At 43.8% G+C, this 72,089-nt stretch overlaps 1 protein-coding gene, 1 non-coding gene and 12 pseudogenes across 2 annotated transcripts in view; 12 read left to right on the forward strand and 2 right to left on the reverse strand.

Annotated features, from left to right (window-relative positions):
• Nucleotides 1–5,090: 5,090 nt before the first annotated feature.
• LOC149272629 (5S ribosomal RNA) lies at nucleotides 5,091–5,209 on the forward strand. The gene has a single exon (XR_016279589.1). It is a non-coding gene; the product is annotated as a 5S ribosomal RNA (ribosomal RNA).
• A 599-nt stretch (nucleotides 5,210–5,808) lies between these two features.
• LOC149272630 (5S ribosomal RNA) lies at nucleotides 5,809–5,927 on the forward strand (annotated as a pseudogene).
• A 2,769-nt stretch (nucleotides 5,928–8,696) lies between these two features.
• Nucleotides 8,697–8,815, forward strand: LOC149272631 (5S ribosomal RNA; annotated as a pseudogene).
• Nucleotides 8,816–9,008: 193 nt separating this feature from the next.
• Nucleotides 9,009–9,127, forward strand: LOC149272632 (5S ribosomal RNA; annotated as a pseudogene).
• Nucleotides 9,128–9,374: 247 nt separating this feature from the next.
• LOC149272633 (5S ribosomal RNA) lies at nucleotides 9,375–9,493 on the forward strand (annotated as a pseudogene).
• Nucleotides 9,494–9,753: 260 nt separating this feature from the next.
• LOC149272634 (5S ribosomal RNA) lies at nucleotides 9,754–9,872 on the forward strand (annotated as a pseudogene).
• A 191-nt stretch (nucleotides 9,873–10,063) lies between these two features.
• LOC149272635 (5S ribosomal RNA) lies at nucleotides 10,064–10,182 on the forward strand (annotated as a pseudogene).
• A 525-nt stretch (nucleotides 10,183–10,707) lies between these two features.
• Nucleotides 10,708–10,826, reverse strand: LOC149272636 (5S ribosomal RNA; annotated as a pseudogene).
• A 2,241-nt stretch (nucleotides 10,827–13,067) lies between these two features.
• On the reverse strand, nucleotides 13,068–13,186 carry LOC149272637 (5S ribosomal RNA; annotated as a pseudogene).
• A 1,527-nt stretch (nucleotides 13,187–14,713) lies between these two features.
• On the forward strand, nucleotides 14,714–14,832 carry LOC149272638 (5S ribosomal RNA; annotated as a pseudogene).
• Nucleotides 14,833–15,018: 186 nt separating this feature from the next.
• On the forward strand, nucleotides 15,019–15,137 carry LOC149272639 (5S ribosomal RNA; annotated as a pseudogene).
• A 5,175-nt stretch (nucleotides 15,138–20,312) lies between these two features.
• On the forward strand, nucleotides 20,313–20,432 carry LOC149272640 (5S ribosomal RNA; annotated as a pseudogene).
• Nucleotides 20,433–20,631: 199 nt separating this feature from the next.
• LOC149272641 (5S ribosomal RNA) lies at nucleotides 20,632–20,750 on the forward strand (annotated as a pseudogene).
• A 47,111-nt stretch (nucleotides 20,751–67,861) lies between these two features.
• LOC149272642 (ATP-dependent RNA helicase DDX25-like) overlaps nucleotides 67,862–72,089 on the forward strand; it is a 15,532-nt gene continuing 11,304 nt past the window's right edge. Inside the window, exons 1-3 of the mRNA XM_089506874.1 lie at nucleotides 67,862–67,890; nucleotides 71,349–71,365; nucleotides 72,011–72,089. The exon at nucleotides 72,011–72,089 is cut by the window's right edge and continues 57 nt beyond it. The gene's annotated coding sequence lies outside the window, so the exon portion shown is untranslated. The remainder of the gene's footprint in view (nucleotides 67,891–71,348; nucleotides 71,366–72,010) is intronic.

The raw sequence follows: 72,089 nt of genomic DNA on the forward strand, positions 1-72,089 counted from the left end.
AGTGTAGTGGTTATCACGTTTGCCTAATGTGCAAAACGTCACTAGTTTCAAACCAGGCAGGAATGTGTTTTGTCTAGAGTTCTTTTTGTCATGCATGCTGAAAATCATTTAAAAAAAACACCTTCCATCATTGCAAAATGAAATCACTGTGCCGTCCTTTCGAAGATTTTCTAGGGATGACGGTGACGTAGGACGCACGCACCGGAGGCGTGGTTGAGTGTCGGGGGGTGAAGAATGGCGCCAAGCTAAGAGGACCGGCTGAGCGGCTGAGTAGAGCGGTGACTGAGCAGCGTTTTTTTTCCTCTTTATCTCCCCATCCTCCAGCAACCCAGCAACGCAGTGGAGCCGCATCATCACGGGTAAAGTTTTTGGAGGCGCTGAAGTCTTGGAGGCGTCGAGGCTAGCGGGGCTTTGTGAGGAGGAGGTGGGGCTGTGTGAGGCAGATGCGGAGGTGGAGGGGCTGTGTGGCTGCGACCTGATTTTCGGCCTGCGGGTCGTGAAAAGCATTTGCTGAACCACGCGGCAACCTGCAAAAAAACTGATCGGAAAAGGAAAAAAAATAAAAAAAAAAAACGGAACGAAACTACTTAATTAATCTGCCTGAAGTCTACAAAACATAAGCTATAACCTATTAGATGTAAACTCTATGCTGTAAAGTCTAAGATAAAGAATAAAGGAAGAAAGAAAAGGGAAAGTGGCTAGACTGGGAGAAGAAATATACAAGACCAAAATATACAAGAATATATAAAAGAGTGTGGAGAAAGTTTATTTTCAATTCTAATTTAAACTTTACTTTAATTTATTTGTGGCAAATTGATATCTGGCTGCAGATAATTAACTTATCTACTTCACCCTCCAACCTGCAAACCTTAACTTTTTTTTAAAACATAATTGGCATATAATTTTCTAAATCTTGGATTTTTGGACGCTATTTGTAAGAAAAAATTTTGAAACAGTGGACATTGAAGGTTTGTTCTGGCAAATTCAAGAGCTCTCCAGTTTATCAGTCTATTATTCAAGGCTTTTTATAAGTGACTGGGAAAGGAACAGCGATTTACATAAACCTTTCATTACTATTGCTTGTCTATGGAGATGGCCTATTGAGATGCTCAAAACTTCTGAAAGGCTGGGAAATATAAGTAAAATCTTCATACTAAATTGTTACCAGATTATTTGAGACCCCTTATAAATCAACGTGTAGTCTAGTAACACAGTCTTGGGGATCTCTACAAACAACTACTAGCTACAGTTCCGCTACCTGCTTTACCTAAAGGGTTAAAGGCTACACTTAACTATTACTATTTTATTTTTTTTGAGTACTATATCAACTCTAAAAAGTTAACCCAGTATACATATTACTTATCTTTCTACAATGCCTCCTAAAAAGGACAAGGAGAAGGAAAAAGAGAGGGATAAAGAAAAGCCCCAAAGCACCAGTACAAAGGCAATGAGTGCAATAAGCGTATATTACTCTCCAAAAGCTGCTAATATTTACAGAAAATCTTTACCTGGTCTTATGGTAATGCCTGAGAGAACAAATACTGGAAGTTTTGGTGACTCCATGGAATTAACTTTTAATGATACCTTAACAAAAGCCTTAGAAACCCTTCGTGAACAAATTAAAGTGGACCTTAAAGAAAATATGTTAGATCCATGCAATCTCAGAAAATATGGGTAAATTGACCCTAGAGACAGAATCTTTAAGAAATGAAGTTGAACAACTATACGCACATAACAAAATCTTGAAAGCAGAATTAAATAACTTGGAGCTTAAAATAACGGACCTAGAGGACCAATCAAGGAGAAGAAACTTACGTATAAGAGGTATTCCTGAAGATGTCCCTAATGATCGGTTAGAGCTTTTTTGTAAAAAACGGGCCTCCTCAGTGATCAAAGATGATAATTTGGGAAATTTCCCATTTGAGCGTATATACAGATTACCAAAACCAAAAAATTTCCCCAATATGGAGAAACCAAGAGATGTGATTATTTGTTGTAACAACTTCAAGATTAAAGATCTACTGATGAAGGCAGCCAGAGCCAGGCAATTTCCGGACCCTTATAAAGAATTACTGCTTTTTTCAGATTTATCCTTGGCAACAAGAAATATTAGACGTAAATTTTCAGATGTAACATCTACACTGAGGAAGATGGGAATCACTTACAGATGGCTTTTTCCAACTAAACTATTTTTCATATTCCGACATCAAGAATATACCTTTGAAGACCCAGATAAAGAAAAAGTCCTTCTTCTACAGGCTGAAGAACATAATAAGACATCTGAATAAACTCAAAGCTGCATCTCGTTTTCCTCCTCTTAAAAACTATTTATTAATTAATTTATTTATTTTTTCTAGGCTAAATACACTTATGTTATAGTACCGATTTAAGAAGAGCTATCGCTTATGGAAACTTAGACAATTAGTAATATCTCTACTATGGAAAACTACATAATATCTACACAATGAACACAACACAAAGAGGATACATAAAGCACTGAACTATAGTAATTTTTTTTTATTGATGAATTGGAGTGCTGGATTATTGGTTAGTTTTAATGGAACACTGTATAGGTGACACATTTAAAATATTTCAATCATTTGTTGGTAATTGCTTGAATATTGACGAAATAATGGAACACTGGATTAAGATATTAAGGCTAAAACATTATAGCAGCGACTTAAGAACACTATTGTTTATGGAAATATTAGACATAGTAATATTTTCACTACGGAAAATTACACATTATGCATACAATGAATTCTGCACAAAGTGGACACATAAAGCACTGAATTATAGTGATTTTTTTTCTTTTGATGAATTGGAATGTTGGTTTATATTAAGGGCATGCATATATTAGATTATAGGGTAACTATAACGGAACACTGTATAGGTGTCACTTTTATAATATTTCCAATTATTTGTTGGTAATATGATTATTACAGACCATAAGCTTATGAATTGATTCTCTGTATATTTTTTTATTTTTTTTGGGGATCTCTATAGTATTGAATGAATGGCGGATGAATTGTAATAGGGCACTGACTTATAAATTTACATTATATCATGAAGTTGATCTAAAAACAACTTAACCATATTAAAGGTAACATACCTATGCAATAGCAATGGTGTAAGTTGTTCTAGTGGATCTTTAGACTATGGAATTAGAAGAGTTTCGTGATTCACGATCCATATCTATAAGACATGATCTATTTATTATTTATTTATTTATATTATATATTTTTTTATTCTTTTATTTTTTTTTATCATAATTTTTTTTTTTGTTGTTGTTGTTCATCTGTTTAGTATTTGTGGCCATTTTCTCACCCCCCTGCACCTCCACTTGATTGTGCTCTGATTTTATCTTGGTATCAGAGCTTGAGATGCAAAAATTTCTGTATCTCTTGAGTATGAATGTTATGTTTGTTAGTTGTGGTGGCGGCTGTTGGTTGGGATATATTGATTCGACGAGTTGGAGAATCTTGACTAGACACTATGGGGTAAAATTTAAAATAAAATGGTAAAGTTCAACTTAGTCACTATAAATACTCAAGGTTTAAATACACCTCAAAAGAGGATGTATCTGTACGAAACATTAATTAGAGAAAGGATATCGATTTGCTTTGCTCAGGAGACTCATTGGAATGACGAAGGACATACTTACTGGAAATTTAAAAAGTATCCTACTATCTATTCATCTAATTTACCATTTAAAAGGGGCGCAGCGATAATTTTGTCTACTGACATTAAGTTTGATCATATATTCCATGAGTGCGATCCTCTTGGCAGATATGTTATACTTATATGTAAATTAAATGATATAATTTATACTTTGGTTAACTTTTATGCACCCAATGATTATCCGGTGAAATTTCTGACGTTGCTTATTAAAAGAACCGAGGAAGTTAGAAGGGGTATTCTATTATTTAGTGGGGACTTGAATTGTGTCTTAAGTGTGGACCTAGATAAAAGACTAAGAGATAGTGGATCCTCTGACAGGGCTGCAGGGACTATGGCTCGAAGATTGTCAACACTTATGGAAAATTATAATATATTTGATATCTGGAGGACTCAACACCCTTCCTAAAAAGACTATACTTTTTTCTCTAATAGACATCTATCATATTCAAGGATTGATGCAGTATATACCAATTTAGTATCCTTAAGGAATTGTATTTCTTCTCGTATTGGGAATATCTCTTGGTCTGATCACGCACCAGTTTTCTTTAATAAATGATCAATGCAAATATAATGCTAGACCGGGATGGAGATTGAATGAATTTAATTTACAAACCGATCTATATAAACAAAATCTTTTTAAAGAAGTCCAGCAATTTATCCAGATTAATGATAACGGCTTACTTCAAGATTCTATATTATGGGGGGCACTTAAATGCACATTAAGGGGGTACTTAATAAAAACTGATGCCTTCATCAGTAAGCAAAGAGGCAGAGCTATTTCTGAACTCTATATAGCACTGGCAAAGGTCGAACGTATTAATAAATTAAATCCCATTCCGGATACTATTAAAGAAATAGCAAAAATTCAGACGGAGATTAAACTAAAACTTGATGAGAAATTAGAGAGAGCCATTTCTTATTCTAAACAGAGGTGGTACTATGATAGTAACTGTCCGAATAAGCAGATAACTAATAAAATTAAGTCAACAGTCCAAAGACATAGAATAAAGAAATTGATAGTAAATAATAAAGTAATTTTGGATCCTTCACAAAATTCAGAAGCCTTTAGAGATTACTACAAATCTCTTTATAATCTTAGATCAACAGATATTTCCCTCTCCCGTATTGAACCCTTCCTTCGTAATCTTCCGATACCAAAATTCTCTAGAGAAAAAGTAGAATATATTAATAGACCCATTTCATTGAGTGAAATAAGAGAAGCTATTTCAAATTTAAAGAATGGGAAATCACCTGGCCCGGATGGCTATACAGCATACAGCTATACAGCATTCTCACCTTCTCACCATCTCTGTCCTGTCCCAGAGCTTATAATTCTTTCTGTCTGACAAGCAGCAGCAGCAAAAGAATAAGAGAAGTAAAATAAGAGAAGTAAACTAAAAAGTTTTTACACCTGTGGTCACACCACCCTGAAAGCGCCTGATCTCGTCTGATCTCAGAAACTAAGCAGGGTTGGGCCTGGTTAGTACCTGGGTGGGAGACCACCTGGGAATACCAGGTGTTGTAGGCTTTTTCTTTTCTCACAGTCCGGGGAGAGCTTTTTGCCATGTGTTTCTTGCTCATCATCAAAGCTTTAAACCCTTATTTGAACCTTCTCACCTTCTCTGTCCTGTCCCAGAGCTTATAATTCTTTCTGTCTGACAAGCAGCAGCAGCAGCAGCAGCAGCAGCAGCAGCAGCAGCAGCAGCAGCAGCAGCAGCAGCAGCAGCAGCAGCAGCAGCAGCAGCAGCAGCAGCAGCAGCAGCAGCAGCAAAAGAATAAGAGAAGTAAAATAAAACGCTGTCATACCACCCTGAAAGTGCCCGATATTGTCTCATTTCAGAAGCTAAGCAAGTTTGGGCCTGGTTAGTACCTGGATGGGAGACTGCCTGGGAATACCATGTGTTGTAGGCTTTTTCTTTTCTCACAGTCCGGGGAGAGCTTTTTGCCATGTGTTTCTTGCTCATCATCAAAGCTTAAACCCTTATTTGAACCTTCTTACCGTCTCACCTTCTCACCTTCTCTGTCCTGTCCCAGGGCTTATAATTCTTTCTGTCTGACGACAAGCAGCAACAGCAGCAGCAGCAGCAACAGCAACAGAATAAGAGAAGTAAAATAAAAAGCTTTCACACCTGCGGCCATACCTCCCTGAAAGCGCCCAATCTCATCTGATCTCGGAAACTAAGCAGGGTTGGGCCTGGTTAGTACCCAGATGGGAGACCGCCTGGGAATACCAGGTGTTGTAGGCTTTTTCTTTTCTCACAGTCCGGGGAGAGCTTTTTGCCATGTGTTTCTTGCTCATCATCAAAGCTTTAAACCCTTATTTGAACCTTCTCACCTTCTCTGTCCTGTCCCAGAGTTTATAATTCTTTCTGTCTAACAAGCAGCAGCAGCAGCAGCAGCAACAGCAGCAGCAGCAGCAGCAACAGCAGCAGCAGCAGCAGCAACACCAGCAGCAGCAGCAGCAACAGCAACAGCAGCAGCAGCAACAGCAACAGCAGCAGCAGCAGCAACAGAATAAGAAAAGTAAAATAAAAAGATTTCACCCCTGTGGCTATACCACCCTGAAAGCGCCTGATCTCATCTGGTCCTGGAAGCTAAGCAGAATTGAGCCTGGTTAGTATCTAGATGGGAGACCACCTGGGAATACCAGCTCTTGTAGACTTTTTCTTTTCTCACAGTATGGGTAGAGCTTTTTGCCATGTGTTTCTTGCTCATCATCAAAGCTTTAAACCCTTATTTGAACCTTCTCACCTTCTCACCTTCTCACCTTCTCTGTCCTGTCCCAGGGCTTATAATTCATTCTGTCTGACGACAAGCAGCAGCAGCAACAGAATAAGAGAAGTAAAATAAAAAACTTTCACTTGTGCAGCCATATCACCCTGAAAGCGCGAGATCTTGTCTGATCTTGGAAACTAAGCTGGGTTGGGTCTGGTTAGTACCTGGATGGGAAACCACCTGGGTAGGCTTTTTCTTTTCTCACAGTCCGGGGAGAGCTTTTTGCCATGTGTTTCTTGCTCATCATCAAAGCTTTAAACCCTTATTTGAACCTTCTCACCTTCTCACCTTCTCTGTCCTGTCCCAGACTTATAATTCTTTCTGTCTGACAAGCAGCAGCAGCAAAAGAATAAGAGAAGTAAAATAAAAAATGTTCACTTGTGCAGCCATATCACCCTGAAAGCGCGAGATCTTGTCTGATCTTGGAAACTAAGCAGGATTGCCCCTGGTTAGTACCTGGATGCGAGACCCCCTGGGAATACCAGGTGTTGTAGGCTTTATCTTTTCTCACAGTCCCGGGAGAGCTTTTTGCCATGTTTTTCTTGCTCATCATTAAAGCTTTAAACCCTTATTTTGAACATTCTCACTTTCTCACCTTCTCACCTTCTCTGTCCTGTCCCAGGGCTTATAATTCTTTCTGTCTGACAAGCAGCAGCAGCAAAAGAATAAGAGAAGTAAAATAAGAGAAGTACAATAAAAAGCTTTCATGCCTGCGGCCATACCAGCCTGAAAGTGCCTTATCTCAGAAGCTAAGCAGGATTGCCCCTGGTTAGTACCTGGACGCGAGACCCCCTGGGAATACCAGGTGTTGTAGGCTTTATCTTTTCTCACAGTCCGGGGAGAGCTTTTTGCCATGTTTTTCTTGCTCATCATCAAAGGTTTAAACCCTTATTTGAACCTTCTTACCGTCTCACCTTCTCACCTTCTCTGTCCTGTCCCAGGGCTTATAATTCTTTCTGTCTGACGACAAGCAGCAACAGCAGCAGCAGCAACAGCAACAGAATAAGAGAAGTAAAATAAAAAACCTTCATGCCTGTGGTCATACCTCCCTGAAAGCGCCCAATCTCATCTGATCTCGGAAACTAAACAGGGTTGGGCCTGGTTAGTACCCAGATGGCAGACCGCCTGGTGTTGTAGGCTTTTTCTTTTCTCACAGTCCGGGGAGAGCTTTTTGCCATGTGTTTCTTGCTCATCATCAAAGCTTTAAACCCTTATTTGAACCTTCTCACCTTCTCTGTCCTGTCCCAGAGTTTATAATTCTTTCTGTCTAACAAGCAGCAGCAGCAGCAGCAACAGCAGCAGCAGCAGCAGCAGCAACAGCAACAGCAGCAGCAGCAGCAGCAACAGCAGCAGCAGCAGCAGCAACAGCAGCAGCAGCAGCAACAGAATAAGAAAAGTAAAATAAAAATCTTTCACCCCTGTGGCTATACCACCCTGAAAGCGCCTGATCTCATCTGATCTTGGAAGCTAAGCAGAATTGAGCCTGGTTAGTATCTAGATGGGAGACCACCTGGAAATACCAGCTCTTGTAGACTTTTTCTTTTCTCACAGTATGGGTAGAGCTTTTTGCCATGTGTTTCTTGCTCATCATCAAAGCTTTAAACCCTTATTTGAACCTACTCACCTTCTCACTTTCTCACCTTCTCACCTTCTCTGTCCTGTCCCAGGGCTTATAATTCTTTCTGTCTAACGACAAGCAGCAGCAGCAGCAGCATAAGAGAAGTAAAATAAAAAACATTCACGCCTGTGGCCATACAACCCTGAAAGCTCCTGATCTCATCTGATCTCGGAAGCTAAGCAGCGTTGGTCCTGGTTAGTACCTGGGAATAGCTTTTTGCCATGTGTTTCTTGCTCTTCATCAAAGCTTTAACCCTTATTTGAACCTTCTCACCTTCTCACCTTCTCTGTCCTGTCCCAGGGTTCATAATTCTTTCTGTCTGATGACAAGCAGCAGCAGCAACAGAATAAGAGAAGTAAAATAAAGAATATCCACGCCTGCGGCCATACAACCCTGAAAGCGCCCGATCTTGTCTGATCTCGGAAGCTAAGCAGGGTTGTACCTGGATGGGAGACCACCTGGGAATACCAGGTGTTGTAGGCTTTTTCTTCTCACAGTCCGGGGAGATCTTTTTGCCTTCTCACCTTCTCAGCTTCTCTGTCCTGTCCCAGGGCTTATAATTATTTCTGTCTGACGACCAGCAGCAGCAGCAGCATAAGAGAAGTAAAATAAAGAGTTTCACGACTGCAGCCCTACCACCCTGAATGCGCCCGGTCTCATCTGATCTTGGAAGATATGTAGGGTTGGGCATGGTTAGTACCTGGATGGGAGACCGCCTGGGAATACCAGGTGTTGTAGGCTTTTTCTTTTCTCACAGTCTGGGGAGAGCTTTTTGCCATGTGTTTCTTGCTCATCATCAAAGCTTTAAACCCTTATTTGAACATTCTCACCTTCTCACCTTCTCTGTCCTGTCCCAGGGCTTATAATTATTTCTGTCTGACGACCAGCAGCAGCAGCAGCAGCAGCATAAGAGAAGTAAAATAAAGAGATTCACGACTGCAGCCCTACCACCCTGAATGCGCCCGGTCTCATCTGATCTTGGAAGATATGTAGGGTTGGGCCTGGTTAGTACCTGGATAGGAGACCGCCTGGGAATATCAGGAGTTGTAGGCTTTTTCTTCTCACAGTCCGAGTAGAGCTTTTTGCCATGTTTCTTGCTCATCATCAAAGCTTTAAACCCTTATTTGAACCTTCTCACCTTCTCACCTTCTTTGTCCTGTCCCAGGGCTTAAAATTCTTTCTGTCTGACGACAAGCAGCAGCAGCAGCAGCAGCAGCAGCAGCAGCAGCAGCAGCAGCAGCAGCAGCAGCAGCAGCAGCAGCAGCAGCAGCATAAGAGAAGTAAAATAAAGAACATTCACGCCTGCAGCCCTACCACCCTGTAAGCGCCCGGTCTTATCCGATCTCGGAAGATAGGCGGGATTGGCTGTGGTTAGTACCTGGATGGGAGACCGCCTGGGAATACCAGGTGTTGTGGGCTTTTTCTTTTCTCACAGTCCGGTGAGAGCTTTTTCCCATGTGTTTCTTGCTCATCATCAAAGCTTTAAACCCTTATTTGAACCTTCTCACCTTCTCACCTTCTCTGTCCTGTCCCAGGGCTTATAATTCTTTCTGTCTGACGACAAGCAGCAGTAGCAGCAGCAGCAGCAGCACTAGCAGCAGCAGCAGCAATAGCAGCAGCAGCAGCAATAGCAGCAGCAGCAGCAACAGAATAAGAGAAGTAAAATAAGAAGCATTCACGCCTGCAGCCATACCACCCTGAAAGTGCCTGATCTCATCTGATCTTGGATGCTAAGCAGGGTTGAACCTGTTTAGTACCTAGATGGGAGACCGCCTAGGAATACCAGGTGTTGTGGGCTTTTTCTTTTCTCACAGTCCGGGGAGAGCTTTTTGCCATGTGTTTCTTGCTCATCATCAAACCTTTAAACCCTTATTTGAACCTTCTCACCTTCTCACCTTCTCTGTCCTGTCCCAGAGCTTATAATTCTTTCTGTCTGACAAGCAGCAGCAGCAGCAACAGAATAAGAGAAGTAAAATAAAATGATTCCACGCCTGCAGCCGTACCACCCTGAAAGCGCCCGATCTTGTCTGATCTCAGAAGCTAAGCAGGGTTGGGCCTAGTTAGTACCTGGATGGAAGACCGCCTGGGAATACCACTTGTTGTAGGCTTTTTCTTTTCTCACAGTCCGGGGAGAGCTTTTTGCCATGTGTTTCTTGCTCATCATCAAAGCTTTAAACCCTTATTTGAACCTTCTCACCTTCTCACCTTCTCACCTTCTCTGTCCTGTCCCAGAGCTTATAATTCTTTCTGTCTGACGACAAGCAGCAGCAGCAACAGAATAAGAGAAGTAAAATAAACAGCTTTCAATCCTGCAGCCATAACACCCTGAAAGCACCCGATCTCATCTGATCTCTGCCCAACCCTGCTTAGCTTCCAAGATCAGATGAGATGAGGCGCTTTCAGGGTGGTATGGCCGTAGGTGTGAAACCTTTTTATTTTACTTCTCTTATTCTGTTGCTGCTGCTGCTTGTCAGACAGAAAGAATTATAAGCTCTGGGACAGGACAGAGAAGGTGAGAAGGTGAGAAGGTGAGAAGGTGAGAAGGTGAGAAGGTTCAAATAAGGGTTTAAAGCTTTGATGATGAGCAAGAAACACATGGCAAAAAGCTCTCCCCGGACTGTGAGAAAAGAAAAAGCCTACAACACCTGGTATTCCCAGGCAGTCTCCCATCCAGGTACTAACCAAGCCCAACCCTGCTTAGCTTTTGAGATCAGACAAGATCAGGCGCTTTCAGGGTGGCATGGCCGCAAGAACGAAAGCTTTTTATTTTACTTCTCTTATTCTGTTGTTGCTGCTGCTGCTGCTGCTGCTGTTGCTGCTGCTGCTGCTGGTGCTGCTGCTGCTTGTTGTCAGACAGAAAGAATTATAAGCCCTGGGACATGGCAGAGAAGGTGAGAAGGTGAGAAGGTTAGAAGGTACCATGGAGATTTTAGTAATCTCCATACGCAAAAATGATGAGATAAAAGGTTTTCACTTCCAACAGGAAGAATTTAAAATATGCTTATATGCAGATGATGTTCTGATAACTATAGAAGACCCGGAGAAATCGATCAGAGCCTTGATGGAAACGATTAAGAAATATTCAAATATTTCAAATTATAAGCTGAATATAGAAAAATCGGAAATTCTTCCAATAAATATATCATTTTACTCTAAACAAATAATACAACAAGAATTTAAATTCAGTTGGAAACAGCAAGATCTTAATTATTTGGGGTTAAAAATAACATCAAAAGTAGAAGATATAATTGAACGGAATTTTTTACCTCTATTAAAAGAAACAAATTACCTTTTGAAAGAATGGCGAAACACAGAATTATCATGGGTAGGTAGAATAAATGTGATTAACGCATATATTTTCCCAAAATGGATCTATTTCTTTAGACATATCCCATTAAAAATACCAAGCTCTTGGATTACTATGCTACAAACTAGCTTTAATAAATTTATTAATAATGGAAGAAAAATGAGAATTAGTATAAAAAAGTTGGCAAGAAAAATAAATAGAGGTGGATTGAATTATCCTAGAGCTAAAAGTGCATACGATACATGCATGCTACTACATATACATAATTTACAATGTCGAATAAATACTAACCAACCATGGTTTAAAATAGAAAGATCTATGATTAAGATTAATTTACCCACAATTATGTGGCAATATCAGATAAAATTAGAGGCAAAATATATAAATAATACTATAATAAAAGATACTTTGCAAGAATGGAAAAAGATTAAGAAAAAATTGAATCTAATTAATAAGGTTTTAGATAACACGAAACTGGACACCATAGAACTTATTATTTCCAATATAAATTTAAGTATTTGGAAAAATGCAGGAATTGAAGAACTAAAAGAAATTTTGCTTAAAGATAATATAAAATCGTTTGACCAAATACATAGGGAGTTTAATATACCTACTTCAGAAATATTCACCTATTTGAGAATAAAATCCTTTATATTACAAGCTAGATATAAAGAGGATGAGGAACTTCACTGCAAACTTCAAAAGGTGTTTAATAAACAAGAAATAAAAAAAGCATTGTCTAAATCATTTGAAATAATCAATAAAATGGATGAGATCCCAATAACACCAATTATAACAAAATGGAATAGAGATACAACGAAACAAATTACAGAAATAGATTGGTATAAAGCAATAAATAACACTAATAATCTAATTCACTCTATAACAATTAGAGAGAATTATTTCAAATTAATTAATCAATGGTATTTAACACAGACAAAAATAAAATCTATGTTTCCAAGTTCTTCAGACAGATGCTGGCGTTGTAATCAGGAACGGGGAGATTATAAACATATATGGTGGACGTGTACAAAAGTAAGGCCTCTTTGGAGGTATGCCTTTGAGCTTCTAGAAAAAATAAGTAATATTAAGATTAATAAAACTTTAGAAATGGCTTTGCTTCATATATTTCCACCTGGATTATCCTTAAAAATAAAAATAATAATTATTCATATATTGGCAGCTACGAAAGTAGTGATAGCAAGAAATTGGAAAGAAAGTAAACCATTTTTATATTTACAATTAAGAAATCAAGTCTTATTTCAATTACAGATGGAGAAAGGTTTGCAATGGAGTAGTCTACAACACAAAAGAAAAAAAATTATATATGAGGACTGGATTACTAAATTAAATAACATAAGAGTAATATAAGAATCAACACATACTCCCGGCTTTCTCTTTTTTTTTTTTTTTTTTTCATATGATGTATTATATAACTTACATCTTAGGAAGATATCCAGACCTTTTAATTGTTATTTTGTCTTCATTTTTTGTTGTATTTGTCTATTTAATGCTTAATTTGTTTGTATGTAATATGAAAATAACAAAAATAAAGATTAAAAGAAAAAAAAAAAAGAGAAGGTTAGAAGGTGAGAAGGTGAGAAGGTTCAAATATGGGTTTAAAGCTTTGATGATGAGCAAGAAACACATGGCAAAAAGCTCTCCCCGGACTGTGAGAAAAGAAAAAGCATACAACACCTGGTATTTCCAGGCGGTCTCCCATCCAAGTTCTAACCAGGCCCAACCCTGCGTAGCTTCTGAGATCAGACAAGATCGGGCGCTTTCAGAGTGGCATGGCCGCAAGAACGAAAGCTTTTTATTTTACTTCTCTTATTCTGTTGCTGCTGTTGCTGCTGCTGCTGCTGTTGCTGCTGCTGCTGCTGTTGCTGCTGCTGCTGCTGTTGCTGCTGCTGTTGCTACTGCTGCTGTTGCTGTTGCTGCTGTTGCTGCTGCTGCTGCTGCTGTTGCTGCTGTTGCTGCTGCTGCTGCTGCTGGTCGTCAGACAGAAAGAATTATAAGCCCTGGGACATGACAGAGAAGGTGAGAAGGTGAGAAAGTTCAAATAAGGGTTTAAAGCTTTGATGATGACCAACAAACACATGGCAAAAAGCTCTCCCCGCACTGTGAGAAAAGAAAAAGCCTACAACACCTGGTAATCCCAGGTGGTCTCCTATCCAGGTCATATTTTTGAAAACTAGACACCCCAGGGTATTCCAAATGCTGTTATTTTAACCCTTTCCATGCACCAATTATAGAACTACACTTTGTCAAACTTTGTAATAGTATTTTTTTTTCACACAAATTGTACTTTAGTTATAGATATACAGGTTCTGGTATATGTCACTGTCAAACAACACCCCAATGTGTGTTCAGGAACATCTCCTAAGTGCAGTGATACCCGACATGCATGGGTTTGTCGGGTTGTTTGAGATTTAAAATGCCACATTTGGGAAGTGCGCTTTTTTTCTCCATTTTGGTCAATCTGTACCTATGCCCTATCTTTGAGCTCGGCCACTCCAATTTACCCCATCAGCCATTTTTTTAATATATTATTCACCCCTTGGGTATTTGAAGTGCTTTTATTTTAACTCTTTGTTGAGATTTTTGAGAAATTTTAGCACTTGCTCAAAATAATAAACTTTATTTTTTTATTTTATTTTTTTAATACTTTTTTTATATTTTTTTTACACATTTTGCTGGTACTGGATGGTTCATCAAGTGACATCACTGCATAATTATTTTTAAATGTTAGCACATTTTTTTTATTTTTTTTTTTTAATATTTTACTAATCACATAGTGATTAGAAAGCTGGGTTCCATTGACTTGCTTGGTTGAATGCAGTACCTGTATTCAACCTGCAAGTGGAGCCAGAGTTCTCTAGAGGGTCTGGAGACCGTCTAGCGAACTCTTTCTTCTTTATTGTTTTTTTTCCCGGGCCGCCGCCATCTTGCTGATGGCGAAGATCACCGGCAGCTGCAGCTGTGTCCGCTATCCGGAGCGGTCACAGCCCATCCAAAGGTAAGTGTTTGGTGTCGCTGGATGCCTCCTGATCGAGGCATTCCAGCGACACCATTTAAGTTTAGCTAAACGCTTTTAAAGTACCTGGATGGGAGACCTCCTGGGAATACCAGGTGTTGTAGGCTTTTTCGTTTCTCACAGTCCAGGGAGAGCTTTTTGCCATGTGTTTCTTGCTCATCATCAAAGCTTTAAACCCTTATTTGAACCTTCTCACCTTCTCACCTTCTCTGTCCTGTCCCAGAGCTTATAATTCTTTCTGTCTGACAAGCAGCAGCAGCAAAAGAATAAGAGAAGTGAAATAAACAGCTTTCGATCCCGCGGCCATACCACCCTGAAAGCACATTATCTCATCTGATCTCTTAAGCTAAGCAGAGTTGGGCCTGGTTAGTACCTGGATGGAAGACCACCTGGGAGTACCAGGTGTTATAGGCTTTCTCTTTTCTCACAGTCTGGGGAGAGCTTTTTGCCATGTTTCTTGCTCATCATCAAAGCTTTAAACCCTTATTTGAACCTTCTCACCTTCTTACCTTCTCTGTCCTGTCCCAGAGCTTATAATTCTTTCTGTCTGATAAGCAGCAGCAGCAACAGAATAAGAGAAGTAAAATAAAGAGCTTTCACGCCTGCGGACGTACCACCTTGAAAGCGCCCGCTCTCATCTGGTCTTGGAAGCTAAGCAGGATTGGGCCTGGTTAGTACCTGGATGGGAGACCGCCTGGCAATACAAGGTGTTGTAGGCTTTTTCTTTTCTCACAGTCCGGGGAGAGCTTTTTGCCATGTGTTTCTTGCTCATCATCAAAGCTTTAAACCTTTATTTGAACCTTCTCACCTTCTCACCTTCTCACCTTCTCTGTCCTGTCCCAGGGCTTATAATTCTTTCTGTCTGACGACAAGCAGCAGCAGCAGCAGCAGGAGCAGCAGCAGCAGGAGGAGCATCAGCAGGAGGAGGAGCAGCAGCAGCAAGAGCAGCAAGAGCAGCAGGAGTAGAATAAGAGAAGTAAAATAAAAGGCTTTTACACCTGTGGCTATACCACCCAGAAGGCGCCCAATCTTGTCCCATCTTGGAAACTAAGCACGGTTGGGTTTGGTTAGTACCTGGATGGGAGACCACCTGGGAATACCAGGTGTTCTAGGCTTTTTCTTTTCTCACAGTCCGGGGAGAGCTTTTTGCCATGTGTTTCTTTTTTTTTTTTTTATTTACATTTTTTCTTTATTTTCAACATTCTTTTTTAGTCGTTTCCAATACATTGTACAAGTGTAAAAAAAACAAGCTTTCACATCAAAGCAGTCACGTAGAACAATAAAGTCGAGTTTAGAAAGTGTACAAGGTAACAATGCACGTACAAGTATAGATGAAATAAACATAGCGACATCTAGTAAACACAAAACCCAGTAGTGTGCTAGGAGAAGTCAATAGGAATATAAAAACAAGAAAGGATGCACATGGTAGTCCCTCAAAGCATAAGACACTCGACTATCTACGCAGTACTAGAAAGCGTTGATGATGGAAAACAACCTTGGCTTCGAAACACTTTGTAACAAAAAGAAAAAAAAAACAACAGGCAAGGACTTATAGGGATCAAGTCAGGCAAAGTGGTACATCAAAGAAAGCTATGTTCAGGTATAATAGAGAGCCGTCAAATAATCACATACAAGAAAAAAAAAGGAGAATACATTGTAAGGTAAGTAGAGACCGGGCGCAACACATCAATAGACACCAATCCCCTCAAGCTTGCCACAAGGGCGAAAGACGAATTTGGGGCCAGGGAGCTCAAATTTTCATCAACAAAGGTAACATTTGATCATTTTGGAAAGACATTCGTTCCAAAACATGGATGTGTTCAAGATGGTGTAGGACATCAGAGAGGCGAGGAAGCGCAGGTGATTTCCAGTTACGAGCAATTGATAATTTAACAGACAAAAAAAATGAATAACTAATTTCCGAACGGGCGAGGGAGTATCATCCGGAAACATGTGAAGTAGTGCCAACTTCGGGGTGCGAGGGAGAGGAAAATGTAATTCAGACTCAAGTAAATGAAATACCTTCCCCCAGAGCTCATGAATAGGGGGGCAAGACCACCAGACGTGCAGCATGGATCCAACATTTGGACAACCTTTCTAGCATAGAGGAGAGCAAGAGGGGAACATATGGGCCAACCTTTGCGGGGTGAGATACCACCTACACGCCAGTTTATTTTGGAGCTCAATATGGTTAAAACAATGAGAGACACCCCTCATGGATTCTTCGGAATCCAACCAAGTTTCAAGGGAAAAGGTAGATTGCAAATCTCGTTCCCAAGCTAACATATGGGGGAGTTTATTTTCCCAAAGACGCATCAACAGGGAAACATAGCACTGTGAAATCATGCCCTTAAAGGAGGAGGTTTTGGTGCACATATGAATAATAGGGTCGTCAGAAAGAATGTTAACCGTGTATGAGGGGGAATGTGATTGCAGGAAGTGTCGTATTTGCAGGAATTTGTAAAATTCAGAGTTAGGTATCGCATAAGCAGAGCTGACATCAGAGAACGATCAAAGAGAGCCCTTATCATAAAGGTCACCCACCCTCAGGAGTACTTTACTTTGCCAGCGATTAAGTCGCAGTTCTGGGATCAGGAGTTCTAGGGAAGTAAGCGGGGTAGCCCTAGTAATGTGAAACAGAGAAGGTCGGCGTCTAGCTAATTTAGACCATATCTTGAACGAGCAAAGCGTGGTGGGAGGGAGTGGAAATAATTTCGGCCGAAAACGTGGCTCCACAATAATTGGGAAACCGAGTAGGGAGAGGACAAGGCAATTCTCCTGTGTGACCCATTGAGGAAGGTTTGCACTATAATGAAACAAAATTGCTTGAGAAAGGATAGTGGCACGGTGGTAAGTCCGAATGTCCGGGGCTCCCAAACCCCCTCTAAACCTAGGGGAATAGAAAGCACTTCTAGAAATGCGCAACCTGCCCTTGACATTGATAAAAGAGTCCAAGGTCGTTTGTATGTGTAATAAAAATGAACGGGGAATACTGGTCGGGACTGCCCTAAAGACGTATAGTAGTTTCGGTAAAACCACCATTTTTACTGAAGATATACGGCCAAGCCAAGAAAGGTCAAAAGAACGCCACTTCTGAAGGTCGAGAAGAATTTGTTTCCAGAGAGACCGAATATTGAAATCATGTAGTTTAGATATAGTGCGAGGTAACTTAACACCTAGATAGGAAAGATAATCTTTCCTCCAGTCAAAGGCATAAGAAAGTTGAAGCGAGGCAGACAACTGGTTGTGTAAGTTAAGAGACATCGCTTGAGTTTTATGTACGTTGATTTTATGATACGAGATTGCAGCATATTGCAGAAATTGGTGAAGCAATGCCGGCAGGGAGGTGGAAGGATTTGTGATCGAGGCCAAAATATCATCTGCAAAGAGCCCTAGAGTAATGTCCTTGCCCTCTGTAGAGGGAAAGCCTGAAATCTGGGGATCTGAACGAATACGCTGAGCCAAAGGCTCCAGCGCTAAGGTGTAAAGGAGTGGAGAGAGTGGGCAACCCTGGCGCGTCCCGTTAGAAATAGAAAATGGGGAAGAAATAAAACCCGAAAAAGAGACGGAGGCCGAGGGAGAGGAATATAGAGCCATAATTGAACAAATTAAGGAAGGCGGAAAAGCAAATTTGGAAAGGATCGACGATAAAAACAGCCAATGGAGACGGTCGAAAGCCTTTTCCGCGTCAAAAGATAATAAAACACCCGGGATCTTATCATGAGAAGCTTTCCATAGTACATTAATAAATTTACGGGTGTTGTCATTTGCCTGTCTATGGCGTACAAAACCAACCTGGTCCGAATGAAGAAGGGAAGGGAGTATTAAAGAAAGCCTATTAGCAATAATTTTGGCGTAGAGTTTGACATCATTATTTAACAATGAAATAGGACGAAAATTTTCACATTTATCTGTAGGTTTTCCCGGCTTAGGGATTGTAACGATATGGGCATATAAATTTTCGGAAGGGATATGACCCTTAGACATGAAGGATTGAAAAAGGGACAGGAGGTGCGGGCCCAATACTGAGAAAAAGGTTTTATAATAATAACACGTTAAGCCATCAGGACCCGGAGACGAATTTTTCTTCAACATACGAACTGTGGAATGAAGTTCATCTAGATCTAAAGGGGCTCCCAATTGAGAGATCATCTCTTTAGTAAGAGTGGGCAAAGATACAGAGGAAAGGTTCATCCCGAAGGTTATATAAGGAGGAATAAAAATTGGCAAACCTATCAGCAATATGAGAAGGGTTCTTAAGTGGGAGTCCATTAGAGGATAAAACAAACTGAGGGCGCTCCAGGGCTGCCGAGTGTCGAAGCTTATTCGCCAACATAGAGTCAGCTTTGTTGCCCTTGGAGTAGAAGCGTTGGCGCAAGCGCAATAGCATCTGGGATGTAAGTTCAGCCTGAATCGTGGACAGTTGGAGCTTAACCGAAGCGATGTCAGCAAGCACCTGGTTGGAGGGGTTTTGTTTATTAAGGGATTCAAGGTCATAAAGTCGCAAAAGCAAGGAATCTTTATCGGTGGCTTGTGCTTTTTGTTTCTTTAAATGGGAAGCGATACTGATAAATTTACCTCTAATGACCGCCTTATGGGCATTCCATAACGTTTCTATCGAAGTATGTGGGTCTTCGTTTTCCTGAAAGTATAAATCTAAATGAGACTGGACCTGAGCCTTTAACGACTCATCAGAGAGTATGGAGTTATTGAGACGCCAAGATCCCTTACCAATAAAAGAATGAGCGACCCGTAACGTCAAAGTCACAGGCGCATGATCCGACCAATTGATAACACCGATAGAGCAGTCCCGAACCAGTTTGAGTGTAAGTTTGTCAACCAAAATAAGATCAATTGTCGTGTAGGATTTGTGCATTGCCGAAAAGAAGGAATAATCCCTGTCCAAAGGATGATGGAGGCGCCACGTATCGTACAGTTGAAAGGAGTGAAACGACTTAGTAAGAGAAGAAGCCAGAGATTTCACCCTTTTACCATAACTGCCCCTAAAAGTAGTAGAAGTATCTAATAACGGGTCTAGGAGAGCATTAAGGTCGCCACACATAATAAGATAAATAAATAAAAAATAGGAATAAAAGAAAAAGGGAGCTGTACAATCCGTAAGTAATGTAGAACAACGGAGACCCCCAAGGAAGACCACCAAGGACAGTAAGAGAAGAACAGCGCGCCCGGTCTCTATATAAAAAAACAGCGCACAATAAGGAAAATAAAACCAAATACGGAGACATAGTGGGTCATAATATCCAGGAAATAGATATAATCATACCAGACAGCAGAAGGTCGACATTGCATGGAAAGAGCACTATAACAGGTGCCCGACATTTGATCCAAGCCATAACAATAATAACGTTTAAACCACAACATTATGAATAGAACAAAGGTCTGAAACTTGCGGCCCAACGAGCTGGAAGCCGCAGAAGGGGGTGGTAGACAGAAAACCCTGTGGGTCAGGCACACAGGGGATGAGAAAGAGAACTACCTGAGAAGAAAAGGGTGTGACGGAGGAGCCCCCCAGTGTAAGTAATGTGAGAAATACAAAAATGAAATGTCGTGGAAATGAATGAACCATGGTGTATGGAAGTCAAAAAAGCCATGTGTTTCTTGCTCATCATCAAAGCTTTAAACCCTTATTTGAACCTTCTCACCTTCTCACCTTCTCTGTCCTGTCCCAGGGCTTATAATTCTTTCTGTCTGACGACAAGCAGCAACAGCAGCAGCAGCAACAGCAGCAGCAGCAACAGCAGCAGCAGCAACAGCAGCAGCAGCAACAGCAGCAGCAGCAACAGCAGCAGCAGCAACAGCAGCAGCAGCAACAGCAGCAGCAGCAACAGCAGCAGCAGCAACAGAATAAGAGAAGTAAAATAAAAAGATTTCAATCATGTAGCCATACCACCCTGAAAGCGCCCGATCTCATCTGATCTCAGAAGCTTAAGCAGGGTTGGAGCTTGTTAGTACCTGGATGGGAGACCGCCTGGGAATACCAGGTGTTGTAGGCTTTTTCTTTTCTCACAGTCTGGGGAGAGCTTTTTGCCATGTGTTTCTTGCTCATCATCAAAACTTTAAACCCTTATTTGAACCTTCTCACCTTCTCACCTTCTCACCTTCTCTGTCCTGTCCCAGGGCTTATAATTCTTTCTGTCTGACGACAAGCAGCAGCAGAAACAGAATAAGAGAAGTAAAATAAAAAGCTTTCACACCTGCGGCCATACCTCCCTGAAAGCGCCCAATCTCATCTGATCTCGGAAACTAAGCAGGGTTGGGCCTGGTTAGTACCCAGATGGGAGACCGCCTGGGAATACCAGGTGTTGTAGGCTTTTTCTTTTCTCACAGTCCGGGGAGAGCTTTTTGCCATGTGTTTCTTGCTCATCATCAAAGCTTTAAACCCTTATTTGAACCTTCTCACCTTCTCTGTCCTGTCCCAGAGTTTATAATTCTTTCTGTCTAACAAGCAGCAGCAGCAGCAGCAGCAACAGCAGCAGCAGCAGCAGCAACAGCAGCAGCAGCAGCAGCAGCAACACCAGCAGCAGCAGCAGCAACAGCAACAGCAGCAGCAGCAACAGCAACAGCAGCAGCAGCAGCAACAGAATAAGAAAAGTAAAATAAAAAGATTTCACCCCTGTGGCTATACCACCCTGAAAGCGCCTGATCTCATCTGGTCCTGGAAGCTAAGCAGAATTGAGCCTGGTTAGTATCTAGATGGGAGACCACCTGGGAATACCAGCTCTTGTAGACTTTTTCTTTTCTCACAGTATGGGTAGAGCTTTTTGCCATGTGTTTCTTGCTCATCATCAAAGCTTTAAACACTTATTTGAACCTTCTCACCTTCTCTGTCCTGATAAAGACCTAAGCCCACCATCCTTATAGAGATGGCCAAGCCTTAACACCCGTTCCCCGGCGGGAAGGAAATGACGAATAACGCCCTGATAAAGCCCTGGGGGAAAGGCAGGGTTGGAGGAAACAGGAAAGAGTCGGCTAGGAGAGCCCATCCAGCCCAATTTAGTGAGGTACTTTCTAATCACCCTTAAAGTCGGCGCAATGGTCGGATGGGACGAGAGGGAGGGAAACCTAGGTGGAGACACCAGCCAAGGCACCGCAGAAATCTCGAGGGGAAACAACGAGCTTTCAAGGAGTACCCACTGCTTCGGAGTCCTGGCCGTCCATTCCACGACCGTGCGCATATGAGAAGCTACCCAATACCCTTCAAGGTCTGGGAGACCCAGGCCACCACAGTCCTTAGGGCCAACCAGGTATTTAGAGGCCAGCCTGGGAGAGCGGTCATGCCAAATGTATTTAGTAAAGACCCTATGCCAAGCACGAAGGAACGATTTAGTAAGGTAAACAGGGAGGGTCTGAACCAGGTAGAGAAACCGAGGCAGGATATTCATTTTCAATACCCCTACCCTCCCAAACCAGGAGATATGGGGAAAGGCCCACCTCCTCAGATCTGCCGAAAGAGCGGCGAGAAGGGGAGCAAAGTTAACCGCCACCAGGGTAGCAAGGGGTGTGCGACCTTAATGGGACCCCAGAATTTCGGATTTTTGTAAATTAATTTTATACTGAGAGAGAATGAAAGGTCTGTAATTCAGTAGCTAAATGGGAAAGGGAAAACAAGGGGTCCGACAACATGCAGAGCAAGTCGTCAGCATAAATGGACAGCTTATATTCCGTGCCAGCCACGGAAAGGCCCGAGATCCCAGGGTTCAACCGAAGAGCATTCGCCAGGGGTTCTAACATAAGAATAAATAGCAAGGGCGACAGCGGACAGCCCTGCCTCATGCCGTTTCCCAAAGGAAAGGCGTCTGAAAGCAGGCCATTCACACGCACCCGCGTCAAGGGAGAATGGTACAACGCCCTAACCTGGTGGAGGAAGCGGGGGCCAAGTCCCAGCCTCTCAAGCACCTGAAACAGGAAGAACCACGAAACCCTATCAAAGGCCTTCTCGGCATCGAGAGAGACCAGTAGAAAGGGAGTTCCGCGGGACTGAGCAAGGGCCAATAAGTTAAGGGCTTTGATGGTGCCATCCCTAGCCTCCCTCCCGGGGACAAAACCGACTTGATTACTATGGATCAAGCCCGGAATAAGGTGTTTGAGTCTATTGGCCAGGAGCTTCGCCAAAATTTTTAGGTCCGTATTTATGAGGGATATAGGGCGGTAGCTCCCACAAAAACTGCATCCTTCCTGGGTTTAGGAAGGACCGTGATATGAGCCTGATTTGAGTGGGGGTCCAAGTGAGCTCCCATGGCTAAGGAATTAAAGAGAGAAACCATCTGGGGCCCCAGGACAGGCAGGAACCTACGATAATAAAGTGGGGTGAACCCATCAGGGCCAGGACACTTCCCACGAGGCAGGGACTTGACGACCTCCTCTATTTCCTCAAGACAGACCGGGGCGTTAAGCGCAACCCTATCGTCGGCTGAGATTCGCTTGTGTAAGTGTTTGGTAAGGTAAGTGTCCACAAGCGACTGTGTCTGAGGCCCAGGTCCCCCTTCAGGAGAGATATTATACAGCTTACGATAATAATCGGAAAAACAAGCAGCAATGTCTTTGGAGACATAACGCAAGGGTCCAGTAGAATCCCGAATTCTGGGGATGTACGCAGCCGCTCTCTTAGCCCTAAGTGCCCGAGCTAAAAGTTTGCCCGGCCTATCCCCCAGCTCATAAAAGTGCCGTCTGGTAAGCAAATAACTACGCCGAAGCCTAGAATCCAATAGCGACGCAAGTTGAGACCGCAGGAGTTTGAGTTGTTCTAGAGTGTCAACAGAAAGTGTAAGTTTATGACGCAATTCCAGGTCAGCAATCCGCCTGGATAGGGACATGAGCTCGAGTTGATTAAGTCTCTTGCGTTTGGAATGAGATGGCCTCTAATGACAGCCTTATGGGCCTCCCAGACCGTAGAGAGAGGGGTACCACGATCTACATTTTCCTCAAAGAAATGGTGCAGGTGAGAGGAAAGCTCAGGGATGTACGTTGGGCCATCAATTAAATTCTCGTTGAGCCGCCAGCACCAGACCTTGGGGGGAAGCTGTGGGAGGCGCAATGTGAGATGGGTGGGGGCATGATCCCCAAACGTTATGGAGCCGATTTCAGAGGAATGCAAATACGGGAGGTGGTGGTGGGAGAAAAAAAAACCCAACCACATAGCGCCGAAGCACCCCCTCCGTGTCACAGGTAGAGCAAAATAAAAAGAAAACCAAGTACGTGTGTACATGAGAGTGAGAAAGAGTGAAGAGTGGGCAAGTGTTAAAAAGGACAAAAGAAAAAATAAGGAGATGTATAGCTGAAAAGGTGTGGTGTGCATGTCGTGACCTGAGTGGAAGTGTGGAAGTGTGCAATAATATAGGAAGCCCGGGACCTGCGTCAAGTAAAGCAGAGTCCTCACAAGGGTGCCCGAATGGGTAGGTACAACAGGAGGAAACGAGAACCGGCACCGACGGATAAAATTACAAAAGAAAAAGCAGAAAAAACAAAATAAACAGGAGTCCACATTACAGTCCCGCGTCCAGGGTCCACCATGGCGACGAGGCACAGCAGAAAGCCATACTGGAGTAGCGGAGCGACCGTGAGGCACATAGGACAGGTGTAGAAAGTCCACAGGACGCAGAAACTGGAGCGAAACTCGCGACGACGGGCACATTCGGAAAAAAAAGTTAAGGAAAAAAAAAAACAAGGGCCAAAAAACGCGAACGAAGCCAGGTAGTTCCATCAGACCTGGGGTACCTTCTGGCGCTTATTCCTCCTAGGCCGGGGGGACCAGTCCCTGCTCGGGTCCCGAAGCGGTGCGGGGGCCACAAAGGCGAGTTCCCAGTCCGGAATGTGGAGAGGCGGAAGGCCCAGATCCTCCAGGAACCGTGGGACGTCCGAAGCCTGCCGAAGGACGAAGGAATCAGGGTGAAGGGGAAGCCCCACTGATAGGGGATGGAAGCCTCCCGGAGTGCCGAGGTAAGAGGTTTTAGGGTACGCCGAGCCTGGAGTGTGAAAGATCCGGGAAGATCACGACATCCCGTGGAGGAGCGTTGGCATCCCCTCTGGGTTTCAGTGCGCGATGCACCCTATCAAAGTGGATCGGCGCGTCAGCTGGCCTTTGAAGCGCGGTGTTAAAAATAGCCCGGAGCATCGGTTCCAACATCGCCGGCAGGACCGTCTGGGGTACACCTCGAACGCGGAGATTATTCCTCCTACCTCGGTTATCGAGGTCCTCCAGCTTGCGGACAAGTAGGCGAATGGTCGAAGTTTGATCAGAGACGTGACGGTTCAAAGCATCCATGGTGGTGGCGATAGCAGCGCTGTCGTTCTCCACGGCGGCCACGTGGTCGCCCAGTTGTTGCACGTCAGCTTTAATTTCAGACAGGGTATCTCGAATGCTCTGAGTCGCCTTTTCAATCAAAGGTATCATGTCCTCCTTTGTAGGGAATTGCCGCAAGGCATCTTGAATAGAAGCGTGGTCCCGAAGAGGAAGATCCTCCATATACTCACTATGTGAGCTGGCGGGAGAAGACGCCATCTTGGAGAGCGAGTCCCCGGAGTCCAGGTCCTGAGGCCCGTGAAAGAACGACCAGACAGAGGTAAGTTGTTGCCAATCTTTACTCCCGGACGGCTTAGGAGTCCCGGGAGCCTTGTGAGTCTTGCCCATTGCGAGAAAAAACACACGTACAGCGGTGATACACGGAGAGGGTCTTCAAAGCACAAAACTTATGTGGCCATCTTGGTCGGCTGCGAGACCACGCCCCCGAACATTTAATTCTTGACCCCAGAATTACCTCTGATTTCACACTGATCAACAAGCTTGAACTAATCCTGTCCTTATAACTTGTTATATCCCTTTATATTCATCTTTGCTAACAATCCCATAGCACATATTTAAATGCATCTATTGGATCTGATAGCACAGAGTCAACATCTTTACTGCCCTTACTGTAAATAACATTTTTCACTGATTTAAGTGAAAATTCTTTACTTCAAGTCTGAATAGATGACCTCTTGTTATTTGCACAATCTTATTAAAGAACAAGACATCAGACAGCAGCTGGTATTGCCCATGTATGTATTTGTATAATGGCATCATATCCTTTCATCACATCATTTGCCTTTCTGTATCTTATACTTTATGCTACTGATTCCTTCATTTGTTTTAAATGACAATCTCTTTTTTCTTACTTCCATAGTGTTCTAAGCCTCATTCCATCTATTTAGCTTTGAGCTTATTTAGTGCATAAACAGGGGTTGAAATGTACTTCTTTTGTATTTGTTACATAAGGGTTCATGTTTATAAGTGTATTTAATTTATGTTAGTTTGAAAATATTTCAGTTACCATCTGTGTTTCTTCTGGAGACCAGTTCATCCCAGTCACTAAGCTCCATGGATGACCTTACCCAATGATGTCCCGTTCCTAAAATTCAGTGTTTTGGTGGAGCTACTACTTTGCTTTTGTGAATTAATCTCCAGTGTAACCATGTTATTGTCTCTGTCAGGGCCATCATCAGAATGTTGGAGCTCTTTACAGAACCAATGTTCTAGGGCCTCCCTTCCCAGATGACCCTCGCACACCAAACGAATTCCTCTTCTACTCATCTTTTTTGGTTGCAAAGATGGCACAGACAATATTTTTTGTGGCACTGACAAGCTGTTTGTGGACAAAGATGACATGGATAAGCTGTTTGGGGACAAAAATTGCAAAGACGGCAACAAGCAGAGAATCAGGAACAGGTCTGTGCTCAGCAACAACACAATGACTGGAGCCACCCATCAGCCCACAAAGTAGGGGACTTAGTCCCAAATAGCCCCAAATAGCTTGTCAGTGCTCCATTTAGTTAGACAGAGAATAACCCCCCAAATAAAACACAGACGCCAAATGTGGGATGAAAAGGCCACAGCCGATTTATTAACGTCATTGCCACGCAACCTGTGAACATAAAAGGTGCATTAACATGGTAATGACCCAAATACAGCAGAACACCCCCTAAGCTTGCCAGGACCAACCGGGACTGAACCTAAAGCATCACCTTATGGGTGCCCTCCCCCCACCCGAGGTTCCAGCAACACGCCCAGCCATAAACATCCCACCGACACTTTAACACCAGTGGCAATAACCACATAACACCCCCGCAACCTGGCAAGCTACCGTCTCCAGCTGTGACGAAATCCTAAAATAGAACAAAGAAAAATTAGTAAACGAGAACACCAATCACCATAATAACAGGACACATCACAAAATAAAGGGAGGGAGGGAGGGTGGTACAAAAACACCAGGTAAGCTGGGACAACAACAAGCCCAGAACCTCCCTATGCTCCAACCTTATATACCCCTCTCACTTCCTCCTCCTCCCCACTGAACTTTCTTTGACCCCCTGACCTGGCCCTCCTCTGCATCCCTGTCAAGGCCCCCTCCGTTCTATTCAGATTTTGTGGGCATCAGTAGCAGGAAAGAGGTTATTTTGACATGATAATTTTCCAGTTTAGTGTAGCTAATTTTTTAAGGTTCTTCAGATAAGGCACGGCTTACCACCAGGCATCGAAGTCAGCTTCTTAGGGCAACTGAATCAGGGGAGCATTGGTGTAGTCATCTAGGGAGACATCCACTCCACGTCCAATGTGGTGGCAGCCACTGGGCCGCTGTCAGGAACTGGGTCCATACAGACGACTGTAATAACCCAGAGGGCCCAATGATTGTGTTCAGGAGTTCAGGATACAGAAGCGGAGCCTCAGGACCTGGTGCAGGGCGACACCTAGGGTTGTGCAGCCACATACCAGCACCCTGACATAGCAGCTGATGTTGTCCAGAACGAAGCAAAACTTAGTGATATCCTGCAGGCACCCTGGAGCAGGAATAAGACTTAGCACTAGAATCATGTGCAGGATGCTGCAGGCTGGGAGTAGGGAAGCTAAGCAGAGTAATAACAGAGACATAGAAAGCAGGGGAGACACAGTGAGCAAGGGACAGAGCAAGCAAGGGACAGGGACACAGAGCAAGTAACATAACCAGACAATACATACATGGTACAGGATACAACAAAGGACAGGGAACAAGGAACACAAGGGATGGAGTAAGGAGCCGAGATCCTCAGACGCTTCTCCTTTAAACAAGGATAGGAAATCTTAACTGGGACATGGGGAGAGGAGAGAGGAACCGAGATCCTCAGGAAATAGAGGGCACATAAGAGACAGACAAACATGAATACAGGAACTAGCCTAGGACTATGAGATAACAATTGGAGATTCCGTCACATCATATGGCCATAGTATGCTTAGCCCACCACTACGCCAAGGTACTCCAATATTCGGTGCGTCCTAACGCTAAACCCTGCCTACTGAATTACGAATAAGCTAAAACTAAACATTGAACCAAGAATGACATACCTTTAGACTGCAGACTGAGACAAACATAACAAACGGGTGGAAACAGAGCTGAAGCAAAGAGCAAAACCGGAATCAAGGAATCAGAAGCACAGAACAGAGCACAAGGAAATGGATCACAGCAAAGGGGAAACTCTAGCGAGACGGGGGGAACAAGAGAGAAGCAGTTCCGCAACCTGGATGGAGCCTGACAGCCGAGCAAAAAACCTTATTATGAGCAAAAAACCTTTTTGGAACACAGATTCCTGTGTCCCTCTTTCCTCCGCAGATGCTTCTCTTTTCTCTACTATACCCCTCTCTCCTCCCCTCATGCCCATTTTTTAGCAATTCAGAATGTTTGCTGGGTATGAGGGTTATCCTGGGTGTCATTTCGTGTAGGACCAGTTCCTGAATGACACCACAAATGATTATAAAATGTAAGGATACACTTGTCTTTATTTTCAGGGTTCCTGCTTCCCCTGCCCAAATTCTGGATGTCCTTACATGGGGTACTTTGCAGACTCATCACTTGGTATCTCAAACAAGCCTCAGACTTTCTATTTGAACACTGGAGGAGACATGAACAATCTTTATAGTAAGTGTTAGAGTCTAGCTTGAAGTCTATCTGCTCTCCAAAAAATCTTATTATCACTATATGGCAAGTAAGATATTTAGAATAAGGGTTCTGTAATAAACAACAGAGAGAAAGTGTGGATGAAGCTAGTGTCAGCAGGTAAGGAATCTGTTAAGGGAATTATTCTAAAAACATACTAAAATTAGGAAGGCCTGTTTAATATTTTTCTTAAGTGCAAAAATAAAAATAACTTTACTGCTGTTTTACAGGGGAATTCCCATCATCTCGTCCAAAGCGTTGTTGTGTGTGTGTAATTAATACACACATGATGCTTTATTTTAAGTCCTGTTGGAGCTTTAATTCAACTTTCCTCTTTTGTTTTTTTCACCAATACCTACTGATGAACCAAGGCACTCTCTGCACACCTCCCTTGCTACCTAGAAACATCCTATTGTGTGTGACACCATTGCATAAGAATAGAGACCACAAACGGCATCAACATACCATAAGGAAGCATAATACCAAAAACGCCGTATGCAATATGTGGCAAGGGATGTGTGACCACAGTCTATGATTCCCATTTCTTTAACGCATATAAGAAATATCTTTCAGATCACTGCCTGCTGCTGTACCGTTTCTGCTTTATTCTCTAGGCTGGAGATATAAAGTCTCTGTGACTTTACGTGGACTACAAATCATTCAGGGAAAAATCTACATTGCGTTTTCATCCATAGGACACCAAGTAGAGGAATATGAAGCACTGAGGTAAGTTACCAATTATACATTACAGGAGAGGTATCACAATAGGGGGACAGTGAAAATTAAAAACAGCATTAATTAACAGGATTAATACACGCTAAAAGCGACTCTAAGTACTCTGAAAATAGTCAGCCACCTTACTGCATCAATAAAATTTTGTTTGGTTTCGTACAGAGCAAGTTTCATCAGGCAGTTAACTATCATAACCCTTCTGATTTTCCCATTTCTTTATTGATCATTAAGTGAATTATGTATTTTAAATATAAGATGTATTAAACTGGGTGGCACCGAGTATTCTTGTCTGGGTGCCATTTGGACCAGGACCGTAGCTAACAGTTCCCAGTCTGGTGCAGCAATCCTGATCTGAATTATTTAGCTGTGCAGTGCTGCTCTATAAAATGGAATAACGTGACTCTTCCTGTTCCTAACATTTCCTCGTTCTGCACCGTGGGCACAGTCAGAGAAAACGTCGTACAGGCGCTTGATCCATGTTGAAAGCACCACCTTCGTGCATTTTTAATACATTTGTCACTTTCACACAAATGAACTTTGTCATTATTAATATTTCACTCTATCAATAACCAATGTCTTTGTTCACAGAAACTGGTATATTTTTATAAAAGCACAATTAAGCCACAAAATGTTATCCTAATTTCCATTAAATCTGGATTCAATAAAGTGAAGCACCAGCATGCCTGTCCAGAATCCTTAGGATGATTGGAGGAATTTATTGTTATAGACCATGGTCCAGGGTGCTGGGAGAAGCCTTCATGGGGCAGATTGAGGCTCTACCAAGTGAAGGATAGGCAGAGTAGACGGGTAGGAAACTTGAGACTGATTTAGGCATAGGCATTTTAGCCATGGGGATTTAGCAGTAGCTTTGGTGCAGAATCAAGCTGAGTGAAGTAGTACTGGGGAAAGACTAATGCTGACTAGCAAACTGCAGAGGTGGTATTGATGCAGGACTTGAATGTAAGTAGATGTAACGGGTTCAAAAAGAGAGCTGTAGTAACTCCCAGAGATCACCCACATGTATCCTCCTCTTGTCCCCGGAATCACTTCCAGCACCAGCCAGCATGCGCACCTTGGAACCCTGCTATGTGTACCCAATAAGTAGACACAACTACTTTGAATTGAGTACAGCAGGAATGAACAGTTTATTGATGTAAAACATAGACTCATATAACCACAGAACTTCATTAACATAAATTAACAGATACATGTATTCAACCCAACCTTTAATCCCCAGTCAGCAATCCTATTAATGGGATTAATTAAACAATGGAGTTCCTGCCTGTGCTATCTTTGTTTGACAGCCAGGCTGGAGCCATCTCTGAGTACCTTGGGGCCTTGTATGACAGCTCATTCTGTCACAGTAGACAATGTGGTTGCAGCACAGGATCCGAGCGTAATGGAGAGGGCAGAGGTACTGGTATGGAACTCAAGGCATGGAAGGCAGACTACAGCACCAGGAGGAAGGGTGCAGGAGTGACTAGAATGAGGGTAACCAAGATGACGCGTGTAAACAATGGACAAGAATTAAAGCAGGTCAAGTCCAGACCGTGGGCAAAAAAAAAATTTGGCCTGAGTGCAAATTTGACTTTGTGCAAAAATCAAAAGTCCTGGGTAGCCAAACTGAGGAAAGAGAAGGGTAAGGGTGACAGAGACAGGAAGCTGGGCAGTGCAGGGAATATCAAAAGAACGTACTTGCCATAAAACAAAATAAGAAGGGTACTCAGTTTTAAATAGGATCGCAAATCACACTGTGCATGCCTGTAATGGCTTTAAGAAAGCTGCACTTGTACCTGTATGCAACGCCTAGGGCAAAGAACGAGTGGTACCCGCTCACCACCCAGCGGCCCAGTAGTGAGGGCATCTCTGCTCTGTGAGTATCTAGGAACCTAGTGGTGAGTACTGATCGTGAGATTCAAGCTTGCCAAATGAGTCCCCAGGAAAAAGAGAATTAAGGGAAGTACAGAGATAGCAAAAAAAATCATCACAGAAAGCGTACAACTAAAAACACTTAGAGATTTGCATAAAAACAAAGATATCACTCAGCTGAACCTCTGGATAACTGTAGTAATAGATATATGTGACCATAAAATAGAGTAATATATATTCAGAACAGGTAACTCAAAAATATTCTTTTGTTGGAAATTTCCAATAGAATAAGGCATACAGCCTAGCAGTCTTAAAAAATAAACTGTGTTAGGTAATACCAAACAGTCTCATTAATTCTCCTCCACGCTCTAAAGGTGGTGGTTTCAGATTGAGCAGCCTATGCAAAATAAATAAATAAAAGACATTGTGTGTACTGTACAACGATAGTGAACAGACATGCTTTCATTTTGGAAACTCACAGTGTAAAAAAGAATCTTCAAGTAAATCAGTTATGTAAAATCCAAAAGGCGTTAGTATGGGTCTCTTCCTTCTTGCTTGAGAAACAAACAGTGTCTGTCACTGCATCCCCGACGGCTTGTGGCAGCTGGTGAGAAACATATGTTCCCTGTCTGCGGTGTGCATGTCGCTTACTTTTTGCCCCGTTCCATTTTTTGCAACAAATTTCCTCTCCTAGACATCCGGCTCCGACAAAGTTTGGGGGGGGGCTTTTTTGGATCTGGAATGACATTCAGGGGGACCTTCTCAAAGGGGGAGGTCCCTGACACCTTCTGGACTAAAAAGAAGGTTCCCCCATTGTAAGGACAGTCAAAGAGGTGCAGCAGTAGCAGACGTATGGCACTGGGAATGGGCAGGCAGACTGGCAGATAGGCACATGCAGCCCCATGGAGCAGGACTAAATTTCCCCAACATTATATTATAATCTTATATTGTCACCAACATTTATTGTCACCAATATTTATTTATCAATGAAGAATAATAGATGATGTGATAGAAGGATAATAAAAAAAATAACTTGTTCACAAATTTCAGGTTTGGCACTCACACACAGGGGAAAATGCCTGCTGCAGTCCCTGTGATACACTATAGTAGTCACTACTGCTTCTCCAATCCACCCCACTACAGCACATGACCCTTGCACTGCCCATACCCAGGAGGTTCCCCATTTCCCAAACCCGAAATAAAAGACAGACACCCGCAGGATTGGACTTAGAAAAGGCGGAAACATTTATTTAACAAATGTCTCGACATAACTTTATTTAACATTGTATAAATTATTGTAAAAACTCTTTAATAATATTTTCTGTATAAATACTATACAGTCTTCTGTACATCTGTGTACAAACAATCAGCTGAGGGTTCCCAACCTAAACGCAGACAATGGATTCACACTACCCCTTCCGCCGGATACCACAATCGCCCAAGCGACCGCGGGTCGGATAGGGGAGCTCCACCTTAACGCTTTGCTTAATCCTGTACAGGGAGGGCATTAACTTCCCCCTACAGTCACGTTTCTTGTGACTTCCTCCCTCGTTCCCTGTGCATTCTGTCCTCGTGCTGACCCTTGCTGGGTTAACCCTTTCATGCCCTAATACCATGTGCACCGTCCAGTAGTGCTGGCAGGGTCATGTTCCCCTTACGCCTATGACTCCAGGGTTTCTATACTTTTAATAAGTGCCACCCTTCTTGCGGGTTTAACTTACAAAGTACTTTAATATACATTCATTGCTCAGGAGACCTCTTGGGACACAGGTAATGACAGGCGCATAGTCGATTAGTGTGCCTGTTAATAAAGCCCAAAACCCCAATACAACCTGCCAATAAACACAGACACAGGATATGGTGGAAAAATTTTTATTTTATTTTATATATCCACAGCTTAACAATAATTTTATAAAGTCATTGCCATACAAAGAAGAACAATAATTACCCGACACCAACCAACCCATGACTATGACCCTCAAACAATAACTTAACATTTATTAAACAACATAACAATAAAGTACCATAAATCTTCATTATAAAACATAACTAGGGGTATACCCAGATACCCCTGCACCGCCAGGTTCTGAGCCACAGGCCAGCTCGAAACCTACCACACCAACATACCAACCAACAACCTTCTGGTAACCTTCTCACCACATCCCCTTCTGCTCTCCCATCTTGACTCTCCACCCCGCCGCTGTTACAAAATGGGGAAAACCCACCCCCATATAAAATTAGGGAGGGTGGGGGACAACAACAGGTAAGAGAAACAGACTAAAACTTACAAAACTAAAATAGTGGCTACCACTATTTAAAAGACCCAGCCCCTAACATTAACCACCAATAACATTAAATAATAACTCACCTATGCCCACCTACTAGCTCTGCCAGGGCCCCCTCCGCTAAGCTGTGCTTGCTCCAAGGGCTTCATTATCCTGCCGTGGGATTTACATACTGATATTAATGCCAAATAATTTATTTACGGAACAATTGTGGTTACTTTCCAATCTGCATTCTGGCTACTGGCCATTGCCCAAGGCTTGGAATCGTTGGTGAATTTGTTATTTCCCTTATTTATCAATCTTTCCCTTTGCACTCTAACCATTACATATGCTTAGCAGAGCATTTTTTCCATCTAAAAAAATGACACAACTGAAAGTCTGTAAATCTGCATTTACAGAAAAGGACAACCTGTTACTAATGTTCTAAATTGGGAGAGATTTTCACAATGTGGCCTCATTCTATTCTTAATATAAGGCCATAGTTTGCTAATCTGCTTGCAAAAGCTAGTCACAGAAACATAGACTCAGACTTATTTGGACCATGTAGTCTGCCCGTTTTTTCTGCTGTAAAGATGAAAAACTTTCCATTCCATAAATCTCTGACCCACTAGTGTTAGATTATGGCCTCTTGTTGTAACATTTCTCCTCCTTTAAAACAAACTTCCCTCCTTTGTGAAATTCCTTTGTTAATGTATTAAAATGTCTTTCTCCCATCTTTCGTTTCCCTTACCTTAGCCAGATATATTGAGATCCCTTAGTCTGTCTGGATCTTTTTTATCCTGCAAACCATTCCATGGTGTCCTCAACGCAAAGATTTCTATACATTTTTAGCTGACAGTCTAAGCTTTTGAGTATTCTGTGCTGTGCTCTGGCAGTCATCTTTGCAAGATTTCTTCGCCTAAGGAGAGCAGAAACAGTGCTTAGCTTTCTTAGTGTATTCACAGTTAGTGGACTGACGACCATCAAGGCTTTTATAGATACTTTTGTAACCTTTTCCAGCTTTTTGCAAGTCAATGATGCAAAAACTTTGCAAGACTTTTTTTATAGGGAATCTCTGACCAACACCTCCAATCTCACCTCATTGATTGGACACCAGGACAGCCAACTCCTGACCCTAATTATCTTTTGGAGAAGTCATTAGCCTAGGGGTTCATATACCTTTTCCAACCCACACTGTGAAAGTTTACATAGCACATTCAATAAAGACATGACAATGTATAATTGTGTCTTATTAGATGAAGCAGTCTGGCTATTTTGGGACTTAGTTTGAGACCAAATTAAGTGAACAATATCTGCAAAAATCAAGGTAACTCCAAAGGGTTCCTATACTTTTTACTGTAACTGTATATTCCTGTTAACATGGTATTGGTTTATTTGGAAGACATGGCAACGGCCCTCCAGCTACTTAACAAATAAGTGGGTCTCAGATCTTGGATTTTATTCGTATCTATAGATAATATAGACATTTTTCACCAATGCTTTTATAGTGTGAAATTTTTGATAAACGGTCAAGAAAATGAGAAAAACAGCAGAATTTTAGGTTACAATAAACCTTGAACAGTTTCCATTCTCCAAACTTCTTCCTGGTACTGAACAAGAACACAAACAGGACATTGGCATGAAACACGAGAGGCGGTGGCAAACTCCTTCTGTAGTTCGTTTACCCAGCGGCCCCTAAAGAGAACAGATTTCATTTGCTGTTGCGCAAAAGCCTTAATATACTGGATATATATATATATCACATAGTGTGCGTGCATTGCTAGGGGCGAGAATCACCTGCAAATGTAAGTAACTTCTGATCCTCTACAAAAATAGGTTGGTGGGACAAGCACAGGCATTTGGAGAAACAGATTATATATATTTAAAGGTCCATACGAGCGACTATATTGCTCTCCGGCAGGGAGCTCCTTCATTGGTTAATGCCAGAGGAGCTCCCTGCCGGTGACCAATAGAGTCACCCGCACAGACTTTTAACTCCTGGAACCTCCAAAGGCCAAGTTTCTCCGTCAGGAGTTCAAGGTCTGCTCCCTGCCAGAGACCAATAGAGTCAGTCGTACGGACCTTTAACTCCCGGAGCAGAGAGACCAGTGGTCTCTCCAGGCCAAGTTTCGGCACCAGGATTTTAAAAGTCCGTACTAGCGACTCTATTGGTAGCGGGCAGGGGGCTCATGTGACATCAACCAATGAAGAGCAGCTGCACTTCATTGGTTGATGGCTGCTGCGTACCGCATTAACCCTGTATTAACCCCTTTAAAAAATAAAAAAGAAGAAAAATAATGAACACGAAGAATGTACAAGAATATTTGTCCGAACACAGGAACGGGCAAATATTAGCGGAATAGGAAGAGTTTTTTCCTCACGAAGACGAGCACGAAGAGTTGGCCGGCGCCCAAGTCTAGTAAAAGGTGTGTAACACACAAAGGGTTAAAGCCTCTGTATTCTGAGCTAAAAAAAAAATTGTAGCTCCTTGTGTGCTTATACAAGGTCTTGTTGGAACTCTTGGGGAGACAGTGCTGGAAGTGAGGGGGGAGAGTATTTTACTTATATGGGTGTATGCCCAGTTGTGGGGAAAGGGGCTAATACATGTAGGGATTGAGCAGAGTCCCCTCACTGCATTTGTAAGGGGGACCACACAAAAAATTAAAGGTACCATTATCTTATGCATTAAAGTGGATATAATGAATTACATGCAATAATGTACATGAACACATTTTACAGAAGGCCAGACACTGAAGCGTGAGACAGCTGGTACATCACTTCCTAAGATGCTGGTTGTATATCTCATTTTACTTTTAGGATATGGATCTTCCACATGTAAGTCTATGTTTAAATCAAACTTTCACATCTGTGTTCTAAAAAACAATATGACTTGCCTTTATTTTTATTTCATGATCCACTTTCTAGTTATTCAGAATTGTATTTCCCCTGGCCCTGGCTTTGGCACCCACCTCAAAGTCAAAGCTAGGGCATTCATGAAAAATGTACTCCTGTCACGGTAACCTCTGAGGCTGAGGACACATGGGGGTGTGTTTGAGTTTGGGAGGGGGCACTGGTGGATTCTTGGGGAGACTCCTTATCTGCCTGTCCAGTCCCCACTTATGTCTAAGTCACCCTGTGCTCATTGCGGGGGCACAGGGTGAACGGGAAACCCCGTCTGGTCTGCCCTAACCAGACTCCCATGAACAAGCCAGGAAGCGTTCGATATGCCTGACCGGGACCTAGCCGCAAACTTTTGGAACTGTACGGCGGCTAGGAACCACGGCGATGCCCCCTAACAATTAGAACTGTGTCACACAGGATACCCGATGTCCCACCATATTGCTCTTTTGAGGTTACTTTAAGCTCATGGTGGACAACACTCGGTGGTGGTTACAGAGAGGGAGCTCGTTCGGGAACCTTGGTTTTATTACCAGCTTTTAGGACCGGGGTTTGCCCAGCTGCGACTATTGAACTCTGGTCCGGCTACCGCGCGGATTATTCATGGGTGAAGTTTCCAATGCTGTCGCTCAGGATCACGTCACTTTTTGGACCATATCATCCCTGGACCCTGAGCTCTCCATTGGTACCCTGGGATTGATGCCACTTTAAAGGGAACTCCCACCATTGAATGTGTTTTCCTTTTAAACCAGTTGTACTTTTTGCCCCATTATATAATGTTTTTAGGAAGCTGCATACAAAGCTCCTTTTCGCCCGACGCAAGAATGGAAAATTGTGCACCCAGCTATTTTTTTTACAGAGGTTATTTTATTTACACTGCCCTTACACACACATGTCCATAAATACACATATACACATGCACGCTGCCTTTACACACACCTGCCCATTAGCACACATATACGCATACACTACAATTACCCAGACTGCCCATAAACACACATACACTGCCCTTACACACTGCCTTTACACACACCTGCCCATTAACATGCACATACACATACACTGACCTTACACAACCCTGCCTGTACACACACATATACACACACACCAGCTTACAAATACCTACACTGCCCTTATACGCACACCCTGCCCATACATACAGCAACTTACAAACACACACGTATACACATACACCGTTTTTACACACACCTGCTCATTAACACGCACATACACATACACTGCCCTCACACTCCCCTGCCTTTACACACACACAGAACAGCTTACAAACACACACATATACACAGCGCTTACAACATTTTCTCCCAGTCTCTTACTTTTCTCATCTTCCATCATCTTCCATCCTGTCATAGGAGCACAAGGTCTGTCACTCCAGGCCTCTACTTTAGTGCTCCCTCATCACTATGCCCCGGCTGTTGATGGAGAGCACCGGGGTGATGGCATATCCCGGCGCTCTGCATCATGCCGGCGCGCAGTGATTAGGGAGCACCAGTCCTGCTCATCGGACGCCTCGTACCCAGACCAGCTCTGATGGTGCCTGGGTGTGCACTGTCCACAGGGGTGCCCAATGAGCAGGGCTGGTTGGGGAGAGCACAATCGTGCAGCTGCCTCGGTACTCCCCTGAAGACCAACGATGGGGAGGTGGACTCTCTGCTTGCCCGGTCCCCTATAGATACGCTACTGTTTTTTTAGGGGCTTTGTGGTGAATCACATGGCTGACAGCAATGTGATTCACCATGGGGCCCCTAGAATTCTGGGCCCCTGGGCAACTGCCCAGTGTGCCCAATGCATTTGGATGGCAACCTTAATTTTGGGCTGGTTATAGAGATCTGTGATCTCCCCAGCCAGTTCTGGAGGCTGTAACTGCTGATCTGGCGGCTGTGCGCCCCCTTGCAGCTGCTTCCAAGGCAGGTGCCTCTCTCGCCTCACCCTTTCTATGGCCCTGGCTGCATATTAGCCATTTGTATGGTTCTCACTCTGTAATCTGAGATCAAAATACTAGACAAACACCCTGACTCTTTATCATACTACCTGTGGGAAGCAATAAGATGACACGGCCTTAATCGTCAAGCCCAACTCTAACTAATGAAAGTTTGTTAGCATCACATGACTGACTACAATGGCTGCCTCCAGGTTTGCAGATAAAGAAAGTTTACTGGCCAAAAATTAGATAAAACCATGTTTTTGGGAATACTGAAAGACATAACTGTTTAATGGCAGAAATGTAAGTCTAAGAAATAAAGTGGCAGTGGACTGAGGAATATGTGTGTTATAAATATATTCTCCTGGCCAAGTTGCTGGAAGATTCTTTGATTCCTCCATTGACTGTAATAGAGGTCCTGTTACTACTGTATTGTGTAAGTAAACCAGCTACTCTTGGCCTTACTCCAGATCTTTCCATCAGAGACCACTGGGGACTGGTCTGCATTTTAGTCTATGGAACCTTAAGATACGCTACTGGTTTTTTAGGGGCTTTGTGGTGAATCACATGGCTGACAGCAATGTGATTCACCATGGGGCCCCTAGGCAACTGCCCAGTCTGCCCAGTGCATTTGGATGGCAACCTTAATTTTGGGCTGGTTAGAGAGATACTGTTCTTTAGTCTATGGAACCTTAAGATCTTGTTTCAGGGGTCATTGACAAATCTCACTTCTCAGGACAGTAAACCTGATATGAAAGAGACATGCATTGGAAAGTAGTTTAGGATTTTGATTGTTGACTTACAGTCGTTCTTATATTGCATAGGGGCACAGAACTGTTACGGAAATCTAGGCTGTTTCCCAGTTGGAGAACCATGGTCTGGGACAATTCAAAGACCCATTCCAGCAACCCCCTGGCCTCCCAAGAAGATAGGCACCCGTTTCTTCCTCTTCACACAGGAAAACCTCGACCAGCATCAGGTGTGTCACTGCAATGGTATCTGTTTAATCCAGAGTATGGTATTAGGAATAAAACTTAACTATATATAGGAAAAGTGGTTCTATAAAAACACAACACAGACATGATTTGGGAGGATTGAATATAAATTTTAGTGTGAGCAACAGAAGTTGTAGTTGAAGAAAACAGTAACTATGGGGTCTGCATGGGATGGATAGGGCATTCAGCATGTAGGAAAGACCTTGCAAATAGCATCTTTGTATCAAATTTCTGTTTTTATTACTGTTTCTATTAGCATCTGAACAACATGTTTGCATGTCCAAATCCCCAATGCATGTTCAATACATAAAGAGAAAATGAAAAAATACCCACAATGCTAAAAATTCGGCCATTTGCAATATTCAGGACAGAATTCAGCACATTCAGCCTTATGCCTGACCCATGCAGGTTTAAAATTTCCTCACTGGAACCTACACAGGGAAGTAAAACTTCCTTACGTTACCATACCTCTGTCACGACCCTGGTAAACAGGTCGGGTAGGAGCCCAGTAGCAGGGGATACAAAGGGTTCCGTTTGTACCCCACGATGCATGACGGTAAGTGGGGTGGTACGGACCGGCACAATAAAACACAGTACAAACAGAATACGTGGAAAGGTACTGTATTGATATAGGTGATATGACCAGCAAGTAAAGGCAGAAAGTCTCTAGGCAGGATGCCCACTGGCAGGGCTGACGGATACGGAGGCCCACTGGATGGGCTGATGGCAGGAAGCCCACTGGCAGGGCTGACGGGTACGGAGGCCCACTGGCAGGGCTGACGGGTACGGAGGCCCACTGGCAGGGCTGACGGGTACGGAGGCCCACTGGCAGGGCTGACGGGTACGGAGGCCCACTGGCAGGGCTGACGGGTACCGAGGCCCACTGGCAGGGCTGAGGGGTACCGAGGCCCACTGGCAGGGCTGAGGGGTACCGAGGCCCACTGGCACGGCTGAGGGGTACCGAGGCCCACTGGCAGGGCTGACGGGTACCGAGGCCCACTGGCAGGGCTGACGGGTACCGAGGCCCACTGGCAGGGCTGACGGGTACCGAGGCCCACTGGCAGGGCTGACGGGTACCGAGGCCCACTGGCAGAGCTGTCGGCAGGAAGCCCACTGGCAGGGCTGACGGGTACCGAGGCCCACTGGCATGGCTGACGGCAGGTACAGGCAGGTAGCTCAGGTACAGGCAGGTAGCTCAGGTACAGGACACGGGTTCAGGTACAAGGCCAAAGCAGAGCGGTCATAACACTACAATGCAAAGGCCCTGACTAAAGGGCAGGGCAGGTTAATAAAGGCCAGGTTCCACTCAGGTAATCAGACCCAGCTGACCTGGTAATCTGATCCTGAGCACTTTAGAGGGGGGAGGGTGGCCACTGGTGGTAGCAACCAGACATAACAGCAAAAATAATCATCCATGGTCAGGGCTAGCAGGGTGGAATCCTGACAACCTCCCAACATTTCAAAATGTGAAAGAGGAACACTTTTTTAAAAAAAAAATCTCGCGGAACTCACCAATACAAGCAATTGCACTTTACAATGTCGCACTTGCATCGCTACTTAAAACACACTTTGTTTTTATCAGTAGTCATGCATATTAAAAATAACCAACACATTGAATTGAATTCCCATGAGTCTCAGCCAGGCATACTGCTTCCATGATGCTGGCTGAGCGTCATGGGAAGTGCAGCATCAGTAAAGCTGCAGATGCTAGCTGTGAACTAAAATTCCCATGATTCTGGCTGAGCATCATTGGAAGAGTAGTCCACAGCAGCAGAGATTTTTTTAAATAAAAAAAGGCTAATGTTAGCCCCCCTCCCAGGACCCTTACACACCGCCTTTACACACACCTGCCCATAAACACACATATACACATACACTGCCTTTACACACACATATACACTGCCCTTACACACACGTGCCCATAAACACATATACACATACACTGCCTTTACACACACATACACAAGTACACTGCCCTTACACACACATATACATGTACACTGCCCTTACACACACATATACATGTACACTGCCCTTACACACACATATACATGTACACTGCCCTTACACACACACACATACACGTACACTGCCCTTACACACACACACACACACACACACATATACCGTATTTTTCGCTCTATAAGACGCACCTGCTGATAAGACGCACCTAGATTTTAGAGGAGAAAAAAAAGGAAAAAATATTTTGAGCTAAAAAATGGGCTAAAATATTTATTACAATAACTGAATAAGCTATGAACACAGTAAGACACACACAGACACACACACACACACACACACAGTGAGACACACACACACACAGTAAGACACACACACAAACACAGTAAGACACACACACAAACACAGTAAGACACACACACAAACACAGTAAGACACACACACAAACACAGTAAGACACACACAGTAAGACCTCCCTCCCTAACCCCCCTTCTCAGTATCTCCCCTCTAACTCCCTAACCCCCCCTTCTCAGGATCTCCCCCCCCCCCCGCCCCGGTCACTTACCTTAAACTCCTGTGTTGGAAGCGTGAGGCGTTTGTCTCGGGTGCCGGCGCTTCACTGCTGAGCGCCGGCGTCTGACGTCATATGCCGGCGCCCAGCGTAAAGCGCCGGCACCCGAGACAAACGCTTCCAACACAGGAGTTGAAGCGCTGAGGCAGGCGGCGGCGGCGGCCGCCGCCAGCAAAGGATTCCTGTATATCTGTCAGGCAGGGGGGCCCGAGAGTTGCCGAGCGGTTGTCTTCAGCAACCGCTCGGCACCCCTTGGGCCCCCCCTAACTGGCAGAAATCCAGGACTCCTCTGCTGGCGGCCGCCGCCGCCTGCCTCAGTTGCGACCCCGGATTTATCGGCGTATAACACGCAGGTAGGGTTTAAGCTCCGGATTTTAGTTAAAAAAGTGCGTGTTATACGCCGATAAATACGGTATATCGTTGCCCCCCCCCCCCTCCCTCCCTCCCTGCCTGCATCTTCGCTCCATAAGACGCGGCTGATTTTTCATCCTACTTTGGGAGGAAAAAAACTGCGTCTTATGGAGCGAAAAATACGGTACATGTACACTGCCCTTACACACACGCACATATACACTGCCCTTACACACACGCAGATATACACTGCCCTTACACACACACACACATACATGTACACTGCCCTTACACACACATATACACTGCCCTTACACACACACACATACATGTACACTGCCCTTACACACACATATACACTGCCCTTACACACACATATACACTGCCCTTACACACACACACATACATGTACACTGCCCTTACACGCACATATACATGTACACTGCCCTTACACACACACATATACACAGGGCCGGCCGAAGACTTAACGCCGATGCCGGGGGGGGGGGCGGCATTTTAAACTTCGCCGACGCCATAATCTACGATCCCCCCCCGGTACTTACCTTTAAACAGTCCTGCGGCGAGTCTCCCTGCTCTGCCACGGTGCCGTCTTGTAATGCTGAGCGCCGGAAATTGACGTCACTTCCGGCGCTCTGCATTACAAGCCGGCACCGGGACCGAACAGGGAGACTCGCCGCAGAGGAGAGAGAGAGAGGGGCGCCGAGCGGGTAAGCGAAAACCACTCGGTGCCCCTCTCTCTCTCCTCCGCTTCAAAAAAAAAAGCGCTTGGGGCGGCAAAGTGCCGCCCCTTCTAAAGTGCCGCCTGGGGCAATTGCCCCAGTCTGCCCCATTATAGGGCCGGCCCTGCATATACACTGCCTTTACACACCAGCTAACAAATAACTATACTGCTCTTACACACATCAACCCATACACATACACAAGCTTACAAACACATACATACACATACACTGCCCTTACACCCCTTTCTCCCCATCTCTTACCTCTTCCTCCATCCTTCTTCCTTCAGCCTCCATCCTGTATCCTGTAGTGGGAGCGCGAGGTCTGTCACTTCACTAAGCGCCGGCTATTGCTGCAGAGCGCAAGGATGCCGTCATATTCCTGTGCTTGCCATTATTTGCGCGTAGTGATTAGGGAGCAGTAAAGCGAGGTCTGAAGTGACAGAACTCGGCTCCTTGAGCCGACTAGAGGGAGATTGTGATATCACAACTAGTCTGCAGGCTGCAGCTGCAGATTGGGCATCTGTGCGCCCCCTCGCAGATGCACCTGAGGTGAGTATCGCTCTCGCCTCACCCTTCCTCTGCCCCTGCAAAGCGGGACAGAGACCCAAAATCGCGACTGTCCCGTCTAAATCGGGACAGTTTGGGGGCATGCGTTACATTTAAGTCTTCCTATCATTGCCCCTCTACCGTGTCTTCTCCAAGCTGTAAATGTAAGATCTTTTATTCTTTCCTGATTTTATACTGCAGGGCTACCATTAAGGGCATGCCCAGTATTGGGCAATTTAGGATTTCAACACTCAGCACCAGGATATGACATCATATCCTTGCCTCAGCAGTTAAGACTTCGTCTGCACCACCCTGAATCAATCTTAGAGCAATGCCCAAAGTGAATCCATCCCTGAGCAACAGCATCTTTAAATTCTGCAACACTTAACCTTTTTTATTATACAGGGCCTGGCCAGCTCACCTTGCAGGATATACTCACTGAGGTTAACTAAAACTTTTCACAGGTCATCAGCGCATACAATACCACAAGCATTGTAACTTCATTCTTCAAAACTACCAGGAAGACATGTTTTATTATCCATGGAATGGCAGACAAAGCAGAGGACAACTGGGTTCCCACGTTGTGCAGGGTAAGTGTGTGAATTTTCCTGGTTACATAGAATTATTAATCGAAATGTTTAGGCAACAAACTTCTCAGAACAGCTGGAGACTTCCCTTCACTGCTGGTTCTATGATGCCAGACATTGGGTTTGTGCCCGTGGGACCTTAATACATTAAATCAATTTATAGCCCACCTCTTGCAATACATCCTTATTAACATACCTGGGCAACCAAGGTCAATAGGCGTGGTCTGCTGAAGGGCTGGAGAGTTCCCAGGTATACTTATTAAACTGGCTACCGATAATAATTACATAAAAAGAGGACATGCATTCTATCACCTGGATCCCAGCTTGAACATTACTTTGTTCACCCTCTTTCTGAAAACTCTTTCTTCTGAAAAGCAATCCACTTTATTCTAAAAACATCCCCCAGCTCCCTTTATTAATTCTGCATTTTTTTTCTCATTTTTTTCCAATGTAATCATATCTGTCTTAGGAACTAGCACCCCAACTGAACTGCATTCGATGCATTAGATGCCTATAGATGCTTATGCCATTCAATTCAAGCCAAGATTTTTTTTTTGCCTTGGCACTTGCTACTTGAAATTGAGTTAAATTAAACCAGTACCTCCAAATCCGTTTCAAGTGATAATTCCATTTATCACAGCCACTCCCCATCTTCTTACCAGTTTCCATCTGGTACAAATACTATGTGGCCAAGGCCTGGACCCCTTAATTGTAATGGCAGCCTCTCACATACTCAAAAAAAATTTTAGGAAAGTAAATGGTGATGGATTTATTTCAGCTATAAAAAACAAGGTAAATTGTGTTAGAAACGTGCAATCTTATTGGACTAAGCATGGCAGATCTTGGGGAATGTTTGAATATATCGTTATGCTTCCTTTTACCAGGCAATCTTATATATTGAAGATATAAACTGCATAGCAGTCGACTGGCGTAATGGCTCAGGAGATCTATACATTTACCCACAGGCTGCAAATAATGTGCGTGTTGTTGGAGCAGAGATAGCTTACCTGCTAACAGTGATCCAGGCAAGTGATTGTCAATATTTATGTTATTTTACTTGATATGGAACACCTTCTTCTGACACTAGAGTGTCAGCTCACTGGTCCTTTCTACCAAGTTCATGCATATCCTGATCCAGGGACTTTTCTACCTAGTACACACTGTGTAGCACCTTGTGTACCTCTGCAAGGTGTAGTTAACTAAGATGTCTTCATCTCGCCTATATTAAAGAGACTTCATTTCAAAATGTTTTACATAACTTTTTAAAATAGCATTTTATCTTTATTCACCGGACCTCAAATGGACAGTGCATTTATTTGTAGGAGCACTTGAGGTGACAGCCCATCCTCATCTATTTTGTCAGGCAGCGTGGGTGCAGTGAAATGGGTATCCTGTAGACTTGTGCATTCGTATTCTGGAGAACATGAAAACGAACACGCAGCTGCCCTTCATTGGTTGATGCAAGAGGAGGCCCCTGCCGGCGACCAATAGAGTCGTTCGTATGGACCAATGGTCTCCCCAGGCCAAGTTTTGTCGTCAGGAGTTAAAGGTCTATATAAGCGACTCTATTGGTTGCGCGCAGGGCAAGGTACACCTCAGGGCAACTTGGCCCGTAAAAGCGGCTCTATTGGTCGTCGCCAGGGGGCTTGTCTGGCATCAACCAATGAAAAGCAACTGCCTTTCATTGGTTGATGCAAGAGGAGGCCCCTGCCGGCTCTTACGGACCTTTAAAATCCTGGCGCCAAATCTGCTGCGTATTGTTAATGTGTTAACCCCGTATTAACCCCTGCTAACAAAAGAAAGGCAAAAAACGAAAGTAACGAACGCGAAGAACGTACATGAATATTCGACCGAAAAAGGACATGGGAACTGGCGAATATTAGTGGAATACGAAGGGGGGTTTTTTTACACGAAGATGAACACGAAGACTTGACCAGTGCCCAAGTCTAGTATCCAGCTTGCAGTCTACCCACTACTCTACCACTATCTCATCTGCTGATCAACAATATCTGGAACCATGAGGTTTATTCACTTAAGGGAGATTTGGCCCGAGAGTGGTGGATTTAACAACCTCACTTCAACAAGGTTCTTATGTGTGAACTGGTCCCGCATAATTCATACTTCAGTCTGTAAGTGTACTCATTAAATCTCACTGATTTAACTGTATTTAACTATACAGGGCCAGCCAAGCTCTTCCTGCAGTAGGAGCTCACTGAGATTGGGTCTTTGTAAAATATATAGTAAAGTCAAGGAACTGAAACACATCTCCCCATTTAGTAAATAGACCCCTGTATTCTATGATCATACCTGGGAACTTTCAGGCTCCAGCTACACGGAGACCACCCCTTTCAGGATGTGGGGGTGACACACTGAAAAAAATTAAAGTAGTAGGAGGGAAAGTGGGCAGGGACTGGGAGTTTCTCAGCAGTGAAACACATGTGTATGACTCCCAACAATCTCTCGTTCTCTAAACTTAAAACTTTAAAATCCCTTGCTTTAAAAAAGGGTAGAACTCTATCGTCCAGATAAGAAAGGCGTCTGGCCATGGAGTCTAGGTGTAGCATGAAACTCCACCCTCCCACTTCAAAAATGATTTGCATGTTCTTCAAAGATGTGCTGATTCTCAGCAATGTTGTGTAAAATTTTGTTTTATTGGAAAATGAAGAAAATGCATTAAGTTGAGCACTTTAATGTTAGCACACTAAAAAAAATATGTTTTTCAAGAAAAAAAAGGTAAAAAACCACAAAATGACTACCCTTTACAGAAACTACAAAAATGAAATAAGCAGGCAGCGCCATACAGCATGTATTTAACTCTAACATTTTCTTTTCCACTAGGAGAAAATTAACTCTTCATACCCCCCTTCCAGTGTTTATTTAATTGGACACAGTCTTGGTGCACAGGTGGCTGGAGAAACTGGAAAAAGGTTCAAAGGCATTGGGAGAATTACAGGTATTAAATGCATGTTTAACATAGAATCAGATGGATATTTCCATTGATCAATGTTTACAGTATTTTTAACAGGAGGTGAGGAGAGAGGAGTGTGGTGAGAAACGAAAGCAAAAAATCATCTTAAAATTACCATTGCAAACATATATGGTTTGATGGGGTGAATTGAATTAGCTGGATTCAAAGATGGTCCAAATAGGACATGGTGTAACGACCAGGAATGGTCAGGATCAGTAACAGAGGATCCACAGTGCAGAATCCAGACACGAACCAGAACAGGCGTCTGGGACACAGGTACAGCAGTCCACAAACGAAGCCGAGGTTGAGGATTGGAGAAGTCACGATAGCCGTCAGACGTAGCCGAAGTCAAGGATTTGTGAAGTCAGGATAGCCGTGAGACGTAGCCGAGGCCAGAAGCAGAACAAACAGGATAACTGAGAAGCACGAGCAGAGCCCAGAGAACAAGCAATGAATCTCTTTGACAGGCAGCTAGTGGACAGCTTAGGAGCCTTAAAATAGGCCCCAGGCAGAAAACCCCGCCCCAAGCCAAGTGCACAAATAGATGGAGAAATATACTGCCACAGGAGTAAATGGTTGGCTAACATTGGAGTGGCCTGCGCATGCGCAAGGTCCGACGGCATCTGCGGGAGGTTGCTGCAGCCGTAGCCACAGGTAAGGTGGTTACACATGGGGGCAGAAGGACCAGGTGTCAAAATTCCAAGTTGAAAACCTGAATTGCGCATGTCTCAAATATAGCCTTTTAGCCCCCAAATAACCTGACAAACCGATGTACTCAGCAGACTACACATATTGCGGTGTTGTTTTGAAACCCCCCCCCCCCAAAATAAATTACTACCACAAACTTTGACAAAGTAGAATTAGTGCAGAGTAAGAGTTAAAATACCATATATGGTTTTATGGGGGTAAATTGAACTAAACTTTAAGATGTCCCAAATAGCACATGGGGGCAGAATGACCAGATTTTGGAAAAAATGATTTTAAAATAGCTACTTGTACTTATTGCCTTATAACTTGCAGTTAGGGTTACTTGTGCATTCGGATTCATACAAATTGCAAATATAACAAAATTAGCATATTTTCGTCAATTCATACTGTAAAAGAATGACCTGTCATACAAGGCCCCAAGGTAGTCAGAGATGGCTCCAGCCTGGCTGCCAAACAGGCAGGAACTCCATTGTTTAATTAATCCCATCAATAGGATTGCTGCCTGGGGATTAAAGGTTGGGCTGAATACATGTATCTGTTAATTTATGTTAATGAAGTTATGTGGCTATATGAGTCTATGTTTTACTACAATAAACTGTTCATTCCTGCAGCACTCAATTCAAGGTAGTTGTGTCTACTTATTGGGTACACATATCAGGGTTCCAAGGTGCGCATGCTGGCTGGTGCTGGAAGTTATTCCGGGGACAAGAGGAGGATACATGTGGGTGATCTCTGTGAGTAACTACAGCTCTCTTGGTGAACCCATTACATTGGTGGCAAGTGGCGGGATTGCGTCCTAGTCTGAGGGACACTTCCTTTGCACCGGGATCTATCTCCAGGAAAGAGAATGGAAGTCAGCTACGCAGAGCTGATCCAGAGGAATTGTACCCTCCTGAAGCTCTGGAGGGAGGTTCTCCACCTGGAAATTAAGTTCAAGGGGAAAAGCCTCCCAACCTTTGAGGAAAGGTTTTGGCTCCAGCGGAAGTTGCGGATGCCGTTTTTGGGGAAGCAGCCCAAAGAGGAATGGGTGGCTGAGCTGGAGGTGCTGGTCCAGACAGAGCTGAGGTTGGACGATGGATATCGGGCTCTGCGGTGGTACGCAGCACAGCTGTGCCTGGGGCCGGAGGATAAAGGTCCCACAGAGGGCTATAGCCCAGGATTATTATTGGAAATTATAGAAAAAGATCCCGACTTCGGTAGTGCATCGGAGTGTCGGGGGGAAGACGTCCAGGAGCGAAGGGTGGAGGATATCCCATACGTGCCTGAGCTGTGGGCTGACCTGGATTATTTGGTCACACAAGAATGGGAACTGGAACAGGCATATCAAGAGTTGTTCGACCATGTGCAACAGTATGCCCCAGTGACCATGGATTTTACTGAGTGGTCACCTGAGGATATTGACCCAGGAGGGGTGGATGGGACTGCGGTCTCTGCCCCTGAGTCACAGAGTTACTGGACAGCTAACCCAGATCCGATAGCGGAACCATGTGACTGTACACCACAACCAGATCCAGAGACTGTGGATTTAATTGATTTTACATCTGAGGATGTTGGTCCGGGAGGGCTTGCATTTGATTTCCCTTCCCAGAGAAAGGAAGAAAGTTTTCTGGGTGTAGTAGCTGGCACTGCGGTCTCCACAAGCACCCACCCAGCAGAAGAGCTGCCATCGGGGCATAGTGCCGCTGGCATCTGCCTGCTCCTTTCCGTTTCCCGAGCCTGACCACAGCAACCTTGTAGGGTCCAGTCAGGCAGCCCCAGAGACTGTGGTAGTTGATGGGACTGCGGTCTCCACACCTGGGTACCCAGAATGTTTACACAAATTTGACTTCTGTCTAGGGGTGCTTGCAAACCCACGATCCAGAATAACTCATATAAAAAATAATAAAAAAGGAAAAAGAAAAAATAGTGTGATACAGTAACAAATGTAACTCCGGCACAACGCTTCAATGAATACACTCACAATGTGAATGGATCTTTGGCGCGTGTATCAAAACCACTCCTCGGTATATGTGTTGATTTCTTGGCTCCACGTGTATGTAAGACAGGAGATATCTGATAGGGTGATACCTTTACAATCTGTATGTGTGCTATAAGGTAATGCACTCACATTTAGTTGGAAGATGTCAAGCTCGTCTGGTTTGTTGTCCTGGAGTGGAGCCGGTCTCTTGATGAAGTTCCTGGGGAGGCTTTGTTTGGATTCCACGAGAAGATTTCTTCAAAGATCCAGTGTGGGTGTTGGTAAAGTGCAAGTGCTATATATAAATAGTGTATGTTCAGTAGTTTATCTGAGGATGTTGGTCCGGGAGGGCTTGTAATTGATTTCCCTTCCCAGAGAAAGGAAGAAAGTTTTCTGGGTGTAGTAGCTGGCACTGCGGTCTCCACAAGCACCCAGCAGAAGAGCTGCCATCGGGGCATAGTGCCGCTGGCATCTGCCTGCTCCTTTCCCTGTTTCCCGAGCCTGACCACAGCAACCTTGTAGGGTCCAGTCAGGCAGCCCCAGAGACTGTGGTAGTTGATGGGACTGCGGTCTCCACACCTGGGTACCCGGAATGTTTGGCAGTTGGCCCAGATCCACACTCCCCAGCAGAAGCGCTGGCAACAGGGCAGAAGCGCTGGCCACCATTGTTTTGAGGAGTAACAATTTGTGGCTGGCAGTGGTGGTCCAGTTATACAGACTGACTTCAGAGTCAAACAGTGTGGGGTCTTATCAGACGTCAGTCTCCCCCAGAAAAAGGAGATATGTGATGGAGTGTGTGACGGAACTGTCCATCACTGGGGCCCCTGGAGAGGACTGAAAGCAAGCCTGCTACCTACAGATTATGGACCCTGTCTCCCTGCCCTGGCGAGTGGGACTGTTGGCCTCGTCTGGGACCCAAACTCCCCAGTCTCTAAGTGCACCCCAGGACTGGTTAGTGGGACAGGTGCCTTTTGCCAGCCCCCTGCATCCACAACTCCAGGAGCGACGGAGCTGTGCTCCCCGACTGAACTGGATGCAGACCCGGTTGGGGTCTGGCCCCGGTTCAGTCTTCTTTTTCAAAGGGGAGATATGAGACAGAATGAGCTGTCATACAAGGCCCCAAGGTACTCAGAGATGGCTCCAGCCTGGCTGCCAAACAGGCAGGAACTCCATTGCTTAATTAATCCCATCAATAGGATTGCTGGCTGGGGATTAAATGTTGGGCTGAATACATGTATCTGTTAATTTATGTTAATGAAGTTATGTGGCTATACGAGTCTATGTTTTACTACAATAAACTGTTCATTCCTGCTGTACTCAGTTCAAGGTACTTGTGTCTACTTATTGGGTACACATAGCAGGGTTCCAAGGTGCTGGAAGTGATTCCGGGGACACGAGGATACACGCGGGTGATCTCTGTGAGTTACTACAGCTCTCTTAGTGAACCCCTTACACATACGAATCTCCGACATATGTTTTTAAGGATATTGATACAGAGAGATTGCATTATATCTTTTTTATTTATTAATTTCATTCAGAAATATTTTTTTCTATTTAATTATTTATTATATTGAATATAGTGTCTCGTCCTTTCATGGTCTTCCTGATACATATTTTATATAGCTGTCATTTTATTCACATAGCTATATATTTGTTCAATATTGTATAAGTAAGGCCTGCTTAATTGTATTCTTAAGGGTATAGTTTGGTGTCCCATGCAGCCTCCTCAACAAACAGTACATTTTAAAGTGCTTCCCAAGTGTTTTAATATGCATTTTTCAAACAGTAGGAAAAAAAAAAACAAGCTTTGGGTTCAGAGATGAAATGCAGCGCGACCGCCATGGTCCCATTTTTGTTCCACTGTTTGGCTGCTTAAAGCTGCTGCCCTGTACAATAAATATTTTAATATAAAGAGGCCAGCAGGTCAGTAACTGCAGCATTTGTCTTACAGCCCTTGACCCTGCCGGACCGTACTTTGATGACACCCCTGCTGAGGTCTGCGTCGAGGTCTCAGATGCAGGCTTAGTTGATGTGGTCCATACGGATTCCGATCTGTTTACGGGTAATATTGTGACATGGGGAACATAGTAACATTATAATAGTTGCCAGCATTTGAAAAAACAGTTCTAGGGACGTTTTTCAGCCCAGCTATTAATTACTTACTTAAAAATGTACCGCACCCATTGTCCCATAGCTCCGCCCACTCTGCCCAACCCACATAACTGGCATTATTTTTGTTCAACCTTTTTATTATAGTGTAGATTATATCACACAAACATACCCAGATGCATACACATACTAACATACCCAAACACACATGTTCATATACTAAAATGCCCCCACTCACTCACAAACATATCCAGACACACACAAACATAACCAGATACGCAAAATAAAACAACCAGACACACACACACACACACTAACATACCCAGACACACACACATACTAACAGACACATGTTCATATACTAAAATGTCCCCACATTCACAAACGTACCAAGACATACTAACATATCCAGGCACGCACACTAACATGCCCAGACAAAGACACATGTTCACACACTTTAATACCCACACACAGTAACACACACTTCATACACTCACGCTAATATACCGAAAGACACCCTGTTCACATACTAACATACCCAGACACACAAACTAATGTAAACACATGTTCAACACCACATACGCCAACACACCCACACAAACATACCCAAAGACATATGTTCACACACTGACATAAAACCACGCACATACTAATATATACACTCACTGGCCACTTTTTAGGTACAACTTGCTAGTACCGGGTTGGACCCCCTTTTGCCTTCAGAACTGCTGTAAACGTTCCTCAGGGATTTTGGTCCATATGGACATGATGGCATCACACAGTTGCTGCAGATTTGTCGGCTGCACAGCCATGATGTGACTCTCTAGTTCCACATCCCAAAGGTGCTCTACTGGATTGAGATCTGACTGTGGAGGCCGTTGGAGTTCAATGAACTCACTGTCATGTTCCAGAAACCAGCTTGAGATGATTTTTGCTTTGTGACATGGGGCATTATCCTGCTGGAAGTAGTCATCAGAACATGGGTACACAGTGGTCATAAAGAGATAGACATAGTCAGCAACAATACTCAGGTAGGCTGTCACATTAAACGATGCTCAGTTGGTGTAAGAAAATGTCCCTCACACCATTACACCACCAGTCTGAACTGTTGATACAAGGCAGGATGGAGCCATGCTTGTATGTAGGTAGCGTGTACCGTGCACCACAAACCAACTACCACCTAAACCCCACCAATTAATGACACGGAGACTGAAATTGGATAAAACAGGCATATTTTATTAACGATAGCCATAAACACTGTGTTGGCCTAAACACCATAAACACACAATAAATACTAAATACAAATATACATAACACATAATACATTCAAAACGTAAACAACACAGGAACTGAATTAACCCCGTCCTTGCCGGCCGCTCACCACTGTACAATCCAGACCACAGGTACTCACCTCCCCCCCTCATCCAAACAAAACGACAGCTAATTTCTGCTGTCCCAGAACTAATGCTAACCACCAGCCGTCCATAAGCACGGTGGGCACATCCAATAACAAACACCAGAGGAAAGGGGAGGACTGAGCCTTCCTTCACACCAGCATCCAACTCCATCACTTACCAGACCGGCAAGGACACACAAACCGCCAGCTGTGACAAAAGAAAGTTAGTACATAAAATTAGGGAGGGAGGGTGGGAAGCACGTAAGTCTGCATACCTTGGTTGTAACTAGTCGTTATTCGCGTTACTGTTGCCTTTCTGTCATCTCGAACCAGTCTGCCCGTTCTCCTCTGACCTCTGACATCAACAAGGCATTTTTATCCACACAACTGCCGCTCACTGGATATTTTCTCTTTTAAGACCATTCTCTGTAAACCCTTGAAATGGTTGTGCGTAAAAATTCCAGTAGATCAGCAGTTTCTGTAATACTCAGACCAGCCCGTCTGGCACCAATAACCATGCCACGTTCAAAGTCACTGAAATACCCTTTCATCCGCATTCTGATGCTCGGTTTGACCTTCAGCAAGTTGTCTTGACCACGTCTAAATGCCTAAACGGATTGAGTAGCTGCCATGTGATTGGCTGATTAGCTATTTGTGTTAAGAAGCAATTGAACAGGTGTGCCTATTAAAGTGGCCAGTGAGTCTATATCCCTGTGTTCCACAAAAGGGAAAAGTGGATTTCCCTGCATCTTGTACTTAAAACGATAAAAAAAAAAACACAAGATGCCATGTACACACAGCATCTTAGAAAATAAACCAGTTTTCTGCAATTGTGTGCTTTAAATTACTATTATATCAGGGCTTGACAAATTTGTTGTGAATCTCGGCGCCAGGTAAAAAGGTTAGGAGCCAGGATTTTTTTAAACTAACAGTTGGTTATTAGTGATCTGATCATCAGCCCACTTACTAAACTCACAGCGTTTGACCTGGAAGCACCCTGGACTTTCAGGTCAGTGCTGGGTTTTTTTTTTATTAATTTTTTTTTTTTTTTTTAACTTTTTCGATGCTGATGTTCAATTGGAGCACACCATTGACTGATATTTAGTCCCCACAAGCTTGTGGGGACAAATGTTAACCCCCTGCAATGCCACGAATGTGTCATACACAATTGTGGCATTGAAGGGGTTAATGATGCACTGTCGCTCTCATGGAGCGATCAGGCAGCAGGGGGGTGTTGGGGCTGCTCTCCACACTCATGTGGAGACCAAAGAACCCTCTCCCCCTGTCCCTTCCAAGAGCTTGTGGGGGCTCGTTTTTGCAGTTGCTGGCCTGCCTGGGCTTCCAGGCAGACAACCAGCAGCAAAGCCCCGTACAAAACGGGAATTAACCCCTAAACGCTGCACTGTCACTCTCATGGAGCGATCAGGCAGCAGGGGGGTGTTGGGTCAGGTAACCACACTTGTGTGGGGACCTAATCAACACACAACCCCCTTCCCTGAAGCTGCCTGTGGCAGCTGAAAACACGATTGCTGGTTTTGCAGCAACCGCGTTTTCAGCCTACAGGATCACTCCGTGGGAGGGATCTCAGCCTCTTACATCCACAAGTTTTTCTGGATGTAAGAGGCTGACAAAACCTAGACGCCAGGACAAAATTCTCTGTCGCCATTGTCAGATATTTTATGCTAGAAAACATGTATTCTATATATTCTGTATTTTACATGAACACAAAATGGAGTCAGAGCCATTTTATTTTATTTAATCATATAACGGTTATTTCTGTGTGTCTTTGTTCCCTCTATAATTGAGAACAAAGGAGTATTCATGTATAATGATGTTTCAGCATATGTATGATACAATTAATGTTATCTTCCATGAGAAAGTTAAGGAGTAATACCATTACATAAGTTATGGTGGGTAAAAGGTGATGGAAACCCTTCCACTTAAATTTAAGGGGTAAATAGAAGTATTATTATAAATTATGACAGAACGGACAATGCAACCAGTGACACTATGGAAAGACACAACAAATTGACTACAAAGAAATCCACTTGGACTCCAAAACCAGGATATAACCCTACACTCGACCGATATATAGAGAGCTTTAGACACAGAGTCAACTCGGAAATATTAGAGAAAAATACCAAAAAAACTGCCAACCTAACTAAGAAGGAACAGAAAGCCATTCGATCACTTAAGAACAATCAAGAAATTACAATTAAACCAGCAGATAAGGGAGGTGCTGTAGTTATTATGGACACTGAGGATTACAAAAAAGAAGCACACAGACAACTCTCTGATGACAGACACTACATCCAACTTCAGGAGGACCCCACAAACGCCTATACCAAAACACTCAAGAATACCATAAAAGCACTGCCGCCCAACATCAGACAACAGGTGGAAGGCTTGGTGCCAACTGACCCCAAAGTGGGCTCATTCTACATGCTCCCCAAAATACACAAAGAGGGAAACCCCGGAAGACCCATCATTTCAGGAGTCGGAACCCTTACAGAAAATATTTCTGGCTGGGTTGAAAAAATCCTTAAACCCTTAGTAAAGGGATTGCCCAGTTACCTCCAAGACACCACCGATCTTCTCAACAAACTTACCAACATCGGCACAGTTCCTGAGGGCACCATTCTTGCTACCATGGATGTAGAATCCCTCTACACCAACATTCCCCATCGTGACGGTATAGCAGCCTGCCGCAAATACCTAGAACAGGAGAACCTAGGAATGGAACCCATTACACAACTAATACAGTTTATCCTCAACCACAACTACTTCACATTTGGACAGGACTTTTATCTCCAAAAAATGGGGACCGCAATGGGCACACGAATGGCACCACAATATGCCAATTTATTCATGGCCAGACTGGAGGAGGACTACATCTCCACCTGCCACAACAAACCACTGGTATATCTCCGCTACATCGACGATATACTAATCATCTGGACTGGTAGCGAAGAGGAACTCCTCAGATTTCATGAAGGCTACAATGCCTTTCATCCCACTATAAAGCTGAAACTGAGCTACTCCCGCACTAACATCCAGTTCCTGGACACTACCATCTACATAAAGAACAAGTCCATTCAGACTTCACTCTACCGCAAACCAACAGATAGACCAACCTATCTGAGACACAACAGCTTCCATCCCAGACATACCAAAAACTCAATCATCTACAGTCAAGCTATTCGATATAACCGCATCTGTTCGGATCCTATGGACAGAGATAAACACCTCCAGAATCTCAGGGAGGAATTCATAAACCATGGGTACAGTACAAAAATCACAGACTCCCAAATACAGAAAGCCATCAATATCCCCAGAGAAAACCTCCTGAGATACCAGCAGCCACAAAAAAGAGATCGAGTACCATTAGTGGTCACCTATAATCCACAAATGGAAGCCCTGCGCAAGATCTCAAAGGAACTACAAGAAATCTTGCACACTGATGAAAGACTTCGGACGATATTCCCACATCCCCCACTGCTCTCATTCAAACAACCTCCCAATCTCAAACAATGTATAGTGAGGAGCACCCTTCACAGGCGAACAGCAAATGGTACCTCTCCCTGCCAACAAAAGAGATGTGAGACCTGTGCACACATCCTTCCCACAGATGAAATACAGATACCCGGCTCACACTTACACCACAAAACCAATGGCTGCTTTACCTGCAAATCATCTAACGTGGTGTACCTCATCATGTGTGCTAGATGCCCAACAGCGATGTACGTGGGGGAAACAGGCCAAGCATTACACAAACGGTTTAATTCCCACAGACATACCATCAAACAGAAAAAAGTAGATACACCTGTTGGAGAACACTTCTGTCAGCCTGGACACAGCATTCAGGATGTGAAGCTGTCAGTACTGATGGGATCGTTCCGCACCCAGAGGGAGAGAAAGATATGGGAGATCAAACTAATATACCGTTTTAATACCCTAATTACTGGCCTCAACAGAGACAGAGAATTCATCTCCCATTATAACATCACCAACCATTAATCCTCCCACAATTCGAATTTACTACAAACAACTTATTCCTGGGAACATTTGACACCTTCATGGATCTGGCATATGTCTAATGGTTTTATGGCCCCTCTAACCAGGGAGTGAACTGACCAACGATGCTTTGATTGAACCATATCTGTCCATTGGATCTGTCCAACTAATTTACTGCTGAACAAATTCCCCAATACCTCTGTCTTTATCTAAAGTCTCTGTTAACGTGTGAATTGTGCTTTTGTATTTAGATAAGTCTGTGTTAGCTTCATTAATGCCTGAGGAAGGGACCTAACAACTTGGTCTCGAAAGCTCGCAATCAAACTCTCAGTTAGCCAATAAATGGTATCATTTTAACTATACTTTTCTCCTGTTTTCTCAACGGCTAACACGGTACAAAACCTTTTTATCAAAGTTAAGGAGTAGACACTACATATCCTTAGGAATGTAAATTGGAATGGGGGATGTAAGACTACAAAAACCTAATTTACTACCTAGGAGGCAACATCTGGAGATATGGGTGACTACAAAGACCTGATTTACTATATAGGAGGTAACATCTAAAGATAAGGGTGACCATGAATGAATTCCTAACACATATGTAATGGTCTTAAGTTATTTCTTAAACCAGAGCATCTCTCGCAGGTAAATTAAGAAATTACAACGGTGTAAATATGAGTAGAAATCCTAATTTTAATGGGTAAAACCCACCGTTATGATTGGAGAATTCCAATCAAGAGGTGGAGGCTATGATAATAAGCCCTGTTTTTAAAAGCTTATGTCTTTAATAATTGGAGACTGACCCTAAGGCTCACCTTAAAAAGAAACGGACCTGAAACAGACGGACCCTGACGGACTCATTTAAAATTTACCCCAGAGAATTGGAATTTTAAGATCCTGGCACCATAATTTTACTCTTAGAATTACTTTGAGTCCCAACCTATATAACTTTTAGTAAGTTATATTTCTTTCCACTTAATTTCTTGCCACTGAACCTGGATTAACTTCTACAAGGACCAGTTGGACAACAGCAACAAGTGATGGTAAATATAATTGTTTTATTATTCTAACTAGAGGTGAATTTTGTCTTCTTCGTATAGAATTCCCTGTTTCTGGGAAATAATATATCGCATTATTGTATATGACGGCTTGTGAGACTGCAGCTTATAACCCGTGATAATAACAATAATGAAAAGGTATTTTTACCTGTAGATGAAGTTTGACATTATTTGCATCTATAAGGAATTTCACTAAATACTCTTAGACATTATTAAATTATTTTAAATTGTCATATTAGTTAAACTAATATAATAGAGTTAGTGATCTTTTTATTACCGCCCTGATTATCATTTTTGGTTGCTGAGTGGGATGGAAATTAATGCTGTGTTAGACTCATAAAGTATTAATTCATATTGATAACTTTCGATAATATACCGTATTTGGATATACTGCAATTTGACATGTTTTAAGAACTTTATATTTTGTATTCTGCACTGTGTGACTTATATATATATTTTATAAATTGCCTTCACAATAAATAATAATTTTGATTGATCATCGTGTTGATATATATCTAATTTGAATTATAATTTTCGGCGATCTGAAAGGATTTAGGATCGGAGATAAAATATAGGGTATCTCCTTAAATTAATATTGTGGATGTGGTACTACAATCTTTGGTAGCGTCGTTATTTTGCGTGTGTGATAAAATATTGGTTTTACCGATTTTGTCTCATTAATATCCCTAACACCATGGCGACCGGGATTTGTCGAGCCCTGTATTATATGATGGACTTATATAAACATAAGCTAAAGACAACAATACCCAGCACTCTACTTGATTTTGGGCCAGTAAGAGGGAGATACCCTAACCCTAACCCCTCTCCCCAACCGGCCCTGCACCTGACACCCGCCACTGAAAGTACCAAGACAAGCTCCCAAATCCCAGGACTGTCCTGGGAAAAACATCACAGTTGGCAAGTATGCATTATTTGTTATACTGACGCAATCTCATCATTATTGTGCTTCACACATTACAGGTTTGGGAGTCAAAAAGCCAGTTGGACACTATGATTATTTTCCAAATGGAGGAAAGGACATGCCAGGTTGTCCAAGCAAGGTCATCGCACTACTCAATATAACTGGTGAGATGGGTTCAATCAAAATTCAATATTACACACCTCAAAAAAAATAGATTACTTTTGCACCAAGTAGAACAAATGGATTGAAGATGGGGATGAAAAATCAGCGCTACACTGTAAAGAGAAGGGTAACTACATGTTTGGCATTAACAATCCAGCTTTATTTTCTCACATTTTAAAGCTTGCAAAGTGGAGAAGGGATTCTTTAGTTAGAGCTCCCTCTACTAGAAGCAGGGAGCATTCCTATGTACATCTTCAGCATGCTCATTAGTGATCCCATTGAAATCACTACACGTAGAAAGTAGGGCTGAAACAACTAATCGATAAAATCGATAATGAAAATCGTTGTCAACGATTTTCATTATCGATTATTCGAATCGATTTTTATCGATTATAAAAATTATAATCCGACCTCAAACAGAGATCGGATTATAACACTGGAATCCAGATCCCCCGCAGGGGACCTGGATTCCCCTCACTGTCAGCCGGTCTCTCACTTCCGTCTCTCTCCCCCTCCCATACACCCCTCTGACTCCTCCCCCCTCCCATACATCACTCTGCCTCTCTCCCGGCTCCGTTACTGACTTCATAGAAGCCTCAGCGTAAGTGAAGGGCAGTAACGGAGGCTGTCTGTGCGCATCGTTTAGACCCCCACCGGCTGACAGAGGATCATCCTCTCTGTCAGCCGGTGGGGGTCTGCATCGCACAGACAGCCTCCGTTACTCACCTTCACTTACGCTGAGGCTTCTATGAAGCTGCAGTGAAAGTTCCTGTCAGTAACGGACCCGGGTAGAGAGGCAGAGCGGTGAATGGGAGGGGGGAGGAGTCAGAGGGGTGTATGGGAGGGGGAGGAGGCAGAGTGGTGTATGGGAGGGGGAGGAGCCAGAGTGGTGTATGGGTGAGTTATAGTGGTGTATGGGGGGGTATTATGAATTTCAGGGCATATAGGGGGTATAAGGCATATCGATATTAGGCATATCAGGGGGGCATAAAACATATCTGGGGGTAAAAGGTATATCAGGGGGCTCAGTTGCATATCACTGGCATATAAGAGGTATAAGGCATATATGGGGGCAGAGTGGCAAGCTGGGGGTCAGATGTGCATAACCGGGGGCAGTTTGGTAAATAAAAAAAATGTAAACAAGGCTTTTTTCTCATAGTTTTTATTAAATATGAAAAATAGTTAACATATGAATTAATATTTACTAATAACTTTGTATTAAAACCTAGTTTGAGAAACACCGTGTTTGGGTTCTTGTAGCTTTTATTATTATGTCAGTAAAATAAGAAGGTGAATAGAGAGAGGCCATTGTGATAAAGAGATGAAAGTGTAAATTGTACAATTATTATTACATTATTTTAAATTGGAAAAAAAATTAAATTTTTTTATCCGATTAATTGAAAAAATAATCGGCCAACTAATCGATTATTAAAATCGTTAGTTGCAGCCCTAGTAGAAACAGCCAGTCACATTTCTGCTATCTGAACCCTAATGGTTTGCTAGTAGACATGAAATTGGCTGCTGCTACACCTGCTGATTTTAATGGGCTGTCTGACTCATTGGGAGTGCTACTAAGCATGCGCAGGGAGTATGCTTCTTACTTACACTTCCTGCTTCCAGCAGAAGCAGCTGGGAAGGAAAATGTGAATGGCTAAAAGGAGACACTAACTCTAAAAAATGTAAAAAAAAAATAAAAAAAAAATGCTTTCTTGGAGATTAGACTATTCTGCATATTTTTATCCTCAGATTTAAGAGATGCAGTAGGGTGCGATCACTCCCGAGTTCTCTACTATTTCAAGGAATCTGTCCGAAATCCTGATGGCTTTCTCGCCTTTCCTTGTGACAGCTATGATTCCTTCAACTCAGTGGATGTAAGGATCAGTGTCTTTACTTAACCCACAATACGTAATAGCCTGAAGAAGATATAGCAGTTGTACGAAAAATAATTAGTGCAATTTGTAAGGATATTTGGTAATATATTATGTAAATCTGAAGCATAATCGACACCTAATGTCGCCTTCAATATGGAGCAGTTGGCTAAACTTTATATTTCATTATCTTTTGCAGAGTTCCTGCTTCCCATGCCCAGCCTCCGGATGCCCTTACATGGGGTATTTTGCAGATCTGTCGCATGGTGACATCACAAAAATCCACCAAACTTTCTATTTAAACACTGGAGGGGACCTATCCAGCCTTCCAAGTAAGACTTTGTTAGTACCCCTCAAAGGGACATCATAAATTTAAAATGAGATACAATTTAGCTCACTTATCTTTATTACGTAGTAGTGAGATAGTTTAAACATGTATGGTAAAGGCATACGGCTCCTGAATTGAAGACCAAAGACTGATTAAGGTCGGAGATTTAGCAGCAATAAAAACGTGCAGATTGGGTGGGCTGACGTCTCTGATGTGCCAGGAAAATTCTAGGTTCCTACTTTGTGAATTGTAGTTTTAGTACATAGTTGAGCTACACTTTGAATTGTGGTTTTATTGTGTAGTTGAGCTATATTTTTGGCAGTAAAGTTATGAAAGATAAAAGGGAAGATGCCACATACTGTTTTAAAACATTTATTTATATTACTTGGTAGGATGGAGATATAAACTTTCTTTTACTTTACGTGGAAGAAATTTCATTTTCGGATTAATCTACATTTATATTTTTGCCACCGGTGGCCAGTTTGAGACAACTATGAGGTAAGTTACGATACCTCATTCCTATGCTGTCTTCCATTAGTGAAATGGGTTGGTTCGGAGAGTACGGCGTTAACTTCAGTCTGCTCTAAGACTGGAAGTTTGGTAAGGAATGCCGGCCTTTCAGGGTGGTTGGGCTGATGTTTCTGTTGATCAGGGCTGCACAAAATGCAGGATACAGTGCTGCACCAACCTGATGGAGGTTCTCAACAAAGGGAATCTAGTGTAGTTCCTTAGTCCTCCCTCTGGTCGCTACAATGTAAAATAAATCATTGAAATTAAGTTGGCTTTTTTTGCATTTTGATGAGCCTTAAGGCATCCCCGCGCATAGGCTGATGTTGACAGGGAAGCGCTCACCAATTCAATCCAGTGAGATAGCCCAGTTGGCAAATACCTTGAAAGCAGAGCCTGTTCAAAGCCTCGGGGTCAAAGGTCAAATCCCAGAAGGGTCAACTCAGCCCTTCCTTCCAAGGTTGATAAAAGAGTACCATTGATCGGGTTCATTCCGAAAGCGTGTGCTAAAAACGCTTTAACTAATCACAAGTTAAAGGGTTTCCGAAGTGTGAAACACTAACGGTGACAAAACCTTTTATTTCAAAACCTTTTTTTGTTTTTGCCCGATTTTTATTCATTAATCACAGGAGTTTACAGGAGAGCTAAACATCTAACATTCCCTGACTTTACTGCACATTATGAAGGTTTTAATCCAAGGCGTTTCTCTTGCAAGAAGATCTATGTCAGTCCTGTATAATGTACTAGTTAAATCGGTGAGCGGGCCGTGTAAAATGTACATTATTATTACCTTTAACATTATATTAACAACAAACAAATTAAATGGGGTGGTTAACGCATAAGAAATATACATTAACAGATACAGACACATTAGGAGTTGAGAAGCCTGCTCGTGAGCATTCCATCTTGTCTCATGGTACTTTTACACAAAGTTCATGGCAAGAATGCTGGGCTTATGAGGGCCCCCACTCATAAGATTGCAATCTAAAGGAATAGTATGGGTCATTTAAACAAAAAAGAAGGGTGAAAAGAGGGTGTAGTAGCTCTATCTTCAATGTAATTAATAGAAAGTGGGTTAGTGCTTGGCTTCAGATGGTGGCTTGCAGTGGGCTTGTGGTGTTACAGGTAAACTAAAAGATTTAATGAACCCTGCAATTCATGATAATAAAGTATATAAAAAGAAATGTCATGATTGTGCATTTGATCATTGAACCAGGAGCCAGAGATTTGAATGGAATTAGCTTTCAGTGTAATAAAAATGTTTAAAAAAATTGATGTCTCCTCCATTTTATTAATGACATTCTGCATTTTCCACAACACCCCTAATCTGTCCACTACACTGGGCATGTTTTGCTTGTTCTGCAGTGGATTTTTCTCGCCTGGCAGCTCATATTCAAGATTAGAGGATGTCGAATTTGAATTCGGAATAATTAGTCAAGTGGCCTTCAAGTGGTCTCCCACTCTGCCAAACCTATTTTCACAAGAGCTAGGTGCAGAGAAAATGTATGTACAAAGAGGAAAAGATGGAGTAATGTAAGTATATTCCCAGCTTGGAACTCTAATTGCATGCTTGCGTGAAACAAATATTGTAAATATTTATTTTTTGTTTATTAATTTCTGTATCTTCCTATGACTTGTTTTGTATAAGTAATTGTGTAAGCGTTCACAATAACTCTATGATTTGACTCTACAGTGGGTAAACAATCTGTTACAATCTTACATGTATAACGTATGACATTGCTTCTGCTTTATAATGCTTGCTCTTTAATGAAAAATGTGTTAGTTAGCACTGACTAAAATGTGATACCCCTTAAAACTGAATACCCTTATTCTTATTACTTTCTTTTAGGTCTTCTTTCTGCTCAGAGGGTACTGTCATTGACAATATTATGCAGACACTTGGGCCTTGTTTAGCATGAAATGCACAGTCTTCATGTACCAGACATTGATGAGTGTTCATTTATTAAATTTGAGCCAATGTCTTAAAAATTGTTACGTTTTATGTGTATATTTTAGATGAGAAATCACCCTCAACCAGCGTTAATAGGCAGAGGAGCCCAAAGGGTGAGGAGGCCACATGCATAGTACCAAGGAATCATCCAGACTCACTCTTGAGTGCATTGTGAACTCAATGCAAAATTTGGATATATGACAATTTATTTTGCTCTGGATGTCATGGTAGGAAAAGGACAAATTACCACCATTTATGAGAAGAACAGGAAAAAAAGAAGATACAGACTTATTTACGTTTCATGTTTTCTATGTTATGCGAGCCCAGGATAGCACCAGTGGATGAACCCACGATGCAGAGACGGTAGCGGACTCACAAGGTAGCAGGTTCAGGGCCAGAGGCAGGAAATCGTAGTCAGGATAAGCCGAGGTCGGGGCAGGCAGAACGCGATCCAAGTCGAAATAACAATAGCCAAAGGTTGGTACGCAGAGGTCAAGAATAAAGTAACACCAATACACAGGAACCCAGAGCACAAAGGCAACGTGACTCTGAACGGCCAACAAGTAATGAAAAAGGCAGGTTTAAATAGGGCCAGGGGCGGGAAAACAGTGGCAACCAACCAATGAGTGCACTATGACGTCATCGCTGATGTACACATTACTTATAATCAGTGTCAGCGTGCGCCATACCCACGGGTGTGCCATAAGTCATCTTCCAAAAAAATACATACAACCGCAGCGCCCCACAAGGAGGATTTATCATATCATGGATTGATGGATACACTGTTTCCCCATTGCATCAATTGACAGAATAATTACTCGCGCCGGTTCCCGCTCGTCTTGGAAAGGCCGTGTTATTCCTTATACAGGTTCCCGTGCCTGCGAGTGAAGAGTGGACTTGGGGAGTAAGAGCTTAATTCATCAATTTTCAGCCAGAATCGTGCATTTTATTATGACGACGGCATCTTTTACCGATACGAGTTCCTCTCTAACATGAACGAACACAAAACATCTTCATACTAACCATTCAAACCATAGCCCTGCTGCCCCTGCATTTGGGGTCTCAGGGAATAATATGAGGGTATAATGCATCTGTCACGGGATCAGCGCACACATTGCGTCGGGAGACAGAGACTCCCGTGGCCCAGAGCACTCTATCCGGCTATCTCTCCATAAAAGCATACAATAGCCTGCATGGTCGGGGCATCTTTGGAATCTGGAGGGGCAGATGGATAACGAACCAATGCAAATGTTTTTTGGGAAATAATAATGGCAGAGAATGTTGACCAAAGGGCTGCGAGAGGCTGCAACCCCCCACCCTAAAGCCCCCCCTCCGAGCTGTAGCTTCATTAATATACATTACAAACCAGTAATAAGCAATATAACCATTTACCCCGGAACTGCCACAAACATGTATGTTAAAACGCCTTTTAACCCCTATATGCCACTCTGCCTCCAGAAATGCCTTATACCCCTTATATGCCAGCTTGGCATATAGAGGGGGTATAAGGCATTTCTGGAGGCAGAGTGGCATATAGGGGGTTAAATGGCATATCATGGGGTAGAGTGGCATATAGGAGGGTATAAGGCGTATCAGGGAGGTAGAGTGGCATATAGGGGGTTAAATGGCATATCATGGGGTAGAGTGGCGTATAGGAGGGTATAATGCATATCAGGGAGGTAGAGTGGCGTATAGGAGGGTATAAGGCGTATCAGGGAGGTAGAGTGGCGTATAGAAGGGTATAAGGCGTATCAGGGAGGTAGAGTGGCGTATAGGAGGGTATAAGGCGTATCAGGGAGGTAGAGTGGCGTATAGGAGGGTATAAGGCGTATCAGGGAGGTAGAGTGGCGTATAGGAGGGTATAAAGCATATCAGTGACCCGTTCCTCGCATCTTCACTCATCACCTCCTCCCATGCGCGCCCACAGGACTTCTCTCGCGCAGCACCAACCCTCTGGAACTCTCTTCCCCGCGCTGTCCGACTCTCACCAACTCTCTACCCTCCTTCAAACGCTCCCTTAAAACTTTTCTCTTCAGAGCAGCCTACCACTGACACAAAAATCTAAACTTCCCTCTCACCCACTTACAACCCTTACCCCCCCACACACTAACATCATTCACTACCACGCAGTCCTCACCTCCTGTTTCTCCCCCCTTATCCACCTAGAACGTAAGTTCCTGCGGGACACGGCCCGTCGTTACTCTTGTATCTGTACGTCAATCGCCTTGTACAGCGCTGCGGAATCTGTTGGCGCTATATAAATAAAGTATAATAATAATAATAATCAAGGAGGCAGAGTGGCATGTAGGGGGTATAAGGCATTTCTGGAAGCAGTGGCATATAGGAGTTAAAAGGCATATCATGGGGCAAAGTGGCATATAGGGGGATATAAGGCATATCAGGGCCCGACGCCCGGGGAAATGCGGCGCCGGGCAGGCAGCGGGGTTAGGATACAGATCCCCCGCAGCGGTGCAGGGGACCTGCATCCTACTCTCCGATACGCTCAGACAGCCTCCCCTGCCAGCACTTTCCACAGGGGGGGGGGGGTTGGGGGGGTGCCGGCACAGGAGGTTGTCTAAGCGCATCGTGCGTACGGTGACCGTCCGCACGATGCGTTTTACCTCTGCCCCCAAGACTTACCAGAGCAGACTCCCGGTTGTCTTGCAGGGCCGGCAGGGGACATCTACGCAATACGCGTATACAACTGGTGTATACGTGTATTGCGTAGATGTCCCCCGCCGGCCCCGCAAGACACCCGGGAGTCTGCTCTGGTAAGTCGGGGGGGGGGGGGGGGGGGCAGGACAGTGGCAGCATATCTCGGGGGGGGGGAGGACAGTGGCAGCATATCTCGGGGGGGGGGGGCAGTGGCAGCATGTTTTTTTGGTGCTTAAAAAAAGCACCAAACTTTTAGGGTGCGGCCTATATACGGGGGCGGCCTATATCCAAGCCAATACGGTATATTTTTCTCAATCATAGCTTTTATTAACCCCTTAACGACAATTGCCGGTCCTGGCACGACACGGAAAAGCATGTGCTTTACGACAATTGACGTGCCAGGACCGGCACGTCTTTAAACGGGTGCAGAAAGCGATCTACTATCGCTTTCTGCACCCAAAAAGCGTTGCTGAATGCCTCGACCTCGAGGCATTCAGCAACGCCGCGATCGGCACGAAGGGGCCATCTCTGGCCCCTCCACGGGGCGTCAACATCCGCCATACTTTGTATGGCGGCGGACGCCCGTTTTAAAAGCGTTTAGGAGGCGATCGACGATCGCCTCCTAAACTTAAATGGTGTCGCTGGAATGCCTCGATCAGGAGGCATCCAGCGACACCAAACACTAACCTTTTGATGGGCTGTGACCGCTCCGGAGAGCGGTCACAGCCGCAGCTGCCGGCAATCTTCGCCATCAAGGAAGATGGCCGCCGTCCTGTAACAGGAACCACAAATTTTAAAAGTTCGCTAGACGGTCCAGACCATCTAGAGAACTTTGGCTCCACTTGCAGGTTGAATACAGGTACTGCATTCACCATGCAAGTCAATGGAAGCCAGCTTTCTAATCACAGTGTGATTAGTAAAAATAAATTAAAAAATAAAATAAAATTTATAATAATTAGAAAAAAATTGTAAAAAAACAGTAAAATGTAAAAATCATTTCCCACTGATGTCACTATCAGGGGAACCTCCAAGTTGAAAAAAAATTTTAAATTTTTTTAAAAAAAAAATAAAAAAATATATATAAAAAATATATTTTTGTGAGCAAGTCCTAAAATTAGCATATTAGCTTAAAACAATTCTCGCATGGAAAGAGTTAAAATACTGGCATATTAAATGCCCGTGGGGTGTCTACTTTTAAAAAATGTATGATTTGATGGGGTAAATTGAATGGGCCAGGTTCAACAACGTCCCAATTAACACGGGGGGAAGGATGGCCACACATCTAATTTCCAATTAGAAAAATGCACACGTACCAAATGTGGCCTTTTAGTTCCCCCAAAAAATGACACACCCATGCATGTGGGGTATCACTGCACTCAGGAGATGTTGCTGAACACATTATGGGGTGTCGTGTGACAGCGGCATATACCAGGAGCTGTAAATTCATACATAAAGTAGGTGTGTGTGGGAAAAATACACACACAAAAATATTACTGCAAACTTTGAAAAAATGCTGGTGGTAAAATATGTGCATGCAAAGAGTTAAAATACCAGCATTTAAAATACCCTGTGGTGTCTAGTTTTGAAAAATTTATGGCTTTATTGGGCATACTGAAATGGCCCGACTCAAAGATGTACCAAATAGGGCATGGGCAGTGGATCCCCAAATGCCAAAGTTCAACATTGAAAAATGCGCATGCCCCAAATGTGGCCCTTTTGCCCCCAAACAGCCAGGCAAAATCATTCATGTGGGGTATCGCTGCACTCAGGAGATGTTGCTGAACACATATTGGGGTGTTTTGTGATAGTGACATATACGAGAACATTTTAATTCATACCTGAATTAAAATGTGTGTGGAAAACCAAATGCAAAAAAATGACTACCACAAAGTTTGACAAAGACTGGTGGTAGATATGGTGCATGGAAAGAGTTAAAATACTAGCATTTGAAATACCCTGGGGTGTCTAGTTTTCAAAAATTTATGGCTTTATTGGGCACACTGAAATGGCTCGGCTCAAAGATGTACCAAATAGGGCATGGGCAGTGGATCCCCAAATGCCAAAGTTCAACATTGAAAAATGCGCATGCCCCAAATGTGGCCCTTTTGCCCCCAAACAGCCAGGCAAAATCATTCATGTGGGGTATCGCTGCACTCAGGAGATGTTGCTGAACACATATTGGGGTGTTTTGTGATAGTGACATAAACTAGAACATTTTAATTCATACCTGAAGTAAAATGTGTATGACAAAACAAATGCAAAAAAATGACTACCATAAAGTTTGACAAAGACTGGTGGTAGATATGGTGCATGGAAAGAGTTAAAATACTAGCATTTGGAATACCCTGGGCTGTCTAGTTTTCAAAAATATATGACTTGATGGGGTAAATTGCATTGGCCGGGTTCAAAGATACCCGAAATGGCACATGGGGGGAAGAATTACCAGATTTGGAAAAAATGGCTTTGAAATAGCAAAACGCTACCTGTACTTATTGCCCCATAATGGGTAGAAAAAAGCAAAAAAACATAAAAACATTGGGTATTTCTAAACTCAGGACAAATAGTAGAATCTATTTAGCAGGTTTTTTCATTACCTTTTATAGATGAGTAAAAGATTTTTCAACTAAAAGTTAGAAACAGTCATTTTTTTCTAAATTTTTCACCATATTTTATAATTTTTTTAATAGTAAATAATATGATACAATCAAAACAATGTCATCTAAAGAAAGCCCTTCTTGTCCTAAAAAAAACAATATCTAATGTGTGTGGGTTCAGTAAACGGGAAAGAAGAAAATTACAGCTAAACACAAGCAGCGCAGAAATGTTAAAAAGGCCATTGTCACAAAGGGTACAAAAAGTAAAATCATCCTTTGTCTCGAAGGGGTTAAATATGAAAAAATAGTTTACATGAATTAATAGTTACTAATAAAACCTTTTTCCCCATAGGGGCGTCTTATATTCAGGTATTCTGTTGTGCCTAAATTTTCAGATTTTCGGGGGGTCGTTTTATAATCGAGTCAACTTAATTCTCATTTCACACCAAATACATACATTCCGTCTCCAGGAATGACTGACTTTTAGCTATTACGAAGAGACGGGATAGGAAGGGTTAAGCGCAGTGGCGGGCCCGGGGTATGAGGAGATGCCGTGGCGGGCCCCGGGGTACGAGGAGATGCCGTGGCGGGCCCCTGGGTATGAGGAGATGAAGTGACGGGCCCCTGGGTATGAGGAGATGAAGTGACGGGCCCGGGGTATGAGGAGATGAAGTGGCGGGCCCGGGGTATGAGGAGATGAAGTGGCGGGCCCGGGGTATGAGGAGATGAAGTGGCGGGCCCGGGGTATGAGGAGATGAAGTGGCGGGCCCGGGGTATGAGGAGATGAAGTGGCGGGCCCCTGGGTATGAGGACATGAAGTGTATAGCATGGAGGGACGCTTGGGACACTTGGCAGGTATACCCACACGCTCTGGTGGCGGGCTGAGCGGCTCACCCAGTGTTTAGAGTAGGACCCGAGTGCAACCCGACTAAAGCTTCTCTTACCCCCTTCCAGGGCACTCCGTAACAAAGCAGGACACCCCGTAACAAAGCAGGGCACCGTCGACCATCAACTCCTGCGCTCCTGTCTTGTGACTAACGATCAGTTGCGTTTTTGTTTTTTGCGCGCGTGCGATGACTCCGCCCTCGCGTAGACGCAGCAGCGCGTGCGGGGGGCGGGGCCAGTAGGCTTTTCTCGGTTCTCGGAGAGCACGGTCTCGTGGAAATGGCGTCTCTTTCGTTTTCCATGTGGGGGGCGAAGCCAACTGACCTGCAGAACAACAACAATGTAATGGGGGCTGTGCAGGGACCGGGGAGTGTCGGTGTCTGGCTGGTGCAGCGGGGCCCCGGGGAGTGGAGTGGAGTGGAGTGGAGTGGCAGTGGCAGTGTCTGGCTGGGGCAGTGGGGTGTGGAGTGTCGGTGTCTGAGTGGGTCAGATGGGCAGAGGAACTGATGGGGGTAACCGGGGCTGAGGTCGGTGTAGTAACAAGGGGTAAATGGGGCACAGGGAGTAGAGGGGTAAGGGCAACTGGTGTACCGGGGCAGGTAGTACCTTGTTTCTTTCTGTTTAGGGGCCCCAGGGGAGATTATTGACAGAATATAAGATTTATCAGCACTTACCCTTCCTGCCCGTCTCTACTGTAATGGGGCAGAACGTATGGCTCTTCCCCCGGGGTGTTTTCTGTCATTTAACGGTAATGTGTCTGACGCTCCTCTCTTCCCGCAGGAGATCGCCGATGTACCAAAATCCATCGCAGACCTACCAGGTGAGAGTGTGGGGCCCCCACACCCAGTGCTCTGTATATATAATGTCTGTATAGTGTATATATTATCTTCTGTTTATATGGCGCCAACAATGTACGCAGCGCTTAATACAATCCATATATTCAAGGGGTCCGACCAGACAAGAATTAACAGACTAAGACTATATAGTGTGTATAATGTCTATATAGTGTGTGTGTATAATGTATATATGGTGTGTAATGCATACGTCTCCTATCGCACGTGCTGTTATATATAACCGTTTTTAAACTGTAACCGTTTAAAACGGTGTGCGAATTGAGTTACCCCCCCCACCAGGAGCCGGCTCGCTGATTTAACTATACATTATACAGGGGGCCGGACACTGATTTATCTATACATTAAACAGGGGGCCGGACACTGATTTATCTATACATTATACAGGGTCCGGTCACTGATTTATCTATACTTTATACAGGGGCCGGCTCGCTGATTTAGCTATACGTTATACAGGGGGCCGGCCTCCTCCTCGTCTCCACCGGGGAGAGAATGTGTGAAATCTGCGCTGTGTCCTTGATTACGAGGATCCCTAAACATATTATCGTGCGTTTGATTTCTAGATCGCTGCTGCTGGGACAGTGACGACGATGAGCAAAGTATGGATTCCATACAGTTCTGTGCTGTTAACCCTTTCTGTTATCTCTGGTACTTTGGATAACGTTTATAGCCCCGTATGTAGATTGCATGCCTTCCGTTGTTGTTCGGAATTACGGGCGGCTGTGCTGGTTGTGCTTGCGGGGGATACGCGCGGGCGGCTGTGCCGGTTGTGATTGCGCCTCTGCTTTCCTGGAGGTCCCGGGGGCGTTGGGGCATGCTATCCTGGGGGGCGTCGGGGGGGGGATGCTATCCTGGGGGGCATCGGGGGGGATGTTTCCCGGAGGGCGTCGGTGGGGGGGTTGTCGGGGGATGCTATCCTGGGGGCGTCGGGGGGGGGGGGCAGCGGGGGATGCGATCCTGGAGGGCATCGGGGGATGCTATCCTGGGGGCGTCGTGCGATGCGATCCTGGAGGGGGGGCATCGGGGGATGCTATCCTGGGGGCGTCGGGCGATGCGATCCTGGAGGGCGGCGGGGGGGGCATCGGGGGATGCTATCCCGGGGGGGGACGGCGGGCGATGCGATCCTGGAGGGCATCGGGGGATGCAATCCTGGGGGCGTCAGGGGATACTTTAATACTTTACTGTCAGCGTGTACGTCTTGTCCATTTCACTCAGCGACATGTATTGACTTTTTTCTTCCCCAGATGACCCTGCAACAAGCTCTCTCCTTAATAAACTTATCCATCGCACTCTCGTGGAATCTCCTCACACTGTGGAGGTCTT

Source organism: Sceloporus occidentalis, unplaced genomic scaffold, assembly GCF_023333645.1.
Source record: "Sceloporus occidentalis isolate IW3139 unplaced genomic scaffold, rSceOcc1.0.p SCAF_428, whole genome shotgun sequence".
Lineage (NCBI taxonomy): Eukaryota > Metazoa > Chordata > Lepidosauria > Squamata > Phrynosomatidae > Sceloporus > Sceloporus occidentalis.